Source organism: Arachis stenosperma, chromosome 3, assembly GCF_014773155.1.
Source record: "Arachis stenosperma cultivar V10309 chromosome 3, arast.V10309.gnm1.PFL2, whole genome shotgun sequence".
In the NCBI taxonomy this organism is placed as follows: domain Eukaryota; kingdom Viridiplantae; phylum Streptophyta; class Magnoliopsida; order Fabales; family Fabaceae; genus Arachis; species Arachis stenosperma.
Genome location: NC_080379.1, coordinates 10,721,310 through 10,793,398, shown reverse-complemented (window position 1 = coordinate 10,793,398; position 72,089 = coordinate 10,721,310). Strand labels below are relative to the sequence as shown.

General features: G+C 37.0%; 2 protein-coding genes and 2 long non-coding RNA genes across 4 annotated transcripts in view; 3 read left to right on the top strand and 1 right to left on the bottom strand.

Moving 5' to 3' along the window:
* LOC130967868 (uncharacterized) overlaps window positions 1-795 on the top strand; it is a 4,251-nt gene extending 3,456 nt beyond the window's left edge. Inside the window, exon 3 of the long non-coding RNA XR_009081440.1 lies at window positions 147-795. This is a non-coding gene — a long non-coding RNA (uncharacterized LOC130967868). The remainder of the gene's footprint in view (window positions 1-146) is intronic.
* A 118-nt stretch (window positions 796-913) lies between these two features.
* Window positions 914-2,112, top strand: LOC130967869 (uncharacterized). The gene is made up of 3 exons (XR_009081441.1): window positions 914-1,070; window positions 1,151-1,298; window positions 1,932-2,112. It is a non-coding gene; the product is annotated as an uncharacterized LOC130967869 (long non-coding RNA).
* Window positions 2,113-32,759: 30,647 nt separating this feature from the next.
* LOC130965487 (uncharacterized) lies at window positions 32,760-33,212 on the top strand. Its single transcript, XM_057890247.1, has one exon. The coding sequence runs from the start codon at window positions 32,760-32,762 to the stop codon at window positions 33,210-33,212; it is 453 nt and encodes a 150-aa protein (XP_057746230.1).
* Window positions 33,213-36,762: 3,550 nt separating this feature from the next.
* Window positions 36,763-37,284, bottom strand: LOC130965486 (cytochrome P450 93A3-like). Its single transcript, XM_057890246.1, has one exon. The coding sequence runs from the start codon at window positions 37,282-37,284 to the stop codon at window positions 36,763-36,765; it is 522 nt and encodes a 173-aa protein (XP_057746229.1).
* Between the last annotated feature and the right edge of the window lie 34,805 nt (window positions 37,285-72,089).

Below are 72,089 nucleotides of genomic sequence, written 5' to 3'. Positions count from 1 at the left end.
ATCTGTACTGTGCTTTGCTCATAACTTTCATGGAATAGCAATTGATATAGGGGTCTTTTTGTTTAATTATTAAAAAAAATCTTAACCTATCTCTTGTATTATTTTATCAGCGACTTAACATCGGTGTTTTTTCACAATGCTATCAGATCCCCTATTAATAACCAGCAGAAGAGACTTTACAAGCTTATTTGGAAGACTCATTTACCCTCATTCGGTTGAAAGCTTTCACGTGGCTACTTGCAGAGAAGGCTCCTCACCAAGGCAGTGCGACAAAGAAGAATGATGACAGATTAAAGCGCCAAATGCTCTGTTTGAGTCTATTGTTGTTGGCACAGATAGCTCTGCCCATCTGAATGCTGTCAGGGTGATGAAGAATGTCTTGTCTAATATTTGGCTAGATCCCGCCAATTGCAGGTGTTTGGAAGCTTAGCACGGATGTTTGCCAAATTCGAAACCATACAAAAGATCTTAACTTCGAAATAAAGACCCAATATTTCTAGGATATATCAAACAGCAAGATATAGAAATAGAAATGAAATAGGTAGTTAGATTTTACAATTTATTGCAACTAGAATGAGTCGCTCAATAGAATTATGATGTAACAATAATTGAAGAAAGAAACTTATAAAAATATGTGTTGAAAGATTCAGCAAATGCAAAATATGTTAGTCACACTTTCCCTCACCTTGAGTCCAGGGAAATGGGATTCCTCACTCTCAAGTTGTTATTCTTTTCTACTGTTATTCTATTTTACCTATTACAATATAACTCCTTTTTGAATATTGAGATCTTAAATAACTCTTTTGGCTTCTTTACAATGCTTCTTTTTTATTTCTCCATATGATGATCTTTCATCCAATTGGGAGCCTTTCTCACTCTCTTGCCAAGTGGGCTTACTTCTTTAGGAGATTTTCTAAGTTCTACAATCCCTTTAATTGGGCTTGTTTGTGGGGTTGAGCTTGAATTGCTTGTATCAGCTATCCTCTCCCCGATCGTGACCTTGCCCTTTAGGTCCAAATCTGGAAACATGTAGCAGTTGGTAGAAGCTATCCAAGTTGTCTCCTCCCGTGGTAAGTCTTCTCAATCCATGAAGACCTGTTTCACTTGTTTCGTATCTCTCAAGACGAGCGCCTCCCCAAATTCACTGTAGGTGCTGGTTGAAATGCCGCAGGTGCTGTAGCCAGCACCAGGGTCGCAGTCGACGGTTTTCTATGGAACTCCTTAAACATGGAAATATGGAAGACGGGTGAATCGTGCTGTCAGCAGGAAGCCACCTTCCCTACACGATGCATGATGCGGTAGGGGTGTTCAACTTGAGCAAAACCTAATCTCCTTTTTTGAATTCCTTATCACGACGATGCCAGTAGGGGTGTTCATGGATCGGATCATATCGGTAAATTCGCAGTAAATATCCGCATCCGATCCGAAAATTGCGGATATGATCTGATCCACAGTCTGATCAGATCGTGGATATCTGCTTTGCATCCGCATATTCGATTCGTGGATCCGCAGATCCGCACAATAATAATTAAAAAATATATATATGTTTGGTATTATATTTACTTATTTGTATATTTTAGTTAGTAGTTGTTATTTATATATTGTATTATTTTATTTTTGTTATTTAGGAAAAGTTTGATTAAAAATATTTTAGAAATAAATAGGTTTAAAAGTGTGAAAAAAATATTTTTATTGATTTTCTTTTACATAGAAATATGATAAAAAAGAGAATGTTCAATCATGCGGATATACTTAATATTCGATCCGCAAATGTGCGGATCAGATCAGATCAGATCTGACACTAAAAAATGCGGACATCATATCCGATGGAAATTGTGAGGATCGGATCGAATTTTCGGCAATATCCGATCCGCGTACACCCTTAGGTGCCGGTCTGCTTGTTTCTTCATGCAGGTTCTTGCTTGGTGCAGGTAGAAATCCAGCTCATCATTCAATATCTTACGGGTCCTCATAAAGAGATAGACTTTTAGCATAGGGAAAGCGCCAGGATAGTAGCCCGGGAGCAAGTTCATGGCGAAACCGTGTAATGCCTCATGCGGTGTCATCTGTATTGTGGAGTGAAATGAGCTATTATAGAAAAATTCAACCCAGGGAAGAAAGGCCACCCATTGTTGTGGTTGCGAATGAGAGAAAGTACGTAGGTATTACTCAAGGGAACGATTAGTGACCTCAGTCTAGCCGTCACTCTGCGGATGATACATCGTACTGTAACATAATTGGGTGCCGCTAAACTCGAAGAGGCTGCGCCAAAAGCGACTGAGGAAGAATGGGTCTTGGTTGAAAACAATGATAGAAGGAAATCCATGTAATTTAACCACTGATGCAATAAAGACTTTCGCCACTAAACTCGCAATGAAGCCTGCTCTCAGGCGTTCAAAATGAGCAGTTTTGATGAAGCGATCAACCACCACCATAATAGCAATATAACCTGTTGACTTGGGTAATTGAGTAATAAAGTCCATTGAAAGTTCTGTCCATGGTTCACATGGCACTGGTAAAGGATGGAGGAGTCCTTGAGATTTGGAAGTCATGTATTTGGTAGATTGGCATGTGTTGCATTGCTGAAAAAATTTGTATATATCCCTACACGGGCTTGGCCAAAAAAATAAATCTACAATAGCCTTATAAGTCTTAAGTACCCCAGAATGCCCATCCATAGACGTCGCATGAAATTTAGCAAGTAGCTGGGTACGATGTCCCTCAAAATCCGGCACCCATATCTTTTAATTATACATAAGCAGCCCTTCTTCCAATAGATACTCAGGAGGCAAAGCCTCCCTTCTTATATTGCTCAATCAGTAACTGAGTGTCAGTGTCCTCCCTCATAGCCCGTAAGAGTGATGGAGTCAACGAGGAATTGACAGTAGAGAAGGCTTGAAGGCAGACCTCAAAGAGTCTTCAACCTATCTTGATAAATCATCAGCAGCTAAGTTCGTCTTACCAGACCGATAGATGATAAACCACTATTTTATGATAAATCTTGTGCCTAAATTGAATGATTTATCAACTCTTCACCTACTTATTCATATGGAAATTGCATAGTTTTACTTTTCCTTCCTTATTATGTGATATATGTGAAATACATGTTTTCTATGCTTTAAAAGTAATTATTTTAATTACCCTTTATTACCATTCGATGCCGTGATTTATGTGTTGAGTACTTTCAGGTTTTATAGGGCAGGAATGACTTAAAGGATGGAAAGGAAACATACAAAAATGGAGGAAAGCATAAATTAGAATTTTAGAGAAACTGGTAGTGACACGTTCGCATGGGCGACGCGAACGCATGGTTCGCGCAAAAGGGAATCGACGGGAGCGCATGGATGAGGCGAACGCGTGACTTGCGAAATACAACTGACGCGGGCGCATGACTGACGCGACCGTGTGGAAGAGCAACACTCTAGATGACGCGACCGCGTGACCCACGCAGACGCATGACGTGCGCGATCTGCAGAATTTGCATATCTCGTTTCCAGCGATTTATGGGCCCCTTTTGACCCAGATCCAAGCCCAGAGAACACAGATTGAAGAATTATAAATGGAGGAGCCCATCCAATGATAAGAAGGATTCATTCATACAAAGCTTGAGGATTAGATGTAGTTTTTAGGGAGAGAGGTTCTCTCATCTCTCTTAGGATTAGGATTAGGATTTTTAGAAATTAGGAATATTTCTTCAAACCACAGGTTCAATGTTCCTTTAATTTATTTTCTACTTTTATTTATTACTTTAGTTGATTACTTGATGTTGCCAATTTGGTTTATGGAATTCTATGTTCAATCTAATTTTCTATTTAATATAATTTGAAGTATTTCAGACCTAGGATTGTTTTGCTCTATTTATGATTTATTTTCCCCTTTTGGCTTTGGTTAATTAATTAGAGACTCTTGAGTTATCAAACTCATCGTGATTGATAATTGTTATTTTCGCTAATCGAATCGCATTCCAATAACTCTAGTCTTTCCTTAGGAATTGACTAGGACCTGAGGATCAAACTGATTAGCCCACTTGACCTTCCTTTATTTAGTAAAGGTTAACTAAGTGGGAGTAAAAACGTAATTCTTATCACCATTGATAAGGATAACTGGGATAGGACTTCTAATTTTCATACCTTGCCAAGAATTTTATTAGTTATTAATTTATTAATTCTTGTAATCTAATTCTTCTGCTCAAAAACCCTTTTCAAAACCCAAAACACTATTTTCCATAACCAATAATAAAACACACCTCCCTGCAATTCCTTGAGAAGACGACCCGAGGTTTGAATACTTCGGTTAATTATTTTTATTGGATTTATTACTTGTGACAACCAAATGTTTGTACGAAGGGATTTTCTGTTGGTTTAGAATCTATACTTAAAACGCGACTATATTTTTATAAAATTCTTTACTAGCAAAAATCCTAACGTCAATGGACTACCTCAAAGTGGAATCCCAATAACTTTGTAAGGTAATACTGTTGTTCTGGTGTAATGACCACTTGGTTCATGAGTTCACGCAGACTGATCGGTCTTAATGCAGAACCAACTCCCCAACAAGTAGTGCCGCCTCTCTAGGTTTTAAGGTTTCTTCTTTTATTTGCAATTGCATCTAGGTTTAGGTTATGTTTCTTATCTTGATTCAAGTTCTTCTTTTAATTTCTTGTCACCTCTTTGCTTTCTTAGTTTTATACATTGTTTCCTTTACCTTGTTGCTTTATTATTCATGACTCCTTGTTAATTACAATTTCTTTTTTAATGCATTTTGAGGTATTTTATGTTCACTTGAATTTCCTTCAATTGTTAGAGGTTAACTAAGTGAAGGCAATTTACATTTACCATCACAATTGACGATGATAATGAGGATAGGAATTCCTATTCTCAACCATTTCTTAGTTGTTAGTTTATTTTCTTGTAATTTACATTCCTTGTTCATCATTCAAAAAACCCCAAAAAATGCTTTTCCATAACCAATAGTAAGTACACTTCCCTGGAATTCCTTTGAGAGACGACCCGATGTTTAAATACTTCGTTTATTTTTATTGGTTTGCATTGTGTCAAACAAATTAAAAGTTGATTGAGGATGAATTATTGGTTAGAACTATACTTGCAACATGATTATTTTTGAGAAATTCTTTACCGACATTTATCCTCCGTCGTCATTCTTCATCCTTATGAATTTGGCGTGGAACTGGCGTATGACCCCTCATTCTACATGAATTCTTGCGAGACCTTGGCGGGATAGTATGGAGCTGCAGCTTGAGAATGCATCACAGATTCCAACAAGTTATCCGGGATATTTAAGATATGTGACATAAAATCTTGTTAGTCATGGGTAATTGTGGTTTCTGTGGCGCTAAGGTGAGAATCATAGATCTGACATTGTCTGTGGCATTTTGAGTAGGATTGTAACACCCTATCATACAGAGTCTTATGCTTAAGTCATAATTCAGAGATGGCAAGGTATTACGACCTATAAAATAAAAATTTAGTAAGTATAGTAGTATGAATGATTGATTATAACTAGGAGCCTTTGTAGAAAAGGGGTAAACAAAAATCGCAACTCGAAAGCGCAACACTCCGATCGACAACGTAACGAACAAGGATAAACCAACGCGAGATTATATATATACAAAGGAGTGTCAAAAACAGGAATATCAAGACTCAAAATCCGGCCGCGAAGATAACCGGTCCGAGCATAGCAATATATACATATGATAAAATAAGGAAAACCCCAAGGAAACCCAAAGAGACACAAATACATAAAACCTATTCTCCAAAATCTCCCATAAGAGGAGTCATCACAGTTTGTATTATTTAATGGAGATAAAAGTATCTAAGCAAAACATATAAACTAAAACATAGTCCCGAGAATAAAGGATCTTCGCTAAACCAGAAGTCTCCAGCAGGCCTCAACGAGAAACCTCACGTCCTGCATCTGAAAACCACAAAATTCGCATGGGTGAGAACCAGAGGTCCCCAGCATGGTAACAGCTTCCACATATATAATACATAATAATAGAGGAAAGCCAAAGGCAATCCTAGAACTTCCTCCAGATAATATCAAAGCTTATAAACAAGCTAAACCATATGTGGCGACTGACTAAAGGTTCTTCAGTCTAACTAATACTTCCCTTTCCAATTCCTTCAGACCTCCCATCCACCAGCAGGAGTATAATGTAGTAAACACAGTTATATCAAACAAGAAATATACAAATATGAACAATTAAGGCATTTAGACAATTAGCAAGTAATATGCAGTCAAATAGGCAATCTCAAACAATTCATATAGTATGCATATGATGAATGCCTGTCCCTAGTGGCTGATGATATCATCTCTCGGTTATAGAGCCAACCCGACAAGTCCTGGTAGCTAACCATTGGACTGTCCCTCTGTCGCGCATCCCCAACTCGAGTTATACTCATCATAAACTTGATCATAATCATGATCTATATCCATCACCTTCACTGGTGAATATTTACGGGGGCGAGCTCATCCGGGGCTTTCACAGTGCCCGGCCACCCTTACGACATAGGGTCTAAAGAGCTTTGAGTCTCAACTTGGAGCACGTGGTGGCTAGCCACTGCTTCCTTCTAGGGAAACTCTCATCTCCAACAGTGGAAGTGCAACTTTCATAATTCATTCAACAGCAGATATGCATTTATACTAGCCATAATCATGGCTCCGCCGTAACACGGCAATAATCTAGCCATCCGGCTCACGGTTAAATCCATAACCAGCCATTCGGCTTACGGTTAAATCCATAACCAGCCATTTCATTAACAATTACGGCCTTTCGGCCCATGGCGTAACAAGCACTTCCACCACCATCCTCCGCCTCTCACATAATCATCTTTGATCCTCATTGATCATTCATTTTTTTCCCTTGCTTCACTCGCAAGTTACCACATCCCCTAGCTCCTTTTCTAATAGCTAGGCATATCATAATGATTTAAGACATAAGTGGTGAGATCGGAGGCTTAGAAGTATGAGATTTGGCTTTTAAAACTCAAAAATCAACTTTGGGATGAAAACAGGGCCACGCGTACGCGCACTCCACCCGTACGCGTGGATGGCCACAAAACTCATCGACGCGTATGCGTCATGCACGCTAACGCGTGGATTTGAAAAATAGCCAAGCGACGCGCACGCGTCAGCCACGCGTACGCGTGGGTGCTCTCGTGCCCCAGGCACAAAACTGGCACCGTTCTGGCACAACTCTCTGGAAAATGGCTGGGCATTGGGTGCAGCACATCGGCGCGCCCGCGCACATCACGTGTACGCGTGGATGGCGCTTTCTGGAAGAACGGAGCCTACGCGCCAAGTGCGCCTACGCGCGAGGGGTCATTCTGCTAAAAAATTTCTAAGTTAAAAGCTGCAGAATTCACAGATTCAAACCCCAATCTTCCAACGGACATAACTTTCTCATTTTAAATCGTTTTTCACCCGTTCTTCGAATGGCATGGACATCCCGGATCCAATTTCATTTCTAAATAGATTTGGCACAAAACGGAGATCCGTAGTCCAAGTTATGTCCCGTCAAAGTATGCCCAAAAACCATATTTTCATACAAAACCACAAAGTGCCATTTTCAAAACAAGCCATTTTCAACTCTTTTCAAAATCAATCAAAACATGCCAATTTCATCCCTTTTCTTTGAAATCAATCAAAATATATCAAATTCAACATCAAGCCTCCTCAACTCACACATTGACACTTTACCACAATTTACAAAATCACTATCCCATCATTTTAACCCACTTCACCCAAATGGCTCAAGCCCAAACACATTGACATATCACATACTCTTCCTCATGCCAATTTTCAACAACACCAATTCCAATAAATCATCATTGTACACAATCAATATCATACTCACCATCAACATGGTTCCACCCACAATTCAACCATAACCAATCATCAAGTATATATCACAACATGCATATTTCTCATACATCATACCATCAAGGCATCAATAATCATCATCACATATATGACCACATCATATATATCAACCATTCAGCAACATCAACAATTCAATGCCTATCTTAGGGCCTCTAGCCTAAGTATTTCTTTCCACATTACATATTAGATACGAGAAACCGAGACCATACCTTAGCCGATTTCCCAAGCTCAACCGGAGCACTTCCAAACCACTTTTCCTCAAACTCTCAAGGCCTCAATACTTCCAAGAACAGATTTTTCACCACCAAATCCCTTTTCAAGCTTTTCAAAGTCACCAATCAAGCTCCAACATTCACACATACACAACCTAAGCCACAATCATCACACCCATACACAACATCTCAAAACCCAAACATCATAGAACCACAAATTACACTAGGGTTGAGAATCTTACCACACCCAAGGTCCAAGGAGACAAGATTAACCTTCTTCTTCAAGAGAGTTGGGTCCTATAACATCAAAGAGCCCAAAATCTCAACATTTTTGCTCATGAAACTCAAAAACAAGGCTGGAAATTCGAAGAGTAAAACGTAGCTTACCTCAAGATTAATTGTATGGGTTTTGTAGAGCTCTCCGTGATGAACGCATGGCCGCAAACGATGCGGTAATCGGAGCTCTAGATCAAAAGTTATGGTGGTTTGAAGATCAACTAAGGGAGAGAATTTGAGAGAGTGTTCTTCCCTTCCTCTCCACCATTTCAGCGTGTGTGTGTGTTTAATGAGGAGAGAGAGTGCTGAAAACTAGGGTTTTGGTTTAGTTATATTGGGCCAAGGGCACACTTTGGGTCCGGTTGGCCCGGTTTGGCCCGTTCGGTCCAATCTTGGTCCGAATTCTATAAAATTGGTACCAAAATTCTCGTCTCAGTCTCCTCTATCACATTTAGCCATAAAAAATCACATTTAAGGCTTTCTAGAATAAATTCTCATTTATGGGTTAATTAGCCGTTAATTAACCGAGTTTTACATTTTACCCACCTAATTGGGAATTTTGCCCACAAAATTCAAATGCAATTACCTGAGAATAAATGCGGATAATCCGTTCGCATCTCTGACTCAAGTTCCCAAGTGTGTTCCTCAACACCGCCTCGGCTCCATGCCACTTTGACTAATGAAACCTCTTTTCCACGCAACCATTTGATACTAGTATCATCAATTCTGACTGGAGCCACTGGAAGCGTCAAATCTTCCCTTAACTGAACTGACTCAGGTTCTAACACATGGCTAGCATCAGGAGTGTACTTCCAAAGCTGCGACACATGAAACATGTCGTGCAGGTTCGAAAGATGAGGTGGTAGAGCCATCCGATATGCCACCGGTCCAATCCTTTCCAGGATTTAAAATGGACCAATGTATCGAGGATTTAACTTCTTTGCTTTAATTGCCCTACCTACTCCCGTAGTCGGAGTAACCTTGAGGAAAAGATGGTCTCCTTCCTCAAATTCTAAGGGCTTTCGCCTCTGATCGGCGTAACTCTTTTGACGACTCTGCGCCGCAAGCATCCTATCTCGAATTTTCTTGACTTGTTCAGTGGTCTCAGCTATCATTTTTGGCCCCAACAAGCTTTTCTCTCCAGCTTCATACCAACATAGTGGAGATTGACATTTCCTCCCATACAAGGCCTCATACGGAGCCATTCCGATGCTCGCATGATAACTATTATTGTATGCAAATTCCACTAATGGCATATACCGATCCCAACTCGCCGGTTGGTCCAAAACACAAGCTCTCAATATATCCTCTAGTGTTTGGATCGTCCTCTCAGATTGACCATCTGTTTGAGTATGGTAAGCCGTACTCAAGCTTAATCGGGTTCCAAAAGCTTTCTGAAATGCACCCCAAAATCTTGAAGTGAAACGAGGATCTCTATCAGAGATTATAGTAGTAGGTACACCATGAAGTCTCACAATCTCCTTTATGTATAACCGTGCTAGCTCCTCAAGGGTGTAAGTCATCCGAATGGGTAAAAAGTGAGCTGACTTCGTCAGTCGGTCCACAATCACCCATATAGCATCAAAACCAGCCCTAGTCCTTGGCAATCCTGACACAAAGTCCATTGCAATACTTTCCTACTTCCATTGTGGAATCTCTAAAGGTTGCAACATCCCAGCAGGTCTTTGATGTTCAATCTTTACCTTTTGACAAGTTAAGCACTTTGAAACATATTCTGCCACATCATTCTTCATACCCGGCCACCAAAACATCACCTTTTAAATCATGGTACATCTTAGTACTTCCCGGGTGAATGGAGAATCCGCTTTTGTGTGCCTCCTTTAAGATATCCTGCCTCAAAGTGCCAACATCTGGCACAATGATCCTACCGTTGAACCTCCATAACCCATCTTTTTCTTCCGACACTCTCCACTATTTCCCTTGCTCAATAGCTGGTAACACCTTCCATAACGCTTCATCATTTTGATGAGCCTTTAGGAGTTCGGACTTAAAATTACTTGAGATTTCTAATCGGCTCAAACACAAAGTTCCGGATACTCCTCGAGCACCAATTTTCAGACTCTCGAATCCCTTGAGCAACTTCTCCTCTTGAAGCATCATCCAAGCCACATATAACGACTTTCGACTTAACGCATCCGCCACTACGTTCGCCTTTCCCGGATGGTAATTCAACTCAAAGTCGTAGTCCTTCAATAATTCCATCCACCTCTTCTGTCTCATATTAAGTTCTTTCTGATCAAAGAGGTACTTCAAGCTCTTATGATCAGAGAAATCTTGGAACTTAACCCCATAGAGGTAATGCCTCCACACCTTTAGCGCAAACACGACCGCAGCAAGCTCCAAATCGTGCATAGGGTAATTAACTTCGTGCGGTCTCAACAGCCGTGAGGCATATGCCACCACATTATGATGCTGCATCAGCACGCACCCTAGACCCTTCAATGAAGTATCACAGTACACCTCAAAAGGCTCGTTCGGCTCAGGTAACACTAACACAGGTGCAGTGGTCAACTTTTTCTTCAATGTCTGAAAGCTCTCCTTGCATTCAGGAGTCCAAACAAATGGAGTGTCTTTGCGGGTTAACTTTGTCATTGGCAAAGCTATCTGTGAAAAGCCCTTAATAAACCTTCGGTAATAACCAGCTAAGCCCAGAAAACTCCTTATCTCCGTTACGGTGGTTGGTTGCTTCCAATCCATCACAGCCTCCACCTTAGTTGGATCTACGGCTATTCCCCTCTTACTCACCACGTGACCCAAAAACTTTACCTCACTCTTCTAAAACTCTCACTTAGACAGTTTTGCATAAAGTTTCTTCTCCTTTAGAATCTGCAACACGGTCCTCAAGTGTTCTGCATGCTCTTCTTCAGTCTTGGAATAAATCAGTATGTCATCAATGAAGACAACAACGAATTTATCCAGAAACAGACGGAAAACTCTATTCATATAATCCATGAATACTGCTGGCGCGTTTGTCAACCCAAAAGACATTACAGTGTACTCGTAATGACCATAAGGAGTTCTGAAAGCAGTCTTAGGGATATCCTTACCCCTGACCCTTATCTGGTGATAACCGGATCGCAAATCGATCTTGGAGAAAACTCCAACTCCTTGCAACTGATCCATGAGATCATCAATCCTCGGCAATGGATACTTATTCTTTATTGTGACCTTGTTCAGCTGCTTGTAATCCACACAGAGCCGCATACTCCCATCTTTCTTCTTTACCAGTAACACTGGAGCACCCCACGGAGAGACACTTGGTCGAATAAAATTCTTACCCAACAAATCCTCCAATTGAGACTTCAACTCAGTCATCTCTAATGGTGACATGCTATAAGGAGCGCTTGAGATTGGTCCCGCCCCGGGCACCAACTCAATAGCAAACTCAACCTCTCGGTTAGGTGGAAACTCATCAATATCATCGGGAAACACTTCTGGAAACTCACACACAACCGAAATCTACTCCAACCTTTGATCATCACCCGAAACGCCTGCGGTTAACAACAGGATACCCTGACATTCGATTCCGGAACAGTTCACCATCATCGAATTCAAGTAATAATTATTCACCACGACCGGCCCTTCTGTATCTTCCGGCATAAAGTACACCGACTTTGTAGAACAATCAAGCAGGACATGGTTCTTAGATAACCAGTCCAATCCCAAGATAAGATCAAGACCGATCATCGGTAAGCAGATTAAATTATGAATAAAATCACGCTGCTTGAATCTAAAGGGAACTTTCGGGCATCCTAGCCTAGTTACCATGGCTTCATTGGTAACATTATACACTTTTAGGTCATAACCTAAAGTTACAATCTTCAATCCTAACTCATGGGCTTTCTCAAATGCAATGAATGAATGCGATGCTCCCGAATCAAATAAAGCATTTAAAGTTTGACCAGCCATTTCACAGTTACCTCGAATAAGTGTCTCAGATCCCTCGGCACCTATAGCTGAGGTGGTGAACACCCGACTAGTCTGTTGTGCCTTCCCAGCACCTTGTTCCTGCTTCTCCGGACAACTGGCGGCTTTATGCCCCGCTTTTCCCCAATTGTAGCACAAGCCCCATCCGGCCTTGCATGGTGCTCCCGGATGGTGACTCCCACATCTAGTACAAGCTTGATCATTCCGAGGCTGCTTCCCAAACTTCTTCCCATGGGAGTTGTTGTTTTTGGGCCTCCTGAAAGAGCTTTCCCTCTTGAAAGGCGGACCTCTAGGTGCAAAGCTCTTCCCTCAGTTCTGTAGGAATGATCCTTTATGACTTCCTTTCTCAGCGGTTGCCCTTTGTACACACTCTTCAGCAACCCTACACTTGTTTACCAACTCGGAGAAAGTCCTAATCTCCATTGGTCCCACTGAGCTGAAGATATCGCTTCGGAGTCCTCCTTCATACTTAACACACTTCCATTCCTCATATTCCACCGAAGTCCCTTGACACATACGAGAGAATCTGAACAGCTCCTCAAACTTGTCAGTATACTCAGATACGGACATAGTACCCTGCTTTAGCTGTAACAATTCAAGCTCCTTGGCCGTCCTAGCAGAAGTCGGAAAGTACTTCTTATAGAACTCTTCTTGGAAGACATTCCAGATGATATTGTCATCACCCTGCTACAGAAGACGTCGGATACCTTGCCACCAATGCGACGCTTCACCGGTGAGCATATAGGTAGCAAACTCGACACGCTGTCCCTCAGGTACCACTTGTTCTTGCAGTGCTTGCTCTATAGCCTGAAACCATGTATCAGCCTCAGTCGGGCTAGTAGTTCCTTTGAACTTAGGCGGATTAACCTTCAAAAAGTTTGCCAGTGTCATCGGGCCCTGAACTCCACCTCCATCATTACCATGGTTGTTCATCTGTTGACCAAGAGCCTCAGCAGTGGCTTGCATAGCAGCAGCCATATTCTCCAACGCAGTCATAAAGTTCACCGCGTCATTAGGGTTATTCTCCGTCGCACGAGCATTCGTACGACCTCTCACACTACCTCTACCACGTCCACAAGGCGCCATCTGGTTCCTATACACACTAAACAATCGATATTAAGTTGATCAGTCTCAATATCGGAAGTCTAGTGCTTCAAAGTCCCAAATGCATGCTCATGAATGTTTATGCCAATTATATCAATCAGATATACTAATAGCACATAACACACATACAGAGAATGCGCAGAAGCATAGTCAGTCCATCCCTCAGGCTCTACAGGAAGGAACTGCTTTGATACCATAATATAACACCCTACCATACAGAGTCTTATGCTTAAGTCATAATTCAGAGATGGCAAGGTATTACGACCTCTAAAATAAAAATTTAGTAAGTATAGTAGTACGAATGATTGATTATAACTAGGAGCCTTTGTAGAAAAGGGGTAAACAAAAATCGCAACTCGAAAGCGCAACATTCCGATCGATAACGTAACGAACAAGGATAAACCAACGCGAGATTATATATATACAAAGGAGTGTCAAAAACAGGAATATCAAAACACAAAATCTGGCCGCGAAGATAACCGGTCCGAGCATAGCAATATATACATATGATAAAATAAGAAAAACCCCAAGGAAACCCAAAGGGACACAAATACATAAAACCTATTCTCCAAAATCTCCCTTAAGAGGAGTCATCACAGTTTGTATTATTTAATGGAGATAAAAGTATCTAAGCAAAACATATAAACTAAAACATAGTCCCAAGAATAAAGGATCTTCGCTAAACCAGAAGTCTCCAGCAGGCCTCAACGAGAAACCTCACGTCCTACATCTGAAAACCACAAAATCCGCATGGGTGAGAACCAGAGGTCCCCAGCATGGTAACAACTTCCACATATATAATACATAATAATAGAGGAAAGCCAAAGGCAATCCTAGAACTTCCTCCAGATAATATCAAAGCTTATAAACAAGCTAAACCATATGTGGCGACTGACTAAAGGTTCTTCAGTCTAACTAATACTTCCCTTTCCAATTCCTTCAGACCTCCCATCCACCAGCAGGAGTATAATGTAGTAAACACAGTTATATCAAACAAGAAATATACAAATATGAACAATTAAGGCATTTAGACAATTAGCAAGTAATATGCAGTCAAATAGGCAATCTCAAACAATTCATATAGTATGCATATGATGAATGCCTGTCCCTAGTGGCTGATGATATCATCTCTCGGTTATAGAGCCAACCCGACAAGTCCTGGTAGCTAACCATTGGACTGTCCCTCTGTCGCGCATCCCCAACTCGAGTTATACTCATCATAAACTTGATCATAATTATGATCTATATCCATCACCTTCACTGGTGAATATTTACGGGGGCGAGCTCATCCGGGGCTTTCACAGTGCCCGGCCACCCTTACGACAGATGGTCAAAAGAGCTTCGAGTCTCAACCTGGAGCACATGGTGGCTAGCCACTGCTTTCTTCTAGGGAAACTCTCATCTCCAACAGTGGAAGTGCAACTTTCACAATTCATTCAATAGCAGATATGCATTTATACCTAGCCATAATCATGGCTCCACTGTAACACGGCAATAATCTAGCCATCCGGCTCACGGTTAAATCCATAACCAGCCATTCGGCTCATGGTTAAATCCATAACCAGCCATTCGGCTCACGGTTAAATCCATAACCAGCCATTTCATTAATAATTATGGTCTTTCGGCCCATGGCGTAACAAGCACTTCCACCACCATCATCCGCCTCTCACATAATCATCTTTGATCCTCATTGATCATTCATTTTTTCCCTTGCTTCACTCGCAAGTTACCACATCCCCTAGCTCCTTTTCTAATAGATAGGCATACCATAATGATTTAAGACATAAGTGGTGAGATCGGAGGCTTAGAAGTATGAGATTTGGCTTTAAAAACTCAAAAATCAACTTTGGGATGAAAACAGGGCCACGCGTACGCGCACTCCACGCGCACGCAAGGATGGCCACAAAACTCATCGACGTGTATGCGTCATGCACGCTAACGCGTGGATTTGAAAAATAGCCAAGCGACGCGCACGCGTCAGCCACGCGTACGCGTGGGTGCTCTCGTGCCCCAGGCACAAAACTGGCACCGTTCTGGCACAACTCTCTGGAAAATGGCTGGGCATTGGGTGCAGCACATCGGCGCGCCCGCGCACATCACGTATACGCGTGGATGGCGCTTTCTGGAAGAACGGAGCCTACGCGCCAAGTGCGCCTACGCGCGAGGGGTCATTCTGCTAAAAATTTTCTAAGTTAAAAGCTGCAGAATTCACAGATTCAAACCCCAATCTTCCAACGGACATAACTTTCTCATTTTAAATCGTTTTTCACCCATTCTTAGAACGGCATGGACATCCCGGATCCAATTTCATTTCTAAACAGATTTGGCACAAAACGGAGATTCGTAGTCCAAGTTATGTCCCGTCAAAGTATGCCCAAAAACCATATTTTCATACAAAACCACAAAGTGCCATTTTCAAAACAAGCCATTTTCAACTCTTTTCAAAATCAATCAAAACATGCCAATTTCATCCCTTTTCTTTGAAATCAATCAAAATATATCAAATTCAACATCAAGCCTCATCAACTCACACATTGACACTTTACCACAATTTACAAAATCACTATCCCATCATTTTAACCCACTTCACCCAAATGGCTCAAGCCCAAACACATTGACATATCACATACTCTTCCTCATGCCAATTTTCAACAACACCAATTCTAATAAATCATCATTATACACAATCAATATCATACTCACCATCAACATGGTTCCACCCACAATTCAACCATAACCAATCATCAAGCATATATCACAACATGCATATTTCTTATACATCATACCATCAAGGCATCAATAATCATCATCACATATATGACCACATCATATATATCAACCATTCAACAACATCAACAATTCAATGCCTATCTTAGGGCCTCTAGCCTAAGTATTTCCTACCACATTACATATTAGATACGAGAAATCGAGACCATACCTTAGCCGATTTCCCAAGCTCAACCGGAGCACTTCCAAACCACTTTTCCTCAAACTCTCAAGGCCTCAATACTTCCAAGAACAGATTTTTCACCACCAAATCCCTTTTCAAGCTTTTCAAAGTCACCAATCAAGCTTCAACATTCACACATACACAACCTAAGCTACAATCATCACACCCATACACAACATCTCAAAATCCAAACATCATAGAACCACAAATTACACTAGACTTGAGAATCTTACCACATCCAAGGTCCAAGGAGACAAGATTAACCTTCTCCTTCAAGAGAGTTGGGTCCTATAACATCAAAGAGCCCAAAATCTCAACATTTTTGCTCATGAAACTCGAAAATAAGGCTGGAAATTCGAAGAGAAAAACGTAGCTTACCTCAAGATTAATTGTATGGGTTTTGTAGAGCTCTCCGTGGTGAACGCGTGGCCGCAAACGGTGTGGCAATCGGAGCTCTAGATCAAAAGTTATGGTGGTTTGAAGATCAACTAAGGGAGAGAATTTGAGAGAGTGTTCTTCCCTTCCTCTCCACCATTTCAGCGTGTGTGTGTGTTTAATGAGGAGAGAGAGTGCTGAAAATTAGGGTTTTGGTTTAGTTATGTTGGGCCAAGGGCCCACTTTGGGTCCGGTTGGCCCGGTTTGGCCTGTTCGGTCCAATCTTGGTCCGAATTCTATAAAATTGGTACCAAAATTCTCGTCTCAGTCTCCTCTATCACATTTAGCCATAAAAAATCACATTTAAGGCTTTCTAGAATAAATTCTCATTTATGGGTTAATTAGCCGTTAATTAACCGGGTTTTACAAGGATCATCAGAGATTGAATTGCGTGAGCATCACCCTCTTCCAGATTGAATGATTAGCGTCCTGGTATTTGGTTTAGATAGAGGAGATTAATGACCACTGGCCCTAGCTTAGTTACTTACAGCCTTGCCATTGAATGAATCATTCATTATTAACGTTGTCAGTAAAAAGTACCAATCCGGAAGAATAAGCATCTCCGAGGCCTTAAATGATTTCCTATCATAATCTCTACGTCTTTTTGTTACTATTTTGTTTATGCACCTACAACAATAACAATCAACTTTCTGTTCACCTGACTAAGACCTGTAGGATAACTACAGCTTTCTCAATCCGACAATCCTCGTGGGATCGACCCTCACTCACTTGAGGTATTACCTGGACGACCCAGTGCACTTACCGGTTCAGTTGTGTGAGTTCTCAATTTTGTGCCCAAGTTTTTGGTGCCATTGTTGGGGATTGTTTGAGATTGACAAACTAACGGTTGTCTTGCTCCTTAGATCAGGTACTTTTACTTGTTTTTCTTTTAATTGTGTTTATTATTTTCTTTTTCAAAAATTTTTCAAAAACTTTCTCTCTTTTGTCACCTTCTTCTTTTGTTTGAGTATTGTGTCAATTTTTAAGTTTGGTGCCTTTTGGTGTTATTCCTCTCAAATTTTCAAAAAATAGTATCTTTAATTTGAAAAAAAGTTTTAAGTTTGGTGTCCCTTTTAGTTTGTTTCATTTTTGAATTTTTTGAGACACGTTTCTATTTTAAAATTCAAAATTTTAGATTGATTCTTCTAATTCTATTTAAAAAATTTTTCATCTCTATTATTAGCAATATTATTTGAATTTATTTTATATCTCTTTAGGACATTTCACTGGAAGCTCTCTATACTTTGACATAGAGGCCCCTAGATTTTGTTTGCTTTGCTTCCTGTTTATGTGAGCAGGAACAGAAAAAACTCATTATGGATTCCCTTGAAAGTGCACAACCAAGAAGAATTTTGGGGTCTTATACAGCCCTACTTTTGACTTTTATGGAAGGAGTATTTGTATACCACCTATTGGAGCAGCCAACTTTTAGTTCAACCCACAGTTAATTACTTTAGTGCAGCAAAAGTACTAGTTTCATTGACTTCCACAAGAAAAACCCACAAATTCCTTGCAAACTTCTTGTAGATTGCTGACGCAATACGAGTTGAGGGAGTAGATCAGGATGTCTATAGGCTGCTACTCTTTCCATTTGCTGTAAAAGGCCAAATCGAGCTTGAAAAAATGGGATAAGCTGGTAAACAAATTCTTGAACTAATACTTCTCCCCAAGGAAGGTAACCCAGCTAAGACTAGACATTTAAGGCTTAAGACAAGAAGAGAATGAGTCTCTTCATGATGCCTGACGAACGGATTTTTTGTCGGTAAAGAATTTCACAAATAAATTCTCGTTGCAAGTATATTTTCTAAACCAGCAAAGAATTCTTTCGTACAAAAATTTGGTTGTCACTTAAGCAAACCCAATAAAATTTATAACCGAAGTATTGAAACATCGGGTCGTCTCTCAAGGAATTGTAGGGAGGTGTATTTATTATTGGTTATGAGTTTTGTGGGAAATTTGGAGTTTGGGCAATGGGCACAAAAATAATTATAAATTAAAGTAATGAAAATTAACAAGAGGTTTTATGTAATTAAATTAAAAAGCCTTGACCAGGGGTATAATTAATTGAAAATTCTATCCTTGTTGGAATTTTCTCAAGTGTAGTATCAAAAGGTTGTTATTTTCACTTAGTTAACCCTTACTAAATAAAGGAAAGTCAAGTGATTGAGCTAACTCTTATTTGCAAATCCTAATCCTCTTCCTTGGGAAGGACTAGCATTAGTAAATAGAGAATTAGCCAACAACTTCCAATTTAACTAATCACTTGAGGATTCCAACTCAAGTGCCTCCTTTTAATTAACTCCCATATCAAGTTGGGAGTCTTCTCTATCAACATGCATACCATCTTCGTTGTTGGGAGAAGGGAGTAAAAAAGAGACATGATAATAAAATTGACAGCAATTAAATAAATAATAAAATTAAATAAAAAAGTAATCTTTGCATTAATAATTTAAATGAACATTGAACTTGGAATTGAGAAGAAGCAATCCTAAAATTAAGAGAAATCCTAAATCCTAAATCCGAAGAGAGAGGAGAGAGCCTCTCTCTCTCTCTAAAAACTACATCTAAAACCTAAAATTGTGAATTATGAATGAATGTTGATGAATGAATGGATTCCCCCACTTTATAGCCTCTAATCTAAAAACTACACGTGCAGGTCGCTGGTTTCACGTAGATCCACGCGTGCACGTGGATTCATGATTTTGAAGCCCCCGAATGTTAGCTTTCCAACACAACTAAAACCGCCTCATTTGGACCTCCGTAGCTCAAGTTATGACCGTTTGAGTGCGAAGAGGTCAGGTTGGACAGCTTAGCAATTTCTTCAACTTCTTGTATTCCTTCCTATTTTGCATGCTTCCTTTCCATTCTCTAAGCCATTATTGCCCTATAAAGTCTAAAAACACTTAACACACATATCAAGGCATCAAATGGTAATAAGAGATGATTAAACATAGAAAATTTAAAGCCCAAAGAAGCATGTTTTCAATCATAGCACAAAATCCGGAAGGAAAAAGTAAAACCGCGCAAATAGTATGAATAAGTGGGTAAAGAGTTGATAAAAACCACTCAATTGAGCACAAGATAAACCATGAAATAGTGGTTTATCAACCTCCCCACACTTAAACATTAGCATGTCCTCATGCTAAGCTTAAGAGAAGCTATAAAGGAGTGAAGAGTAATGGTAAAATGTATGAAATGCAACATATATGTGAATGCAACTATATGCTAAGATGTTTCTATCTACTTGGCTAAAAGTAAACAAGTTCTCCAAGACAAACATAGATCAAATTTCACTAATTAAAATCATACAGTAAAGATAAGTAAACTTGTGAGAAGACAACTCATGAAAGCAGGGAACATAGAATCAAGTATTGAACCCTCACTGGTAGTGTATGTGCACTCTAATCTCTTAAGTGTATAGGGTAATTTACTCTACTCTTCTCTAATCATGCTTTCTAAACTTTGTTCTTCATCTAACCAATCAACAAAAATTTAGTATACCAATGCAAACATCATGAGGTCTTTTCAGGGTTGTAATAGGGCTAAGGTAAGGGTGAGGATATATATATATATATATATATATATATATATATATATATATATATATATATATATATATATATATATATATATATGGATAAGTGAGCTGAAATATGAATCTTTAATTAACCTAAGCTTTCACCTAACATACACACATACTCTATATAACTCTAAAATCATGCCTAGCTACCCATAATTCTCACTTTTGTATATTTCACATACTCATGTATTAACTCTCCTCTAATTTTATTACATATGCATTGATCTTTTATTAAACTTAACATTGGGGTAATTTTATCCCCTATTTATTTATTTATATTATTATTTTCTTTTTTTTAATTAATTTTTTTCTTTTTCTCTCTTTTTTTATTTATTATTATTTTTTATTTTTTATTTTTTATTTTTTTTAAAAATATAAAAGTAAACATAACATATCAATGCACATGGATTTTTAATTTTTTTGGTCTCATATGAGTAGGTACCCGAATTCCCAATATTTAAATAAAGTAGAAACATAAGACGTTCCCTATTAACCCATATTCCCACAGTTTTCCCACACTTAGTTGATACACAATCTCTATCTTAAGCTAACCAAAGATTCAATTGGGGTATATTTAATTATTTTTCTGCTTAAGGCTAGTGATGTGGTAACACTACTAGAAAACTAGTTATTACAGACGGATATTTCAGACAAATTTTATCCCACAGAAATACAGATGGAATTTCAGAGGGATTTTTTGTTGGAAAACAAAAAAATGAATTAGCATAAATTACAGATAGAAAGAAGAATTCGTCGATAATTCTGTCGAAAAAATTGATTTTTTTCTGTAAAAAATAGTTACAGACGGAAAATTCGTCTATAATTAAATGAATAAAAACGCTGCATTTTATTAACTTATTACAGACAGAAATCTGTTTGTAATTTAAACTTTTTCGTTGGAAATATTAAAATAAAGAGATGGGTCACTTTACTCCCAATCCTTCAGTTCACTTTTTTTCCTGTTCTTTTTGAATTACTCTCATGCCTTCTCTCTCTATTGAAGATGTGACTTCCTCCGCTGTCGCAGCCGCTGCCTTCGCCGCTCGCGTCGCATGAGCTCATTCCACCGCCACTCTTAATGCGGTTGCTTATTTCGTCGTCACACGAGCTCTCTCGGCCGTGCTCTTGTCTTACGAGCTCCCTCCGCCGCCGCTCTCGCGCTGCTTCTTCTCTCCTTGCCAGAGGTTTGTCATCGTCTCTTCTCATCGCTGTTAGTTTAGGTAGGCCTCCGCCTCCTTCTCATCCCTAGCCCTAACCTTTCCATTGTGATTCTGTTCCGATTTCATGATCCCTAGCCCTAACCCTGTCCTTTCCCTATTTTGATTGAACTTGAAAATCAAAGAATACGATTGAGGAGAGCTCTTATGTTTGCAAATCAGCTGTTGCTTGCTGCAGAGAACGAAATTTCTAAATTCTAAGGTATGAATTTTGTATATTCCTGTAATTTGTGAAATCTGAAACATAATTTCTATGATTGTAGTATAGAATGAACTTTATTTATGAACTATATATTTGAATTGCTGAGATATTTTATCTGGAGTTTGCATGCATATTCTTGTTATGACTTGATTTTGGCTCCTCCTTCTTGTCCTTGTCTGAATCTGCTGAATTACAGACAGATAACTCATTCTTTTCAGTATTTTTGAAACAGGGGAGATGATACTAACACAACTCCAAAGACAACAACGCGTTTAATTGATTCTGATCTTGCCGTTGCTCTTGTCTTTTAACAACAGCACTATCATCATGCCTTTGATTTAACCTCAAGTTACTCTATTTCTCACTCTCTTATCTCTCACTCACTCACTCTCTTATTTATCAAATATACCTTATCTCTCACTCACTTACTCTCCTATTTATCAAATAATAGGGCTGGGAATGGGGAACTTGTAGTTGTGGACTCCAATGATCAAACTAAGCTTAAACATGAGGATCAGAAGGTTTGTTTCATTGTTTTTGTGCTACTGCTTGTGCTTACTATTTCAATTTCAGTTTCATTAGTAATACTGAATTTTACATTTTTATATAAACATTTTTCTAGACTCTTCGTAGACTGGCTCAAAAATGTGAGGCTGCTAGGAAGAGTCGATTAAGGAAGAAGGTAAATTAGTTTGCCTAGCATAAGCCTCAGTCTGGAGTTGTAAAGAAGAACTAACTCCCCTGGTCTGAATTCTCTCCTTTTTATGTGCTTGTCATAGATGACCTTCATCTTTTCCTTGTATCGCCTGGAGTCATCATATGCTTCTAGGTGAAAGTTCTCTAATTTTGCTAGTTGCAGCTTCTTTTCAGCACCAGCTTCCTTAAAATTCATGTTGCGTTCCTTTACAGCAGAAGGCCTTGTGTTCCACTTCTACTAGGAGGTGGCAAGCCTTACCGTACACTAAGCGGAAGGGGCTCATCCCAATGGGTGTCTTGTACGCTGTTCGATATGCCCGTAGCGCATCTTGTAACGTGGCACTCCAGTCCTTCCTATGAGGCTTTACTATCTTCTCCAGAATGCGTTTAATCTCTCTGTTAGACACTTCTGCTTGTCCATTGGTCTGGGGATGATAAGCTGTTGCTACTTTGTGAACAATCCCATGCTTCTTCAGTAATCTTATTAATCTCCTATTACAGAAGTGAGTGCCTTGATCGCTCACGATCGCTCATGGTGATCCAAAGCGACAGATAATATGGTTTCTAACAAAGGAAACAACAGTGTTAGCATCATCAGTACGGGCAGAAATTGCTTCCACCCATTTAGAAATATAATCTACAGCTAACAGTATATAAAGGTAACCACTAGAGTTTGGAAACGGACCCATGAAGTCAATGCCCCAAACAACAATAAAATTTCACAGAAAAGCATAATCTGTTGAGGCATCTCATCCCTCTTGGATATATTACCAAACCTTTGGCATGGGGAACAAGATTTACAAAAGGAAGCAGCATCTTTAAAAAGAGTAGGCCACTAGAATCCATAGTCTAAAATTTTTCTAGCTCTTCTTTGAGGGCCAAAATGTCCTCCACTCTCAGAAGAGTGGCAAGCCTCTAAAATGGACTGGAATTCTGATTGGGGTACACACCTTCTAATTACCTGGTCAGCACTACACCTCCATAAATATGGATCATCCCATATATAATATTTAGACTCGCTTTTCAGCTTTTCTCTTTGATGCTTAGTAAAATTGGGAGGGAAAGTATGGCTAACTAGATAATTAGCTACGGGTGCGTACCAAGGAGCTACTTCAGATACTGCATGCAAGTTATCAAATGGAAAAGCATCATTGATAGGAGTGGAGTCATCCTTAATGTGCTCAAGGCGACTTAAGTGGTCTGCCACTAAATTCTGGTTACCACTCCTATCCTTAATTTCTAAGTCAAATTCTTGAAGCAACAGTATCTAACGTATCAACCTTGGTTTGGACTCTTTTTTAGCTAATAAAAATTTTAGGGCTGCATGGTCCGAGTACACTACTACCTTAGTACCAAATAAATAGGCTCAAAATTTATCCAGAGCAAAAACAATATCAAGAAGCTCCTTTTCAGTAGTAGTGTAATTACACTGACCAACGTCTATGGTTTTAGACGCATAGGCTATTACGAAAGGATCCTTACCTTTGCACTAAGCCAGTGCCGCTCCTATTGCATGGTTGGAGGCATCAGACATAATCTCAAAATGCTGGCTCCAGTCTGGTCCTCTCACAATTGGAGCTTGAGTCAGGGCGATCTTCAGCTTATCAAATGCTTGCATGAATCCTCACTGAACTCAAACTCAATATCTTTCTGCAGTAGTCTGGATAAAGGTAATGCTACCTTACTGAAGTCCTTAATAAATCTCCTGTAGAAACCTGCATGGCCAAGGAACGAACGGACTTCCCTTACAGAGGAGGGATAAGGCAAACTAGAAATGACATTTACCTTTGCTGGGTCTACAGAAATACCAGTATGAGAGACAACATGTCCTAGAATAATTCCTTATTTTTCCATAAAATGACACTTTTCAAAATTCAATACAAGGTTTGAACTAACACACTTGTCTAATACTTTGTCTAAATTATCCAAGCAAATGCTAAAGGAATTACCATATATGCTAAAATCATCCATAAAAACCTCCATACAACTCTCAATGAGATAAGAGAAAAGACTCATCATGCACCTTTGGAAAGTGGCTGGTGCATTGTACAAGCTAAAAGGCATTCTCTTGTAAGCATAAGTCCCAAATAGACATGTAAAAGTAGTCTTTTTCTGATCCTCAGGAGCTATATGAATTTGAAAATAGCCTGTATAACCATCTAAAAAGCAGTAATGGGATTTACCTGACAGGCGATCAAGCATTTGATCAATAAATGGAAAAGGGTAATGATCCTTGCGAGTAGCTTGGTTGAGACGCCTGTAGTCAATGCACACTCTCCATGAATTCTGCACTCTAGTTGTCAGGAGCTCTCCATGCTCATTCTTTACTGTTGTGACTCTAGACTTGTTGGGCACCACTTGTACTGGACTGACCCATTCACTATGTAAGATGGGGTAAATAATTTTTGCTTCGAGTAGCCTGGTCACTTATTTCTTGACAACTTTTAAGATGGTGGGATTCAATCTTCTTTGGGGTTGACGGACAGGATTTGATTCCTCTTCTAAGAATATTCTGTGCTCACAAACTTGAGGGCTGATGCCTACTATATCTGCCAAGCTCCACCCAATCACTTTCTTGTGTTGTCTCAGCACACTGAGCAACTGGTCCTCTTATTGGGAAGTGAGTTCCCTTGCAATGATAACTGGGAACTTCTGATTATCCTCAAGGTACGCATACTTGAGGTGTTGAGGAAGGGGTTTCAATTCTGATCTCTGCTCATGGTTAGGCTTTGGATTATCCAGGGTTATTGATAATGGCAAAGTGTCCTCATTATGTTCAGAGGGTGTCCTCACACTTGGACTTTGCTCCAAGTGCTTCTCTTCTACTTCTTCTTGGTGAACTTCAGCTACAGTTTCATCAATGATGTCACACTGGAAGATAGAATGATCTTTCGGAGGGTGCTTCATAGCTTCATTCAAACTGAAACTCACTATTCTGCCATCTATTTCAAAGGAATAAGTTCCTGAGAATGCATCCAGCTTGAACTTTGAAGTCTTCAGGAATGGTCTTCCAAGCAGGATTGATGACGGTCTTCCTGAGTCATTAGGAGGCATTTCCAGGATATAGAAGTCGATGGGAAATGTGAGCCCCTTAATGCTTACTAATACATCTTCAGCAATTCCAACTACTGTAATAATGCTTTTATCTGCTAACACAAATTGAGCTGCCGACCTTTTTAAGGGAGGGAGCCTCAAAGCATCATATATAGACAATAGTATTATACTAACACATGCTCCTAAATCACACATACAGTCAGAAAATAATACACCTCCAATGGTACAGTTAACCATGCATGGACCTGGATCACTACATTTTTCAGGTATACCTCCCATTAAAGCAGATATAGAACTACCTAAAGGAATAATTTCTAATTCATTAATTTTATCTTTGTGTATGCATAAATCTTTCAAAAACTTTGCATATTTAGGTACTTGTTAAATAACATAAAAAAGGGGAACAATTACCTCAACCTTTTTGAAAATTTTTACTATTTTGGGATCAAGTTCCATCTGCCTTCTGGAATTCCGTGCAAGGTGTGAAAATGGGATAGGAATGGTGCCATTTGTAGCTTCTGCTTCCTTTGGTGCTTCATTCCTGGGGTGAGGTATTTCTTCTTCAACCATGTCTTACACTTCATCTTCTTCGTCAACTTCCTCCACTTCAACCATGTCCTCCATTGGGTCTAGTAAGCTTGGCTCCTTCGGATTCCTCTCTTGCAGTGTAGTTCTAGACTTCAAAGTGATGGCATTGATACCTCCCTTGGGGGGTAAAGGTTGAGAGGGAATTCCACTGGAGTTTGAAGGCTGGTTGTTGGAGTTATTCAGTGATCCAATCTGTGAGATAAGAGCTTGCAAGGTAGAGTTTAGATCGTTCAGGGTAGAAGTGAGGTTGTTCTCCATGGTCTTTTGTCTTTGATCAATTGAGTGTAGTAACTCGTCATTAGAAGAGGAAGGGGGGTAAGTAATCTGAGGGGTCTACTATTGGTTGTTCTGAGGTCCTTGGGACTGCCTTTGGTGAGGTGCTCTGTAAGGCTAGTTCTGATTCTGCTGTCTGTTGTTATTATTCCACTTCTGATTTCCATTGTTGTCTCTGCCTCCTCTATTATAGTTGTCCCTCCATCCCTGGTTGGAATTTTCTCTCCAACCTTGGTTGGAGTTGTCCTGCCAACTGATGATTTGGATTTTTGACGGTTTAGAATTCACAAATGAATTCTCGTTGCAAGTATAGTTTCTAAACCAATCACTAATCCTTTCATACAAAAAGTTGTTTGTCACTAAAACAAACCCCTAAAATTTATAAACCGAAGTATTGGACCTCGGGTCGTTCTCCCTAGGAATTACAATAAAGTGTCTTGTTATTGGTTGTGAGTTATTTTTGGGGTTTTAATAAGAAACATGAAAGATAAATGGCAAGAAAGTAAACTAAGACCTAAAAAGGTCTTGGCAAGGGTTGGAGGTCAAGGATCTCTATCCTAATTACTAACCACAATATGAGAATTAGCAAGGATTAATCTCATTAAATCATCCTCTAACTAGTAGTAAAGGAAAGTCAAATGAGCTATATCAATCCTAGTCCATAAGTCCTAACTCTCCACTAATTCAATTAGTGAGAACTAGAGTTAATGGCTCCCAATCATCAATCACTTGGACATTAGTAACTCAAGAGGTCCTAAGTTACCTTTCCAAGCCAAGAGTATAAAATCCTACTCTAAAATCCAACCAAGCATTTCATCAAACACTTGGAAGGCATTAAAGGAAAATATAGTAAATCAACAACAAGAACAAAATCTAACAACAATTATTGAAAGGAAGTAACAACACAAATCAAAAGGAACACAATTATTATGATTTACCTTGAATTGAATTGAAAGAGAAAGGAAGGAACAAAAGTGGATCTACAACAAAGTATAAGAACAACATAAAGGAAGTTACAACAAAAGAATAGAGGAAGATGAATGTAACAACAAAGAATTGAAAGGTAGAAGTAGAAGAAAGTAAAGATTAAAACCTAGATCTAAGAACTAATCCTAATCCTAATCCTAGAGAGAAGTGAGAGCTTCTCTCTCTAGAAACTACTTCTAAACTAATCCTAAACTAATGGTAACTAACTTCTGTTTCCCTCTTCACTCCTTGGGTTAAATAGCATCAGAAATGAGTTGGATTGGGCCCACAAGGCTTTAGAATTCGCTGGCCATGTTTTGCTTTAAGTGAACCAAGTGGCAGCAACGGCGCGTGCGCGTACTATGCGCGTGCGCGCCACCATACGTGTAGCAACTATGGAAAATCTTATATCGTTTCGAAGCTCCGGATGTTAGCTTTCTAACCCAACTAGAACCGCATCATTTGGACCTCTGTAGCTCAAGTTATGGTCGTTTAAGTGCGAAGAGGTCGGCTTGACAGCTTTCCGGTTCTTTCATTTCTTCATGAGTTCTCCAACTTTTCATGCTTTCTTTCTTCATTCCCTTGATCCAATCTTTGCCTCCTAAACCTTAAATAACTTAACAAACATATCAAGGCATCTAATGGAATCAAGGAGAATTAGATTTAGCTATTTTAAGACCTAAAAAGCATGTTTTCACTCTTAAGCACAATTAAAGGAGAATATACAAAACCATGCTAATTCATAGGTTAAATGCGAGAAAAGGTCATCAAAATACTCTAAATTCAATACAAGATAAACCGTCAAATTGGAGTTTATCACCAACCTTGGTTATAGTTACTGCCTTGTTAATAGTATCCTTGATTCAGGCGGTCATAAAAATTGTGAGTAGCTACCAAGGTGTTGTCCTAATGTTGGAGCTGTGGACATTCATCAGTGTAATGACTATAATCGGCACATATTCCGCATACTCTCTGAGGAACCAGTTTTTGACTACGTTGTGGTGAAGGAGGTTGAGACTGTTATTGGCCCAGATGTATCTACTTCAGTAGGTTGGTCATCTCGCATATTGATTGTGTGAGAGCAGTATTCTCGCTGCTAGAGGAAACCTCTGCCACAACTTTGGGGTGGTTGTTCCTGTTGCGCTTGCGAGTCTGAGCAGACTCAGCCAGGTCGGTGATCAGTTTCCATGCTTCGTCTGTGGTCTTGTACTTTTTCAGAGAACCATTGCTTGCACCATCTAATGTAGTCTTATCCTGAGGCTTCATGCCTTGTGTGAAGTAGCCGATTAACACCAACTTGTCAATCATGTGGTGGGGGCATGCGTCTAGGAGATTAGTAAAGCGCTCCCAATACCCGTAGAGAGTCTCGGATTCATCTTGGATGATCATTGAAATCTCTTTCCTTAGTCTATCAGTAAATTCAGCTGGAAAGTATTTTTCTATGAATTCTCTCCTGAGCGTATCCTAGTTAGTAATAACTGCTTCAGGTTGAGTGTAGTACAACTCCCTCGCATTTCCCTCAAGGGAAAATGGAAAAGTGGCTAGCAGAATAGAAGTCTCAGACGTACCATTACGCCTAACAGTAGAACAGGCTATTTGAAAATCTCTGAGGTGCTTGAGAGGCTCTTGAGCAGGTAGGTCGTGAAACTTTGGCAGTAGATTAATTAGTGTAGTCTTTAGTTTAATATCTGTACCCAGATTTGGATTACGCGCTTGGAAAGGTGGTAAAGTAAAATTTGGAGCTCCTGCCTCCTGAAGAGTAATCCTCCTGGGAGCTGCCATGTCCTCTGCATTCAAATCATTTGAATCAGTAGAAAGGGAGTCTGTTTCTTCCTTAAATGACGTTTCAGATTTGTCCTCGGAAAGGACTAACAGACGCCGATCCCGCCTTATACGTGAGATAGTTCTTTCAATTTCAGGATCAAATACGCGTAGGCTCGGATCAGGTAGCGAATGCGTCATTCAATGAAAGAGACATACAGCTCATGGTAATAAAGTAAAATAAAATAAAGTGCAAATAAAATAAAAATCCAACCAATAAATTAGCACACCGTTGCAACTCCCCGGCAATGGCGCCAAAAATTGACGTGGCGGAAAAATCATCGATTAACAGTTTATAGAGAAAATAGCATTGCAAGTATAGCTCTTAACCGATGAAGATTTCGCGTATCAATTTAAAAGAGTTGTCACAAAATTTAGAAATAAAAATACTGGGAGTATGAGTCCCAGGTCGTCTCCCAACGAGTTGCAAAGAAAATGCTAATTTATTAATTAGGGGTTTTCAAGAGAGTTGAGTTAAAAGATGAGCAATTAAATAGTTGTAAATTATAAACTAAGAATGATTATTAATATTCTAAATAAAAGGCCTTGACTGGGGGAATGATCAATTGGAAGTTCTATCCTTGTTGGGATCTCTTAGGTGTAGTATTAAAAAGGTTGTCGTTTTCACTTAGTTAACCCTTACTAAATAAAGGAAAGTCAAGTGATTGAGCTAACTCTTATTCACAAATCCTAGTCCTCTCCCTTGGGAAGGTCTAGCGTTAGTAAATATAGAACTAGCTAATAACTTCCAGTTTAATCTTCATTTAAGCCTTCCAACTCAAGTGACTCCTCTTAATCAACCTCCATGTCAAGTAGCGAATCTACTCCATTGACATGAATATAATACTCAGAAAAATATAAGAAGAAGACATAATAAATTAAATAAAATAGAGACTGAAAATTAATTAAAAATAAAAATAATCCTCTCTATCAACAATCCATGAAAATAATCCAACTACCACTTTAAACAAGAATTAAGAATGTTGAATAAATAAAAGAGCAAGTAAGGAAACAAACTAGAATAGTGTCTTCAACGGAGGTGATGACTCTTCAATATCCAAAGCAAAAAGCATAGAACTAATAAACTATGAATGTAAAGGGAACCTAGAGGAAGAGTAGTTCCTCTTTAGATTCAGATCTAAAATTCTAAAACTATCCTAATGAGAATGTGTGTTGATGTTGTGTTGAGTCTCTGCATGTTCTATGGCTTTATTCTGTGTTTTTGGGCCGAAAACTGGGTCAAAATGTGACCCAAAATCGCCCCCAGCATTTTCTGTTATTTCTGCAGATCACGCAAGTCACGCATACGCGTCGGTCACGCGTGCGCGTCATTCGGCGATTTTCCTTGTCGCACGTCCGCGTCATCCACGCGTGCGCGTCATTCGTGCAGATTCCAATCCGCGTGTACGCCAAATCCTAGTCCTCTCCCTTGGGAAGGTCTAGCGTTAGTGAATATAGAACTAGCCAACAACTTTCATTTTAATCTTCACTTTAAGCCTTCCAACTCAAGTGTCTCTTTCTAATCAACCCCCATGTCAAGTTGGGAGTCTACTCTATCAACATGCATACCATCTTCATTGTTGGGAGAAGGGAGTAGAAAAGAGACATGATAATAAAATTGAAAGCAATTAAATAAATAATAAAATTAAATAAAAAGTACTCTTTGCATTAATAATTTAAATGAACATTGAACCTGGAATTGAGAAGAAGCAATCTTAAAATTAAGAGAAATTCTAAATCCTAAATCCTAAGAGAGAGGAGAGAGCCTCTCTCTCTAAAAACTACATCTAAAACCTAAAATTGTGAATTATGAATGAATGAATGGATTTTCCCACTTTATAGCCTCTAACCTATGTTTTTTGGGCCGAAAACTGGGTCAAAAATAGCCTAGAAATCGCTGGGGCCGAATTCAAACACGTGTAAGTCGCTGGTTTCGTGCAGATCCACGCGTGCGCATCACTTATCCTCAGAGAAACTATGTCAAATTATATATCATTTCAAAGCATTGGATGTTAACTTTCCAACACAATTGGAACCGCCTCATTTGGACCTCTGTAGCTCAAGTTATGACCGTTTAAGTGCGAAGAGGTCAGGCTGAACAACTTAGCAATTTCTTCAACTTCTTGTATTCCTTTCACTTTTGCATGTTTCCTTTCCATTCTCTAAGCCTTTCCTGCCCTATAAACTCTGAAAACACTTAACACATATCAATGCATCAAATGGTAATAAGAGATGATTAAACATAGCAAATTTAAAGTCCAAAGAAGCATGTTTTCAATCATAGCACAAAATCCGGAAGGAAAAAGTAAAACCGTGCAAATAGTATGAATAAGTGGGTAAAGAGTTTATAAAAACCACTCAATTGAGCACAAGATAAACCATGAAATAGTGGTTTATCAATGCCTCGGTGAGATACAGAATGATGCTACAGAAATGCCCTACGGAAATATTTTTAGAATGGGTGAAGCTAGACATCTTCTATTATGGACTCACAGATAGGGCTAAGATGTCTCTAGATCACTCTGTAGGAGGTTCAATATACATGAAAAAGACAATTGAAGAAGCTCAAGAACTCATTGAGACCGTCGCCAGCAACCAACATCTATACTCATCTGGTAAGACTGCAATGAAATGAGAGGTTAGAGCAGTGTACACTGAATCAGACCTTCCAAAATAGAGTGAATCATTGACCCAATAGTTGCACTCCTTCACACAACAATTGTTAAGTTTGCAAGAAGTGTTGCAAGAAACCCGTGCCTCCAACAAGAATATAGAGGTACGGCTGAACCAGGCTGAACAACACTTATCTGAATAGATAAGAGAAGAGTGCCAAGCCATCCAATTGAGGAGTGAAAGGACCCTGAAAATTCAGTCTTAAAACAGTGAGAAGCAAGTGGGAGAGCAAACTTCAGAAGGTGGGAACACAGCAACCCAGGACACTACAAAGGGCGCTGAACGCCCAAAGGGGAGGAACCCTGGCGTTCAACGCCTAGCAGGGGTCAACAAGGGCGTCCAACACCCAGAAAGTGGCAGAGCTGGTGTTCAACACCAGGAAAGGGCCAACCTGGGCGTTGAACGCCCAGATAGGGGAGGGTAAGCAGATGCACGTTCAAGGAAAGCCTCTCCTAAGCAAGCTGGTAATCTTCCTTCTTGAACCATGGACACCCACCCTGCACCACTCAGAGCACCTGAGTATAGGACCAGGATGCCATATCCTCAGAAGTTCTGCCAAGTAGAAAAGGATAAGCAATTTTCTAGGTTTGCAGATTACCTCAAGACACTGGAGATCAAGATCCCTTTCACAAAAGCCCTTGAACAAATACCCTCCTATGCAAAGTTCATGAAGGACATATTAAGCCACAAGAAAGATTAGAGGGAGGTAGAGATAGTCTTCCTCGCTGAAGAATGCAGTGCAGTCATCCAGAGGACCCTACCGGAGAAACTTCAAGACCCCAGGAGTTTCGTGATACCCTGCACCCTTGGAGACGGTTGCACAAGATTAGCCTTATATGATCTTGGAGCAAGCATCAATCTGATGCTTTCATCACTAATAAGGAAACTTGTGATCCAAGAAGTCAAGCCTACCCGCATCTGTCTCCAGCTTGCTGATGGCTCCACTAAGTTATCATCAAGAGTGGTTGAAGACAAGGTCGTAAGGGTTGGACCCTTTACGTTTACCACAGATTTCGTGGTGTTGGATATGGAAGAACACAACAATGTATCCATTATTCTAGGGAGATTATTCATGGCAACAGGAAAGACCGTCATTGACGTGCAAAATGGGAAAGTGACACTAAGAGTCAATGAGGACGAATTTGTACTAAATGCTATCAAGGCCATGCAGTACTTTGACACCCCAGAGGAGTGTATGAGGATTGATATTATCGACTCCCTGGTAAAAGAGGTACATGCAGCTGAGAGACTTGAGGAGGAGCTGGGTGACATCCTTGGGGATGACACGCCTGACATAAAGGCACTAGTAAAATAGGAGGATGCATTAAAAGCCCCTAAAGTGGAAGATGAACCTCCTAAGCTCGAACTCAAGCCATTGCCATCATCCTTGAAATACGTGTTTTTAGGAGATGGTGACACTTATCCAGTGATCATAAGCTCTACTCTAGAGCTGTAAGAAGAACAAGCACTGGTTCAAGTGCTGAAGACCCATAGAATAGCTATTGGGTGGACCAAAAGTGACTCAAAGGGAATTAGTCCAACTCGATGCATGCACAAGATTAGGCTCGAAAAAGATGCTAAACCAGTGGTGCAACCATTGAGACGACTGAATCCAGCTATGAAGGAAGTAGTTCAGAAAGAAATCATAATACTGTGGGAGGCTGGGATCATCTATCCCATTTCGAATAGTCCCTGGGTAAGTGTTGCAGTTTTTCAACCACAAACTAACCGGCAAGTGCACCGGGTCGTACCAACTAGTACCTCAAGTGAATGAGGGTCGATCCCACGAGGATTGATGGATTAAGCAACAATGGTTAAGTGATTTACTTAGTTAGACAAACAGAAAATGGTATTTGAGAGTTCCAAAAGCATTAAACAGGAAACTCAAAATATCAGAAGACAAGCAATAAATAAGTTGGGACTAAAATATGGAGAAAGAATTTAAGGCTTCAGAGTTATCTATTTTCCGGATTGACTTTTCTTATTAATTTATTTTAATCATGCAAGATTTAATTCCTGGCAAACTATATATGACTAAACCCTAATTCCTTAGACCTTTTTAGTCTCCTCTAAAATTCATCAACTGCCAATTCCTTGGTCAATTAATTCCAATTAGAGGGTGAAGTTCAATTCTAGTTATATGCCACAGAAATCCCAATCACCCAAATATAAGGGGATTATATGTCACGTATCCCGTTAAATCCAGATAAATTAGAAATTTAGAAGAATATGTTTTCAAGCTGTTGTTCAAGTAAAGAGCTTTTCCAAGTTATACAAGAACTCAATTAAAAAGAGGGTCATACTCCACCCAATTTCATAAAATAAAGAACGAAAACAATTCTTGAAATATAAATCAATACATGAATTAAAATAGAAAAACAATAGAATCAATCCATACAATAGACAGAGCTCCTAACTTTAATAGTGGAGGTTTAGTTGCTCATGGTTCAGAGAGAAAAACTAGGATTCAGGTAAACTGTAATACACAGAATGAGATGGAATCTCCCAGAAGAGAAGTTTCTTTTCCCTTTTATATCTAATCCTAATAAATTTAAATTATATATATATTTTTTAAACTAAATAATATCTTTTTCTATTTTTAAATAAAAATACAGTTTAAATCAGAATTAATTAAAGCAATCCGCATGTCTTTAATTGATGAATGGGGACTACTTGCTTCGTAGGGAGGCACACCTAACTTGGCATCAAGCCACGCCTTACTTGAGGTATGCAGTGATTGGAGCTACAAGGCTTGTGTTGCTGCGCCCTACTTGAGTGAAGCAAAATCAATGTGGCGTGCTTTTGTTGTGGCATGTGCCTAACTTAAGTTTTAGTGCACCTTACTCGGAGTCACGCTCATTGTTGCGTGTTGTTGATGCTGTCTTGCGCCTAACTTGAGAAATCTCAAGTTAGGAACTGCATTGGCCGAATTACTGGGAAAGAAGTGTGGATTATTATATATAGTTGGAAAGTTCTGGAAGTTAGCTTTCCAACGCCACTTAAATCATGTCCATTGGACCTCTGTAGCTCGAGTTATTCATGTTTGAGTGCAGAGAGGTCAGAGATGACAGCATCATTCGCCTTCTTCTCTTTTTCTGCAGAAAACTCCATAAAATCCAGCCAAATGCTACCTAAAATAAACAGAATTGTACACGACTCAAAGTAACATCCATGGTGACTAAAAGATAATTAATTCTCGATTAAACTCAATAAATTAAATGCAAATTCACTAGGAAAGGATAGGAAAAATTCTCACGCATCAGTAAGCCTTGTCCAAGTTGTACCTAGGACTTTAAATGTTTTGTCTCAAGCTTCACTGACACAAAAATATCATAAGCACATAACTGGGAAACTCTCTTTTAAGTTCTGATTTTCCTTTCAGTTACTTCCAGACAGTGGTGCTCAAAACCTTTGGCATACTCTGTTAAATGTATTTGATCTCGACTCTTAGTATTCTATCTCAAGGATTACTTGACACAATCACACCACAAGCATATGACCAGGGAAAGAACTATTTGAGCTTTTAATCATATCTGATCTTCCTAGTCATTGATGCTCAGAGTCTTGGACCTTACTTTTATTTTTCTTTGCTGTTTCTTCTGCTTCAAGGATTAAACTTTAACTTATTGCATAGAATTCATAATAGTTTTCTAAATTCCTATTCCTTGTACATCAATATTCTTTGATTCAAATTTAAATATGCACTGTTCATGTCATGCATTCAGAGTCACAGAAAATACCACCACATTTGGATAAATTAGACTACTCTTAAAATTAAACTCAATTCCTCATGCACTACATTTTTTTCTTTTTTTCTTTTTGATTTCAAGCTTAGTGGTAATACATGAGACACCTTTCAACATTAAAGAAAATTAAATAACAAAATAGACAGTAAATTAAATTAGAACCTAGGAATTGAAAATATAACTGATCATGCAATAAAAAAATAAACAAAAAACAGGAATATAACATAATAAGAATGGGAAAAAATATAGAATGAAAGGAACTCAACCACCTCAATTATTCTAGTGGCCATCTCATTCTTCTGGTTGTGCTCCTCCGTGAAGATGATTTGCCTCCCTTTGGTGCTATTCAAATAAACAGAAAAGTCAAAAAGCGAAGCAACAACACCAAACTTAAAAATTTACTTGTCCTCAAACAAAGAAGAACTGAAAACATAGAGGAACATAAAAAGACATACGGAGGAGTAAAAACAAATATTATGATAAAAGAATAATAAAATAATAAAAGAACAAAAGAGGTTAAAATAATTAAAATATATATTATTTTTTTGTTTTATTGTTTTATTTTTTTTATTTTTATTTTATATATATATATATATATATATATATATATATATATATATATATATATAGTTATTGAATTATTTAAAATATATGTATAGAAAGAGGGAACGTATATGTATATAAGGGGGGTTAATATATATATATATATGAGCAATGCTAGGGAATCAAAAGGGTATTAACCAAAAATCAGCCAAATACTTTTGAGTGAATCCAAAATTTCTACGAGTTAATATATATGGATGTTTCTTCTGCTAAGTATCAGAATATTTTTTTCATACTAAATGGATGTTCTTTTATATATTTTTCGAATTTTTTTGTATTGCAAATGTGAATGTCTCTATTTCTTTAAGTATTTCATATTTTTTTTTAATTTTATTGATATTTAATTATTTTTGTTAAAAGATAATTAGATGTTTCTTTTGTTAAGTATTATGATATTTTTTTTAATACTAAATGAATATTTTTTTATATTTCTGTAATTGTTCAATTTTAGCTAAGATCAAATGTGTAGTTTATAGTCTCTTTAATCATCAAAACGGCACCTAAATATCCGCCAAACTATAGGAGAACGAAATGCACATTCCCCCTACTCATCATCAAGAAGATCTGAGGAATATCAACACCCTTTATGAACCACAAGAAATCCGACACGTTGAACTGCCCGCTCAGCTCCACCGTGTCCTCCCCCACCTTTTTCAGCGCCTCCGCTTCTCCTCCCCTTTCAGAACAACTCTTCTGCCTCATCGTTATCATTGATATGACGTTGTTGGCCAGCATCATGAGTTCTGCCCCAATATCCACGTCCTCACCGGCCAACCCTTTCTTCGCCAAATCGCTAAGGAACCTCTTCCTCTCTTGCTGCCTCACGTGGAGGAGCTGGTGGAGCATTTTGCCGCCCAGGAGCTCCAACATGCACACCTTCTTCATGAACTTCCAATAGGATCCGTACGGGGCGAACACGAAGTCCTTGAATCCATAGGATAGGCTCTCTGCGGCTACGGTTTGTGTGTTGGGGGGGTCGGAGAAGGAGGTTTCATGGATTTTGAGGAACTCTCTGGCGGCTTCAGCAGTTGAAGCCATGATGCAAGGCGGAGAGGGTTGAGAGAGAGAAAGAGAGGGTCTGTGTGATTGTTGGAGGTAGGTAGGTTAATGTGAGAGATGAGAGGAAGGTTTTTATAGGTTTTAATTAGGTTTACCTAATCAATTTTAAATTTTTTAAATTTTAAATTTAAAAAATTTAAAATTAATTAATTATTAATATAAATTAATGTGGTTTTGTTTAATTTTTGACTGGTAAACTTTTGGTTCCATATACTTTTCCTATATATATATACTAGCGGCTCAACAAGCACTAACGTGTCTGTTCAGCCGCTTTTCTATTATTTTTAAGAAATTAATTTTATTTTTTTGTTAATATATTATTTACTTTTCAAATTTATTAGATTTTTTTATTTTAATATTGACGTGATCTTATTTATATCATATTTTGTTGAAACTAAAATTACTATAAGACACTTTAAAATGTTACATTATAAAACCACATAACAGATAGGTAATATAAAATGGTCATAGTTTAAAATTCTAGGTAATATATGAGGTGAAATATTTGATAGAGTAAATTTTTATTCTCAACTATTCTAAAATTACAAAAAGTATTTTCAGAATGATAATGCTTCTATTGTATTTCTTTAAAAGTTTTGAATGTCGTCTATTAATTTATAATATTTTTAACTTAATTTTTTAAATTTATTATGACAAAATAACGATATGATGAGGATTTTGTCTGCTAAAATTGTGAAAATATTTTTAAAAAATAGTTTATTCATCGTACTTTATTTTGTTTTTTTTTGTGTTTATGTTATATTCCATACATTATTAAATTTCAATTTGATAAGTTTTTTTATAATCAAAGGCTTATTATTTAGTTATTGTAATTTAATTAAGATTTATTTTTCATCACTAAATGATGCTATGTGTATTACAGTTATTGCCATTAAATAATACTAGCGGCTCAACAGGCACTAACGTGTCTGTTCAGCCGCTTTTCTATTATTTTTAAGAAATTAATTTTATTTTTTTGTTAATAATTTATTTACTTTTCAAATTTATTAGATTTTTTTATTTTAATATTGACGTGATCTTATTTATATCATATTTTGTTGAAACTAAAATTACTATAAGACACTTTAAAATGTTACATTATAAAACCACACAACATATAGGTAATATAAAATGGTCATAGTTTAAAATTCTAGGTAATATATGAGGTGAAATATTTGATAGAGTAAATTTTTATTCTCAACTATTCTAAAATTACAAAAAGTATTTTCAGAATGATAATGCTTCTATTGTATTTCTTTAAAAGTTTTGAATGTCGTCTATTAATTTATAATATTTTTAACGTAATTTTTTAAATTTATTATGACAAAATAACGATATGATGAGGATTTTGTCTGCTAAAATTGTGAAAATATTTTTAAAAAATAGTTTATTCATCGTATTTTATTTTGTTTTTTTTTGTGTTTATGTTATATTCCATACATTATTAAATTTCAATTTGATAAGTTTTTTTATAATCAAAGGCTTATTATTTAGTTACTGTAATTTAATTAAGATTTATTTTTCATCACTAAACGATGTTATGTGTATTACAGTTATTGCCATTAAATAATATTTGTAGTAGCATTTTTTTTAGTTTGTACTTAAATTAGTTATTTAATAAAAATTTGTCCGGTAACTCATAAAAATATATACAATGCTATCTATGTTTTTAATTTGAGAATTTTTAATTTAGTTACCTATTAACTTGTAATATTTAATATAGTATTTTGATATTTTTTAAGAAATTAGAACACATTTTGCCATGACCAAATTTTGCTATCTATTAAATTTTTAGTTGGATAAAAATTCTATAATAAAAAGGATCCATATAATTTGTACAATACATTAATAAATACATGAGATAAAATAAAACATATTTTTGTACTATTTTTTAATAGTTGTTGTTTTGTGTTTAAGATAGATCTTTTCTAATTTTACTATTTAATTTTAAAAGATATATGTTGTTACCAAAATTTTATTACAAAGTTACTGTTATTATTAGTCTTATGAATATATTGCTTATTTAAAATTTATAGTATTTGTTAATTATTTATTTTATTTTTTTATTATAGAATTCATAATTTTGTTTGACATTAGGCATTTTATATAGTAGTGTACAATATCAAACCTCTTAATTTATTCAATACAAAAAATATTTTAAATGAATATTATGCAATGAAGATAAAATATTAAAAATATAAGTAAAGTAAGTGAGTACTAACTATTCATATTTGCATGACTTTTAGCATTGTTTGTAAATGGTTCATTATAAGAGATTGATTGAGACATTGAATTAGTATATTAAGATTATCTTGACCTACACTATACAAAAAAAATACAAACTTAATATGTTGTAGATTATCTTAAAAGATTGTTAATCTTCTGTATTAAGATTTAATGTGTTTATATGTTAACATTTCACATTAGAAATTTATTATATATTTAATATTATTAAATTAATATATTTTTTAATAATAAATAATGTTACGTGTCTCATGATTATTATCATTGGCTGATATAATAGCATTTTTTTATAATTAATATTTAAAATAGTTATTCAATAAAAATTGATTCAGTAACTCATATAAATATGTAAAGCATTATCTATATTTTTAATTTTAAAATTTGAAAATTATTTATCCAATCACTGTTTGTAATATTTAATATAGTATTTAGATTTTTTATAAAATTATGATCCATTTTACCGTGATCAAATTTTGGCATTTGTTAAATTTTTAAATGGACAATAATTTTATAGTAAGAAGGATTAATTTTTATTTATGCCATGTATTTAAATACATGAGATAAAATATCAATATTTTTGTATTCTTCTTCTATCATTATGTTTGTATTTAGGTCAGATTTCTCCTGGTTTTATTTTAAAATTATAAAAATATATATTATTACCAAAATTTTAAAATATAAAAATATAAATTAAAATAAAAACAAAAAAAAATTAAATTAAAGTATATTAAAAATTATTATGTTACATTAATTTAACACAATATATAAATACTATTTTGATAATAAAATTATTATGTTTGACAACTTTTTGTAATTATCTTATAACGTAGTATTTTTATAAATAAAATGACTTCATTTTTTTTTAATATAAGAATGCAAATGCATATTTTTTTATTTTTAATATTTTATCTCAAGCATCTACATTAATTTGAAACATAAATATATTTTTTTTGTAATAAATTTTTATAATAAAAGTTTTAGTTAAAGAGTACTCAATACTTTCTTTTATAATTTAGAACAGTAAATTTAATTTCATTTCAGAGTTATTACTTTGTAAAATATATTTAATCACTCAAATTTAAAAATACACATGGTAAAAAATAAGCAATATGTTAATTTTTTTCTCTTTATTCTATTTGTTATTATTAGTTTTATGAATACATTGTTTATTTTAATTTTTTTATTATTTATATATTATACGATAAAGATGGAATATTAAAAAAATTATTATTTTGTCCACTAAATTTATTTTATGAAATAGATTATGTAGGGATATACGAAGTCTAAAAAAATTGGACACTAAATTCTAGTAATTTTTTGTATTTTTTTATTAAGGAATGCTCTGTAATATGTAATTTTTTTAAGTTAAATAATAAGCATAAGAGTGTATATTAATTTAATTAATTTTGTTATAGAATACCAATTAATTATATTACTATGACGTCTGTTATTTTGTTATTGAAAATGAATCGGTATTTAAATTGAGTACGTATTAATAGTTTTTTTATTGAAAGTGAATAAAATAAAAAAAATTGAGTACTCGTACTAACAGTTTTTTTTATTGAAATCAGTTTTTAAGTTCTATCTGTCGTGGGATAAAGCCAGTTTCTAATAAAGAGAGAACATGGGTAAAATAGGAAGAAAGAATTGGATACCAAAATTCCGTATCCCCATTATATATTGGTATAGATATATATATAAATAAAAGACGGGGTAGTAATATAAATATTATACAATGGGGGGGGGGGTTATTATATATTATATATATTATATCTATCAAACAATAGATAGTTGTGGTTTTATTTTCGAGCTGGAGACCTCCCTGCGTTCCACGCTGATTTTAGTCTCAGGTGGAGTGTAACACCCTAACTTTCAGCACATCATGATCGTACCAAAAGTAAGGTGTTACTAACTTGTTTTATATATTTACTATTTAATACTGAACCTTTAGTTCAATTTCGCATTTCAATTTTTAAGAAAAAGCCGAAAAGTTTTGTTTCTATTAATTAAAATCATATATCAAAGATCTCTAAGCAATATTAGTCACATAGTTAGTAAGAATAATAAATATCATACAAAAGAATACAAATGAAACTCAGATACAACTCCTGTCCCTCTGTATAAAATAGAATCTTAACTAACAAAGGCGAGGGAATTCTAGGAAAGCGACTCAACACATTAACTTAACTCAAATAAGACTAGTAATCGCCTGCAGCTTCAAACTGAGTCTTTGAACCTGTGTCACTGAAAGGGTGGAAGATTTTGGGATGAGAACAAACCACACGTTCTTAGTAGGGGATGGAAATGCCATAAGAGTAATGAAATAAAAAGCAAATAATTAACTTTTACTCAATAAAACTATATTTTTATCAAACATTTTGAAAATACTTTTTACTATTACTTTGTATAATTAATTACATTCTTTAAATTTTCAAATTTAAGACAAATCTCAATCACAACCTCAGTTCTCAGTCACCTCAATACACAAACTAATAGCACAGGAAACAGATCAACAGACAAATAAATAACAATACGACAAACAACATAATCACAGAGACACAAGATAAGCAAGGACAATCAAATGCAAATGTACAAACAATGATGATGCATGTCTAGTCCTATTGAGGTAATGAGCTCATTTGTCGGTTTCGACCCGCACCCGACGCAATCCGACTCGCAAGTCAGATAAGGCATTCCAGCGGCATAACCTCTGCAAGTTTCTACTTCTTGCAGGCGCTGATTCTCCAGCTGAAGTATGCCGAACATAACCTCTGCAAGTACTTACAGGCGCTGATTCTCCAGCTGAAGCATGTGCCACTTTCTCCTGGAAGCCATTCCATACATACGGGCGTCCCCACACAATCATTCACATATAAAGCCCACAACTTAATATTTTTTCATTGGCACCATAATCATTTACTTTCCGTTACCCTTTCGTGATCTTTTAAACATTTCATAATCACACGTGCCATGCTCTTTTCTCATTCTTTCTTTTTCTTAACAAACCGAATTCATATCATAACTTAAAACAAAATCTCTTCTCAAAAGAGTAAATTTAAAAGATTATATTTTTCTTAATAAATCGGATTGAAAATAACTTTTTTCGTAATAATTCAAAATCAAACAATATTCATAAATCAGATTGGCTTTTAAATAACGCCTTAAACAAAGTCTTGGAGTTTTATAAAAATTTCGGCAATATTTCCTTTAAAATTCGCACTATGCCACTTTTTCAAGTTCCAACCAAACCATTTCTAATTCTCAGAAAATATTTTTGATAATTCAAACGAATCAAATTCAGTACTAAAAACCTATTTTTAATTCTCACAGATTACTTCCAATAAACCAGCAGGTCAAGTCTTATATCCAAAACATTTATAAATCTGAAAATCCAACTAGTTCCAATGTGAAAAATCTTTTCTAACTCTCAATTTATTATTAATAAAATAAATACAAAGTCCATTTCTCAATATGAGTAAATATGTAAATAAAATATTTTCCATTATAAAATCATGTTTCAAAATAAATTTATAAAAAATATTTTCGAAATAAAACCATATTTTCGGTTACTTTTACATAAAATTGGACAGAATCTCTTCTTAAAAATTGGACTTCACCACCATGCGGGCTCCCTCAAATTCATCACTTTTCAAACCAAACTCAAATCCAACTCCATTCAACAATTATCAATACAACAATTTCTTTAATAATTAACTCATCATATTACAATTTAACAAAAAAACACTAATTTAATCACCTTTTCCCGCCACAACTCAACCAATTCACCATAATCACACAAAATCAGAATTTCAACAACTCCATCAAAATCAGAAAACCAATATCAATCACAAAATCAATATCAATCACAGCTTCAATTCAAACTCATCATTCAGTCATTCCAAGCAATTATAAATTATTTGCAAATATCCACTAGACTTCCGTGGCATTCATAATTTAAAATAGTTAATTTTAAATAAAATCCCCTACTTTCGTATGAAATCAAAATCTTCGAAAGCTTCGGAAAAACTTTCTAACTGAGCTGCTGAAGGAGAAAGCGTCCGAAATTGTTTGTGCTTCCTAGAACTCCAATTAGCCAAACTCAGGGAGAAAAAGAGTTACGTCACCGTTAATTTTTACCAGATAAAAATAACATCAATGTGTAGAAAAGAAAGATACAAACACTTTTATCAGATTAAATTTTTTTATCGGAATTACGAATCTTAAAAAATCGAGTTCGAAAGGGTAAAGGTTCCATGGTTTTTGATTCCTCTCACTCACGGCTTACTCTCTTTTTTCTTTCAAGGTTGGTTCGGTGATGCATGAAGGAAAAGAAAATATGATTAGTGATGATAGTGATTAAAAAGGATTTGTGGCAGTAAGGTTTATTAGGTGTCATTGCTTACTTAATGAATGTAACATGTGTCATGGTTGCATAGATATATACATATAAGCCACGACCTTTATTTCTCTTTTTCTTTCTAAAGAGTTCGGCTATAATGAATAAAAGTGGTAAAACAAAATGATGCTAATGAATGATAGTTTGTAGTGTGAAAGTATTATTAGGTGTCATGAGTATATATAAGTATAATAGCATGCAAGCCACGTTCATTTCTTTCTTAGTCCCTTAATGGCATTAGTTATATATATATATATATATATATATATATATATATATGACATACTTGTGCATTTGGCTTTTCTTTATTCATGTTTTCTTAATGGCTTCGCCTAAAAGAAAGAAGTAAATAATAATAATAATAATAATAATAACTATAAAAGATTAACTTAATTTTGTCTATCAAAATAATTTTAAATAAATAATTCAAACTAATAGAATAAATTATATTTAAATTAAATTTTAATAATTATAAAATTTTATTTAATTATTTTTGTTAAAAATAGTTTTTTTAAAAAGAAAATCTCAGTATAATATAATAACTTATAAATAACTAATTACATAATTTTCAAAAATCTAAGATGTTATATCCTATCCACCTTACAAAAATTTTCGTCTTCGAAAATTGTTATATTAAAACAAATTTAAATTCCAACTAAAAAAAATAAGATCCTCAAAGAGAAGTACAGAAAAAAGTCAAAGATAATATTTGAAAGAAGACAGGTAGGCAATTAGATTTACGGACAAACAGAGGTACATAGGGACAATAATAAAGTTTGGTCGGGAAATAATCAAATCACATTCTAGAAAATTTTAAGGCAAGGATTCCAATAAAGATAATGAAGGAAGAGGTGGCACCAAGTCACATAGCACGAGTAAAGAATATACGTCGAAACGAATCCTTAAAACGTATTTTCTAACGTCCCAAATCCCGTGATTGACATAACCTGTTATTTCTATTTTTATGATAATCCATTAGTGTTTCTGTACGCACAAATAATCAGTATTAAGTTGGCCAGACCTAATACCATGAGAAATGCAACGGTCAACTAACAGCATTAATCAATAGACAGTCATGCATCTAAAACTCAAATTCTTGTCATTAGGACAAGTCCTATTGCATGACAGAAACTAAGAGTATGCAGTGAAGCATAGTCAGTCCATTCTCAAGCCTCTAACAGAGACGAACTACTCTGATACCATAATGTAACACCCTAACTTTCAATACGTCATGATCGTACCAAAAGTAAGGCGTTACTAACCTGTTTTATATATTTACTATTTAATATTGAGCCTTTAGTTCAATTTCGCATTTTAATTTTTAATAAAAAGCCGAAAAATTTTGTTTCTATTAATTAAAATCATATATCAAAGATCTCTAAGCAATACTAGTCACATAGTTAGTAAGAATAATAAATATCGTACAAAAGAATACAAATGAAACTTAGATACAACCCTATTCCTCTGTATAAAATAGAATCTTAACTAACAAAGACGAGGGAATTCTAGGAAAGTGACACAACACATAAACTTAACTCAAATAAGACTAGTAATTGTCCGCAGCTTCAAACTGAGTCTTCGAATCTGTGTCACTAAAAGGTTGGAAGATTTTGGGGTGAGAACAAACCACGCGTTCTTAGTAGGGGATGGGAATGCTATAAGAGTAATGAAATAAATTGCAAATAATTAACTTTTACTCAATAAAACAATATTTTTATCAAACCTTTTGAATATACTTTTTACTATTACTTTGTATAATTAATTACCTTCTTTAAATTTTCAAATTTAAGACAAATCTCAATCACAACCTCAGTTCTCAATCACATCAATACACAAACTAATAGCACAGGAAACAGATCAACAGACAAATAAATAGCAATACAAGAAACAACACAATCACAGAGACACAAGATAAGCAAGGACAATCAAATACAAATGTGAAAACAATGATGATGCATGTCTAGTCCTATCGAGGTAATGAGCTCATTTGTCGATTTCGACCCACACCCGACGCAATCCGACTCGCAAGTCAGATAAGACATTCCAGCGGATTCTCCAGCTGAAGTATGCCGAACATAACCTCTGCAAGTACTTACAGGCGCTGATTCTCCAGCTGAAGCATGTGCCACTTTCTCCTGGAAGCCATTCCATACACACGGGCGTCCCCGCACAATCATTCACATATAAAGCCCACAGCTTAACATTTTTCCATTGGCACCATAACCATTTATTTTCCATCACCCTCTCGTGATATTTTAAACATTTCATAATCACACGTGCCATGTTCTTTTCTCATTCTTTCTTTTTCTTAACAAACCGAATTCATATCATAACTTAAAACAAAATTTATTCTCAAAAGAGTGAATTTAAAAGATTATATTTTTCTTAATAAATCAGATTAAAAATAACTTTTTCCGTAATAATTCAAAATCAAACAATATTCATAAATCAGATTGGCTTTTAAATAATGCCTTAAACAAAGTCTTGGAGTTTTTTAAAAATTTCGACAACATTTCCTTTAAAATTCGCACTATGCCACCCTTTCAGGTTCCAACCAAACCATTTCTAATTCTCAAAAAATATTTTTGATAATTCAAACGAATCAAATTTAGTACTAAATACCTATTTTTAATTTTCACAGATTACTTCCAATAAACCAACAGGTCAAGTGTCTCTCTGCTTTCCTACTGTCTTCATCCAATCCTTCTTACTCCTTTCCATGGCAAGCTGTATGTTGGGCATCACCGTTGTCAGTGGCTACAGTCCCGTCCTCTCAGTGAAAATGTTCAACGCGCTCTGTCACAGCACGGCTAATCATCTGTCCGTTCTCAATCAGGTTGGAATAGAATCCAGTGATTCTTTTGCGTCTGTCACTAACGCCCAGCCTTCAGGAGTTTGAAGCTCGTCACAGTCATTCAATCATTGAATCCTACTCAGAATACCACAGACAAGGTTTAGACCTTCCGGATTCTCTTGAATGCTGCCATCAATTCTAGCTTATACCACGAAGATTCCGATTAAGGGATCCAAGAGATATACATTCAAGCCTTGTTTGCTTGTAGATTGGGAGTGGTTGTCAGGCACGCGTTCATAAGTGAGAATGATGATGATCGTCACATAATCATCACATTCATCATGTTCTTGGGTACGAATGAATATCTTAGAACAAGAATAAGTTGAATTGAATAGAAGAACAATAGTAATTGCATTAATACCTGAGGTACAGCAGAGCTCCACACCTTAATCTATGGTGTGTAGAAACTCCACCGTTGAAAATACATAAGAACAAGGTCTAGGCATGGCCGTGAGGCCAGCCCCATGATCTAAGATAGCATAATACTACTCAAAGATAGCTACCCCGATGAGAATACAATAGTAAAAGGTCCTATTTGTAGAGAACTAGTAGCCTAGGGTTTACAGAAATGAGTAAATGACATAAAAATTCACTTCCGGGCCCACTTGGTGTGTGCTTGGGCTGAGCATTGAAGCTTTCATGTATAGAGACTTTTCTTGGAGTTAAACGCCAGCTTTTGTGCCAGTTTGGGCGTTTAACTCCCATTCTTGTGCCAGTTCCGGCGTTTAACGCCGGGCAGTTTTGAGCTGATTTGGAACGCCAGTTTGGGCCATCAAGTCTCGGGAAAAGTATGGACTATTATACATTGCTGAAAAGCCCAGGATGTCTACTTTTCAACGCAGTTAAGAGCGCGCCAATTGGACTTCTGTAGCTCCAGAAAATCTACTTCGAGTGCAGGGAGGTCAGAATCCAACAGCATCTGCAGTCCTTTTCAGCCTCTGAATCAGATTTTTGCTCAGGTCCCTCAATTTCAGCCAGAAAATACCTGAAATCACAGAAAAACACACAAACTCATAGTAAAGTCCAGAAAAGTGAATTTTAACTAAAAACTAATAAAAATATAATAAAAACTAACTAAAACATACTAAAAACAATGCCAAAAAGCGTATAAATTATCCGCTCATCAATAGGGATCATCCTCCTCGATCCGGGAGAGCTTGGTACCGATGGCTTGGACAAAGCATGAGAAGATCCCTCCCCAGCCACCTTGGCCGAGATGTTTTGAGCCGCAGTAGCCTTTCTCGCCTTCTTAAAGGCCTTCATCGAGTCGTTATTTTTTGCCATCTCTGAAAAATAAAATACAACAGTTTACAAGCCAAAAAAGAAGAAGAAAGTAGAAAATAAAAATACATATCAATTTTTAATACCCAATGCAGTTCGGACAAGGGACGGGTCCCCCAAAAATTATTTAGTGTCAAGATAAGGAGGTTCCCCCCAAATATCTTCCAAAACATTTATAAAAGTCTGCTTGACTTCATCGAGCATCTCCCACGTATATCGAGACACCACTACATTCTGTTGCCAACACAAGGGGAAGGCAGGCTCATCATTTGCTTCCAGAAAAAACGGCCGAGCTCCCTCAACTGCTCGGACCTTAAAAAAGTAATTCTTGAAGTCCCTGAAGGACTCGTCATACATGGAAAAAACTTTATGTCCTTGGGCAGATCTAAAGGAAACCCATGAGGCTTTCTTTTTTAAAGAAATCTCGGGCTTAGTTAAAACAAACAGATAAAGGAAAAGAGTCTGAGAAGGAGTAACGTCCAACTCTTGGCAAAGAAGCTGAAAGATCTTGATAAACCCCCAGGAGTTTGGATGGAGTTGGGATAGAGCTACATTACACGACCATAGCAGATCGGTCTCAAAGGAAGTAAAAGGAAAAGTGATATTCAATTGGCTGAAAAAATAGTCATAAACGTAAAAGAAAGGGCGCTCCCCCCCCCCCCCGGGTCTTAGCAGGAAAGCAAACCCTTTCCTCAGAATCAAGTGCTACCAATTCATAGTTCCTTTCCTGATCTCTACTCTTACAGAGGCGGTGATGTTTCCTAAGCTCCACACAAAACTCAGCATTCACCACAGAAACACACATTAACACAAGGGAGTCAAACCAATGGGACATCCTCTCAGAAAACTTAGAAGATATCTCTACAATATTTTTGCGATAAGACATGGCCAACTAGTCCTACAAACAAGAAAGAAAATGGATTACTAAAAAACATCTCGGACAAATATGACACAGAGCAATACAAGCAACAAAAGGAAACCCCATGACCCACACTAAAGATCCATGGGCATCCTTTGGAGGCAAGTTATGGAATAAGGACTCAGGGAAACCTACAAGTCTACATCCCTACACATCCTAACAGGAAGATAATGCCCTTTTCAACAAAAGCAACACTCTGAGAAGAAAGCCACGAGCTACAAATCAAAAGTCATCAAGATAACTACCTCCCCAACTCACAGTCTCAGCTTATCAACAAACGAAACTACCAAGAAGAAAATCAAAACGAGCCACCAGAAAAAATCATTACTTTCTACAAAGGTTCATCAGTAAAATCATCAACATAGTGAAAGTCATCAAAAGGAGCAATCTTTTGGGTAAAGAAAATAGGTTAATAAAAACCAGAAAAACATGCAGCACAGCAACAAGTAAGCACGACGACGCAAAAAGGTTCAAGCTTCCCAACATGCATTCAAGCAAAACCAAAACTTTACCAAAGAACCAAAGGCAAAGCAAAAAAAAGAAGCAGAAAAAAGAACCAACCTGGAAAAAGGAAGCTTCGAAGGAAACTGAGGACGGAAAAATAGAAACAGGAATTGCCTTTCAGAGCAAAGAAAGCACCAACAATCACCAAACAACGTCGCAGGGAGAAACGCGAAAATGCAAATTTCAGACGAAAACAGAAAGTGAGAAAGAAAATGTGAAGTTACGAAACAGAGAAGAGAAACCGTTTTTGTCAAAAGTTCAAAATAAACAAAGAAACGGAGCATTAAAAGAATTAATGAGGTTATTAAAACCCTCGCGCATTCCCAAAGCAAGGAGACGCGCGTTTTCAAAGAATAAAATTCAAAAGAAAACATTCCGCATTCAAAGGAGAAACTCTACAAAGAAGAAGTCGACAAAATACTCGAGTTCAACTTCACCAGAGAAGGATCGAAGTCCTAAAACTAAGACTCGACCTCAAAAGAAAAGACCGAGCTCGAGCAGGGGCACTGTTCATACCCTGGGTCGAGCTGACCGACCTGGGATGATTAGCGACAAGGCGACCGACCTCTTCAGGTCAGACTATCCGACCTCTTCTCAAAGAGCTCGGCCAAATTACCAGGAAAGCCCAAAAAGGGCCCAAATGGAGGACCGCACCCCAAAACCTAAGGCAGCTGATGATTGGATTTTTGATGATTTAGAATTTCACAAATGAGTTCTCGTTGCAAGTATAGTTTCTAAACCAATCAATAATCCTTTCATACAAAAAGTTGTTTGTCACTAGTACAAACCCCTAAAATTTATAAACTGAAGTATTGGAACCTCGGGTCGTTCTCCCTAGGAATTACAATAAAGTGTCTTGTTATTGGTTATGAGTTATTTTGGGGTTTTTTTTAGATTCTAGGCAAGAAATAGAAATGGCAAAGAAAATAAACTAACAACTAACAAAGCTCTTGGCAAGATATGAGAACTAGAAGTCCTATCCTAGTTATCCTCCTCAATTATGATAACAAATTATCCATTACTCCCACTTAGTTGACCTTTAACCATGGAGGAAAGTCAAGTGGATGAATCAATTTGATTCCTCAAGTCCTAATCAACTCCTAAAGGAAAGACTAGCTTTAGAGACATTCAAATCAATTAGCAACTTCTAATTATCAATCAAAAAAGAAATTAGATAACTCAAGAGTCACTAATTACTCTACCTAGGCCAAGAGGAACAAATCTATACTAAAATCCAACCAAGCATTTCATCAAACACTTGGAAGGCACAAAAGAAAAGCAAAGCAAATTGACAACAAGAATAGAATCTAACAACATTTATTGCAATGAATTAACAACAACAATTAAAAGAAACACATTTATTATGAATTACCTTTTATTGAATTGGAAGAAAGTAGAAGGAACAATACTAGATCTACAACCAAATATAAGAACAACATAAAGGAAATTACAACAAAAGAATAGAAGAAGATGAATGTAGCAACAAAGAATTGAGAGATAGAAGTGGAAGAAAGCAAAGATTAAAACCTAGATCTAAGAACTAAACCTAATCCTAATCCTAATCCTAGAGAGAAGTGAGAGCTTCTCTCTCTAAAAACTACTTCTAAACTAATCCTAATGAGTGGGAATGAACTAATGTCCCTTTGCTCTTCAATCCTTGGCTTTAAATAGCATCTTTGGCGCCAAAGTTGGTTGGGATTGGGCCCCACAACCCTTGAGAATTCGTTGGCCACGTTTTTATTAAAAAATCATAAACCAACACCGACGCGTACGTGCACATCACGCGTACGCGTCCGTGGGGTAATTCGCAAGGTGCGCGCAAGCGCCAGGTGCGCACGCACGTCCATGGGCGAGTTCAACTTCTTTGACTTTTCATGATTTCTCCACTTTGCATGCTTTCCTCTTCACTCCTTTGATCCATTCCTAGCCTTTTCAATCTGAAATCACTAACAAACATATCAAGGCATCTAGTGGAATCAAAGGTGAATTGAATTTAGCTACTTTAAGGTCTAGAAAGCATGTTTTCACATCTAAGCACAAATAAGGAGACAATCACAAAACTATGCTAATTCATTGAATAAATGAGGGTAAAAGGTATTAAAATCTCTTAAAAATCAATACAAGATAAACCGTCAAAACGGGGTTTATCAGCAGCTCAAGCTTACAGAGAGAAGGGAGGTTCACTTAAAGATAAGATAACCTCACTTGAAAGATAAATATAAGATAAGATAACTAACTTATCTTATCTAAGAAGGTCGCTCTACACCATTATAAATATACTGGAGCACCCAGGTATAACTCATACTCTGATTCTACTAAAAACCTGCTTAATACCCTTGCTAACTTAAGCATCGGAGTCCCTTGCAGGTACCACCACCCTCCGGTGATGAAGGATCAGCACCACCCTCCGGTAATGAAGGATCAGCACCACTACCAGGTCCAACAAGTCGGACACAACAGCTCCGACCAGTATAGAATATCTCATCCGATATCGACCTACAGTTTCAGGTAACCCTCGGAACAGTAGAGAACAACCAACCTGCAGATAATTCTAATCTCCTCACAAAACTACCACCCTCTTCAAACAATACTGTGAATACCCACTTTTGCCAAACCTTATTCACGTGAGTAGCTGCATCAGATTTAAAAGACGTCCATGGAAATTCTTGGCACTTCAACCGAGAACAAAGTAGAGCAAGACCCACTTGATATGAAGGCTTCTCAACAAATTCACCTAAAACTCTACAATCTGAAGAATCAAAGCCGGGTTTCATAGTTTTATCCATACCTAATAACGAGCCAGAAGAAGGAAGGTCCAAAGAAGGTTTCTTCATCAGAGGAGGATCCACAAAAGTAGCCCTCTTAGTTGATGGTTTAACCCAAGGTTGGGGGATAGATTCAGAAAACCGGATTGCATATTCTTGAGAAACATCGTCCATACCATCCATAGAAGAGTCAGTACCCAAACTATTACTAGAGTCCTCTGGGTCACTATTCATTATCTCAGCAAGTTTCACACGAAGCATGACAACAAAAAGAAACAATTCCTAAAAAAAGAGGGGAAAAAGAAGGAGAACAGCGACAACAAAATAGAGTGAATATCAATATCACACGAATACCAACGACAAAAATGCTCAAAATATAAAGGAGAATATTGCAGGACACTCAATAAATTCTGAAAAAGCCAAAGAGCATTACATGTCAAGAAAACAATCAAGGAGTTCTCAAATGAAACAAAAAAGTAAAGGTATGAAAATCATTCATCATATTATTTACTTGATAAGGCCACTAACTCCTCATATCCTCACAATATCATATTTCATTTGGTGACATATATGAAAACATTGCAAGACATTATATGTTTATAGCTTTGAAAGAATATGAATATTGAACACTAGTAAATTGTTCTAATTAAAAAATTTTATAAACAAAATACTTATGACTATGCTATACAAAAAAAATTAATTAAATTAAATTATTTTTTATTTTTAAATATATATTTTATAGTTACAAATGAACATTGTTCATAATTTTTACTTCTGACGATCATTCTTTTTTTTATTATTCGTGATTTCATTGGAAACATATACAAATGAGGATATAACATCCAAAGTTGTAAGGTGAAAGATCTTTATCAAAGAATCCCTATAGCTAATTCCAAAATTAGCAACCCAATATACATGGGGCTGAGAGGGGTTACATGAGAACAAAGGCAGAGAACATAATAATAAGGATTCAGAGTAACAAAAAGTTCAGAATAATACAAAAAATGTCAAATACACAATAGCAGATATCCAAGTGCCATAATCTCATACAAGAAAATAGGAGTACATATTATATGACAAAAAAGACCAAGGCTGAAGACAAAAACAAGGAACGAAGAAAAAGGGTCTTACAAAGTAAGAAGATAGAGTATAAAGACAGAGCGAAATTGAATGTGGGAGTGTCTTTTGCCCTAAGAAAAACTCCCAATTGTTGAAGAAGACAGAGGGTTTGGATGGTGGTGGTGATAGTAGTGATGATACTGCGCTGTGTAAAAAATTTCCTAGCGGAGATGATGTGGAACACGCTCTCTCTTATCCTTCCAGGTGTTCTCTCTCCTTATGTATCTCTCCAAATTCAGGTACTCAAATTTAAAATGTGTCCAATTAAAAGGGTAAGAATTTCTCCCCTTCTTATTTCCTTAAAATATATATATATATATATATAATATTATGTCCACATATATACACTACTTTTAAAAATAAATACATACGTACAAATAAATCATGAATATATTTATTTACTAATCTTATTTATTTATTTATTTTATTAATATTTTAAATATTTGCACAATAACATTCTTTTATTCATTTTTATGAGTACATAATCATATTCAAATTATACAGACATATTTATATTTGAATATCATAATATTTACAAATACATATATTATTATAAAAATGAATAAAAGAGGGGAGATTTGATTCTTTAGAGTTATGATCTGTTTTTTTTTTTAATGTTATGTTGATATTTTGTTTAAAAATTTTTTTATAGCTTTGTTGAGTACAAAAAAGTTCAATGTAGCTTGAAGAAATACTTTGTACCTTCAAAGACTGCATGGGGGCTTATGATTGTGTACTAAAAACATAAACTTTTTTTGTACATAAATAATTTTAAGAATGACCTACAAACATGGTCAAATAAGAGTCAAGTTCTGCCTAAAGGTATTGGAGAACCCAAAAGAACACCTTGAGGAGTTGAATTTCTCTTTAGTGGGAACTAAATTGGTGGAAGTGGATTGGTTGGATTTGGAGTGTAAAGAGCGTCATCTAGTTGAAAGAAAACCAAACTAGATGTCCCTTCACTGATGTCACATGTCATGAGCTTTTGTTTAACGTGTGGAAATCAACTTCCTCCTTTGAACAGTTGAAAAGACTTAAAGTGACGGGAATACCAAAAGATATTTGGGATAAAAAAGAGTAAACCAAATATCAAACTAAAACCGTGGGACAATAGATTTCCTCTTCATCATGGTTTTATACTATAAAAAAGACCTCAAGCCACCTCTATAAAGCAATCTCACTTTTCACCTTCACCTTGAACTTCACCTTGACCTTCACCTTCACTTTCACCTTGACTTTCTCCTAGACCCTTCTTATTTTCTGAAGCTGAGAAGCTAAAAAACCCATCTTTTTCTCTCCCCAAAATTCCTCTCATTGTTCTTCATTTCATTCATCATCTTCACGAGTAAAAACTGGCATTCAGGTGTTCCACCAGAACACTCGACAACCATTAACCAACCCCTGTCCACTTTAAACAAAGCTCATTCATCCTCTTGTGACATTAGTGGAGGTCTCAATACTTGTTCTCCACCTCTATTTCTCATCATTAGTTCTTGTATTGCTTATTCGTCATTAATGGAAGTGTTTTTCTCACAAGTATACTTACCCCGAATCTCTCATCTTAACCATTTTTTTCACTTAATCTATTTTCACAAAACTCATCCGAATCACACCTTTATCTGTCGACATGTTTACCTGAAACATGCTTAAATTATAAAGAACCAAACTCAAAGCATGTAATAATATATATAACTACCCCATATATATTTACTACATTTAAATTACTTTACTAATTAATTTCAACCATAATTTTGACAAAATTATTGGTATAATCTCTCCTAAAATTTGGACAATCTACTGTTACAGTTCTCACAAATCCAACCAACATCAGAGTGAAAGAGTGGGCTGGGGAGGGCGATCCTTCGATTTTGGCGGGGGTTTAAAAAAATAAAACTGTTATGGATTTTTCAAACCTGCTAGTTTATCGATTTTTAGCAAAATTGGTCAGGCTCTTTTCCTTATTCAGTCCTATGCTTTGCCCATACCAGCCTCATGGCCAGTTCACTAGTTTTTTTATTCGACCGGCTAAGTCGGTTTGATTTTTATAACTATGGTTGTACCAACTCAAGTGGTAAATAAATCTATTAATATATAATAGGAATGTAGTAGGTGGTTCTTTGCTTGACAAGTGTCATGGCTAGGTATTTGACAAGTGCCAGGCTTATTATTTGGTTGACAAGTGGTGCAGACAAAACAAGAGTCCAAATGCTATTTCAGTTATTTGTGAGGGGTAAAAATGTAATACATATTATCCTTATTATTTTAATATTAACTCAAAAATAATGTTGTAAATGGTTGTAAAAGCCTACTGCATTTCATATTTGTCACCGGCACACTGTTTAAAAAGAGTTGATTGAGTTCAGCGCAATCTTTCTCCTTTTGATATCAGAATTTGAAAACAAAACTTGAGCGATATATGTCCCTTTTGAGTGCGCAAATTTAAATTCAGGTTTAAAAATCAATTCTTTGCTTGATTTTCTCTATCTCTCTTTTTTGTTCTCTCTTTCTCTCTGATTGAGTAAACACAAATCTATTAATTTACATATTAATATATAATAAGAATGTAGTAGGTGGTTTTTTGTTTGACAAGTGTCATAGCTAAGTACTTGACAAGTGTCACGCTTATTTGGTTGACAAGTGGTGCAGAAAAAATAAAAGTCCAAATGCTATTTTAGTTATTTGTGATGGATAAAAATGTAATACACCTTATCCTTATTATTTTAACATTAAGTCAAAAATAATGCTATAAATAGTCGTAAGAGCCTACCACATTTCATGCTTGCCACCAGCACACTATTTAAAAAGAGTTGATTGAGTTTAGCGTAATCTTTCTCCTTTTGATACCATAATTTAAAAACAAAATTTGAGTGTTATCTTTTCTTTTTGAATGTACAAATTTAAATTCAGGTTTTTTTCTTGAATTTTTCCATCTCTCTCTTTCTCTTCTTTCTTTCTCATGTTCTCTTTCTCTCTGATTGATGATTGAGTAAACATAAATGGAGTGGTGGTTCAAAATACAAGGATATCACCAATGAGGAAAAAGAAGCAAGGAACTCGCTACTGATGGAAGTAGTAACTGGCAGAGAAGATAGAGGGTGGTTATGGCGGCAGAGGCTAAATCTTTTTTCAGAGAGTAGCAAAGATAAAGAATAATAAATTAGATATGACAGTGGTTGTTGATGTAGCAGTGAGGACAAAGAATAATGGCAGCAGTAAGTGTTGTTTCTGCTATCAGTGAAGAAGGAGCAGTTGCCAGAAAGTTGACAATACCTGTGAAAAGAACAAAGAGCTCTGAGATCCTGTGGTCAACAATAAGCTCTGACATCTGATTTTACTCCTGATTTTGGTTCTATGTAGTTTGGAGTTTAGATTAATCAACTTCTTTTTTCCCTCCTTTTTTTCCGGGCAAGTTACATATATAAAATAATTGGAAGAAGGTGTTACGCAAATACAACATTTCAGAAATGCAGATGCAATTGCAACATTCTTAACTATATGTAATCCGCAACACCCTAACGCAGATTCAAGTTACATGTATACCGCTAGACCCTATTGCGGTTTACGTTCAAAGCCTGAAAGCACATAAACCGCTACACCCTATAACGGTTTATGAAGAGTTACGATATGAGGGTAATCTGCGAGACCCTATAGCGGATTATGAAAGACGTGGCAGGTTGGAAAATGCCTATATATACCCAGAAAGTTGTGTAGAGTGTCATTTTCATTCCAAACTTTAGAATGGAGAGTGAGGAGAGCTTTTTAGTGTTAGTGTATTCCTTTGGAAAAATAAAAAAGAGTAAGAGTCACAGTGTAAAGTTTATCGATAGAGAACCACTGAGTGTTTTTATCAGGTCATCTAATACACTATTAGATCTGAAAACCAGTATATTACAGAAGTTGGACGTGTGCGTGATGAGCGGATATTTTATACACTTTTTGGGGGTAATTTCATGTAGATTTTAGCATGTTTTAATTGTTTTTTAGTTAAATATTATTAGTTTTTAGGTAAAAATCATATTTCTGGACTTTACTATGAGTTTGTGTGCTTTTCTGTGATTTCAGGTATTTTCTGGCTGAAATTCAGGGAGCTGAGCAAAAATCTGAGTTAGGCTGAAAAAGGACTGCTGATGTTGTTGGATCCTGACCTCTCTGCACTCGAAATGGATTTTCTGGAGCTGTAGGAGTCCAATTGGCGCGCTCTCAACGGCGTTGGAAAATAGATATCCAGGGCTTTCCAGCAATATATAATAGTACATACTTTGCGCGAAGATAGACGACATAACTTGGCGTTGAACGCCAAGTACATGCTGCTGTCTGGAGTTAAACGCCAGAAACACGTCATGATCCGGAGTTGAACGCCCAAAACACGTTATAACTTGGAGTTCAACTCCAAGAAAAGCCTCAGTTCGTGGATAGCTTTAGTCTCAGCCCCAGCACACACCAAGTGGGCCCCAGAAGTGGATTTCTGCACCAATTATCTTAGTTCACTCATATTCTGTAAACCTAGGTTACTAGTTGACTATTTAAACAACTTTTAGAGAATTATTTTGTACCTCATGATATTTTCAGATCTGAATTACATACTTTTTGACGGCATCAGTCTCTAAACTCCATTGTTGGGGGTGAGGAGCTCTGCAGCGTCTCGATGAATTAATACAATCCCTTTATTTTCCATTCGAACACGCTTGTTCTTATCTAAGATGTTCATTCGCGCTTAATTATGGAGAAGGTGATGATCCATGACACTCATCACCTTCCTCAATCCATGAACGTGTGCCTGACAACCACCTCCGTTCTACATCAGATTGAATGAGTATCTCTTAGATTCCTTAATCAGAATCTTCGTGGTATAAGCCGGATTGATGGCGGCATTCATGAGAGTCCGGAAAGTCTAAACCTTGTCCGTGGTATTCCGAGTAGGATTCTGGGATTGAATGACTGTGATGAGCTTCAAACTCCTGAAGGTTGGGGTTAGTGACAGACGCAAAAGAATCAATGGATTCTATTCCAACCTGATTGAGAACTGACAGATGATTAGCCGTGCTGTGACAGAGCATAGGAACGTTTTCACTGAGAGGATGGGAAGTAGCCATTGACAACGGTGACACCCTACATAGAGCTTGTCATGGAAGGGACCCTGCGTGTGGGAAGAGGACTTCAAGGAAAAGTAGAAATTCAAAGGACAAAGCATCTCCAAAACTCCAACATATTTCTCATTACTGCACACCAAGTAACGATTTGATTCTCTTTTATTTTTCTAATAATTTTAAACACTTTGACTTCTTACAATTAAATCCAAATAATCTTATTGGTCTCCTGACTAAGATTAATAAAATAAATATAGCTTGCTTCAAACCAATAATCTCCGTGGGATCGACCCTTACTCACGTAAGGTATTACTTGGACGACCCAGTGCACTTGCTGGTTAGTTGTGCGGATCACAAATTCGTGCACCAAGTTTTTGGCGCCGTTGCCGGGGATTATTCGAGTTTGAACAACTAAAGGTTTATTTTATTTCTTAGATTAGGAATAATTTATTTTTATTGTTATAGAGTCATTAAGTTTTGATAGGATAGTTTCTTTTCAAAAAAAAATAAATTTTTTTTCTTTATTAATTGTTAATTTTTCGTGAGTTTAGTGTCTTGTTCTAAGTTTGGTGTCAATTGCATATTTTATATTTTTCTTTAAAATTTTCGAACTTGTGTTCTTTGTTCTTCATTGATCTTCAAGTTGTTCTTGTTTACTTTTCTTGTTTGATCTTGAGTTTTTCTTGTTTTGTGTCTTTTCTTGTTTTTCTTGTGCTTTTTCAAAACATTAACTTTCAAAAATTATACTTTTATCCATAAAAATAATACATCTTTAAAATACGTTACATTTTTAGCTCAGTTGATTATAGCGTGGGCTTATGTTCTTAGCAATTGGGCACCTTCTTTTTAAAATCCTTTTTCAAAAATAATTTTTCTTGATTTAATCTTGTGCCAAACTTTAAGTTTGGTGTTTTCTTGTTAATCTTTTCATAATTTTCGAAAATTTTATCTTGATTTTCTAAAAAATTTTAAGTTTGGTGTTCTTTCTTTTGTTCTTGGTGTTCTTGTGAATCTTCAAGGTGTTCTTGAGTTTTTCTTGTGTCTTGATCTTAAAATTTTTAAGTTTGGTGTTCCTTGGTATTTTCCCTCCAAAATTTTCGAAAATAAGGAGCATTAGATCTAAAAATTTTAAGTCTTGTGTCTTTTATGTGTTTTTTTCTTTCATCATAAAATTCAAAATTCAAAAAAATATCTTTTCTAACTAATTTTGAACTAATTTTTCGAAAATTTTTTATAAAAATTCAGATTTCAATTTTAAAATTTTTCAATTCTTATCTTTTTAAGTTTTTTTTTTTAAAAAAAATATATAATTTATCTTTTTCAAAAATAGCCTAACCACTTTCTCTCTCCTCACTTTTTCAAAAATCTTCATAAAATATTTTCAAATTCTTATTACTTTTTTTTATTTTAATTTTCTTCTTATTTTATCTTATTTTTTATTTTGGTTTTTATTTTATTTCGAATTTTTTATTTATAAACTAAAAATTTAAATCCACATTACCCCTTTACTCCAACATGGACATAAGCGGAAATGAACAGTCCAGGAGGACTCTGGGGTCATATGCTAACCCCACTACTACTTCATATGGGAGTAGTATCTGTATACCCTCCATTGGAGTTAGTAGCTTTGAGTTGAATCCTCAGCTCATTATCATGGTGCAGCAAAACTGCCAATATTCCGGTCTTCCACAGGAAGAACCTACAGAGTTTCTGGCACAATTTTTACAAATTGCTGACACAGTACATGATAAGGAAGTAGATCAGGATGTCTACAGATTATTACTGTTTCCATTTGCTGTAAAAGATCAAGCTAAAAGATGGTTAAATAACCAGCCTAAGAACAGCATAAAAACATGGAAACAGCTGTCAGAAAAATTCCTGAATCACTATTTCCCTCCAAAACGGATGACACAGCTACGGCTAAGCATCCAAGGCTTCAAACAAGGAAATAATGAATCCCTTTATGATGCCTGGGAGAGATACAGAGAGATGCTAAGAAAATGCCCCTCTGAAATATTTTCAGAGTGGGTGCAATTAGACATCTTCTACTATGGGCTTACAGAAAAAGCTCAGATTTCTCTAGACCACTCAGCTGGTGGATCTATACATATGAGAAAAACAATTGAAGAAGCTCAAGAGCTTATTGATACAGTTGCCAGAAATCAGCATCTGTACCTAAATAGTGAATCTTCCATGAAAGAAGAAGCTAAAACAGTAACTGCTGAACTCAATCCGGTAGATAAAGCTAATGAATTCAATCAGCAGCTGAACTTTCTAACCCAGCAGCTAGCCGAATTCAAGGAAATACTCCAGGAAACAAGAATGGCTAACAGGAATATGGAAGTACATTTAAAGCAAACAGAAAAGCAACTATCAAAACAAATAACAGAAGAATGCCAAGCAGTTCAATTAAGAAGTGGGAAAACATTAAATACCTCACTTCAAAGTAGCAGGAAGCCAAGAAATGAACAAATGGCTGCTCAAAATCCCTCTGAGGACAATCAGAGCCCAGAGAGGAATAATGTTGGCGCTGAACGCCCAGACCATGCTCATTCCTGGTGTTCAACGCCAGAAACAAGCATGAATCCGGCGTTGAACTCCCAAAGGAAGCACAGTTCTGGCGTTCAGACGCCAGTAACAGATAAGGAGTTGGCGTCTAACGCCACTCCAGCTTCCACCCCTGGCATTCAAATGCCAGTGGGGGATCAGTCACATACAAGTGCTGATAACAACCCTTCTAAAAAGGCTTTCCAACCCACTTCTGTAGGTAATAAACCTGCAGCAACTAAGGTTGAGGAATACAAAGCCAAAATGCCTTATCCTCAAAAACACCGCCAAGCAGAACAGGATAAGCAATTTGCCCGCTTTGCAGACTATCTCAGGACTCTTAAAATAAAGATTCCGTTTGCAGAAGCACTTGAGCAAATACCCTCCTATGCTAAGTTCATGAAAGAGATCTTAAGTCATAAGAAGGATTGGAGGGAGACTGAAAAAGTTTACCTCACTGAAGAATGCAGTGCAGTCATTCTGAAAAGCTTACCTGAGAAGCTTAAAGATCCTGGGAGCTTTATGATACCATGCACATTAGAAGGTACTTGTACCAAGCAAGCTTTATGTGATCTTGGTGCAAGTATCAACCTAATACCTGTATCTACTATCAGAAAGCTTGGTTTAACTGAAGAGATCAAACCAACCAGGATATGTCTTCAACTTGCTGATGGCTCCATTAAATACCCATCAGGCGTGATTGAGGACATGATTGTCAAGGTTGGGCCATTTGCCTTTCCTACTGACTTTGTGGTGCTGGAAATGGAGGAGCACAAGAGTGCAACTCTCATTCTAGGAAGACCTTTCCTAGCAACTGGCCGAACCCTCATTGACGTCCAAAAAGGGGAAGTAACCCTGAGAGTCAATGAGGAGGAGTTCAAGTTGAATGTTGCCAAAGCCATGCAATATCCAGACACCCTAGATGACTGCATGAGTATTGATATCATTGACTCTCTGGTAAGAGAGGTCAATATGACTGAGAGTCTCGAATCAGAGCTAGAAGACATCTTTAAAGATGTTCAGCCTGATTTGGAGGAATCAGAGAGAATAATAGAACCTCTGAAAATCCCTCAGGAAGAGGAGAAACCTCCCAAACCTGAGCTTAAACCATTACCACCATCCCTGAAATATGCATTTCTAGGAGAAGGTGATACCTTTCCTGTAATCATAAGCTCTACCTTAGAGCCACAGGAAGAGGAAGCACTAATTCAAGTGCTAAGGACACACAAGACAGCTCTTGGGTGGTCCATCAGTGATCTTAAGGGCATTAGCCCAGCCAGATGCATGCACAAGATCCTATTGGAGGGTGACGCCAAGCCAGTGGTCCAACCACAAAGGCGGCTGAATCCAGCCATGAAGGAAGTTGTGCAGAAGGAGGTCACTAAATTACTAGAGGCTGGGATTATTTATCCTATTTCTGACAGCCCCTGGGTAAGCCCTGTCCAAGTCGTCCCTAAGAAGGGAGGCATGACAGTGGTTCATAATGAAAAAAATGAACTGGTTCCTACAAGAACAGTTACAGGGTGGCGTATGTGTATTGATTATAGAAGGCTCAATACAGCCACCAGAAAGGATCATTTTCCTTTACCATTCATAGACCAGATGCTAGAAAGACTAGCAGGTCATGAATACTACTGCTTCCTGGATGGATATTCAGGTTATAATCAAATTGCAGTAGATCCCCAGGATCAAGAGAAAACGGCATTCACATGCCCATCTGGAGTATTTGCATACAGAAGGATGCCATTTGGCTTGTGCAATGCACCTGCAACCTTTCAAAGGTGCATGCTCTCCATCTTCTCTGATATGGTGGAGAAGTTTCTGGAAGTCTTCATGGATGACTTTTCAGTATTTGGAGACTCATTCAGCTCCTGCCTTAACCATTTAGCACTTGTTCTGAAAAGATGCCAAGAGACCAACCTAGTTTTAAACTGGGAAAAATGTCACTTTATGGTGACTGAAGGGATTGTCCTTGGGCACAAAATTTCAAACAAGGGAATAGAGGTGGATCAAGCTAAGGTAGAGGTAATTGAAAAATTACCACCTCCTGCTAATGTTAAGGCAATCAGAAGCTTTCTGGGGCATGCAGGATTCTATAGGAGGTTTATAAAGGATTTTTCAAAAATCGCAAAACCTCTGAGCAATCTGCTAGCTGCTGACACGCCATTTGTGTTTGACACAAAGTGTCTGCAGGCGTTTGAGACCCTGAAAGCTAAGCTGGTCACAGCACCAGTTATTTCTGCACCAGACTGGACATTACCCTTTGAACTAATGTGTGATGCTAGTGACCATACCATCGGTGCAGTATTGGGACAGAGGCATAACAAGCTTCTGTATGTCATTTATTATGCTAGCAGTGTTTTAAATGATGCCCAAAAAAATTACACAACCACAGAAAAAGAATTACTTGCACTGGTTTATGCCATTGACAAGTTTAGATCCTACTTAGTAGGATCAAAAGTGATTGTGTACACTGACCATGCTGCTCTTAAATATCTACTCACAAAGCAGGATTCAAAGCCCAAGCTCATAAGATGGGTGTTGCTTCTGCAAGAGTTTGATATAGAAATAAGAGACAGAAAAGGAACAGAGAATCAAGTAGCTGATCACCTGTCCCGGATAGAACCAGTAGCAGGAGCATCCCTCCCTCCTACTGAGATCTCTGAAACCTTTCCGGATGAGCAATTGTTTGCTGTTCAGGAAGCTCTGTGGTTTGCAGACATTGCAAACTATAAGACACAAAGTTCTCCTTTTGTAACAAGGGAGAGGAAGCATGAAAAGCTTCTCTCACTGCAGAGTCAACCAAAGCCCCCACAGTCCAACTCTAAGTTTGGTGTTGGGAGGCCACAACCAAACTCTAAGTTTGGCGTTGAACCCCCACATTCAAACTCTAAATTTGATGTTGGGAGGTCCCTACCTTGCTCTGATTATCTGTGAGACTCCATGAGAGCTCACTGTCCAGCTAAGGACAATAAAGAAGCGCTTGCTGGGAGGCAACCCAGCCAATCACAAAATTTAATTTTATTTGTTTTGATTAATTATTTGATTTTTACAGGTATATGTCAAAGTATCTTCAAGGTAAAATAGTAATTGATTGGATTCACAGAGTTACAAGGGAATTTGGAAGCTCACTGGCGTGAAAAAGCCAGTAAGAAACATTTTGGGCATTGAACGCCCAAAAGAAGCACCCACTGGGCGTTCAACGCCAGTAAGGGTAGCCATCTGGGCGTTAAACGCCAGAAAGAAGCATCTTCTGGGCGTTGAACGCCAGAAAGAAGCACCTTCTGGGCGTTTAACGCCAGATTGACAGCATCCTGGGCGTTCAGAAAAATGCCCAGTGACAAAGGACTTCCTGGCGTTCAATGCCAGAAAGAAGCAACAGCTGGGCGTTGAACGCCCAGGAGAAGTAGCAATTGGGCGTTAAACACCCAAAACATGCAGCATTTGGGCGTTTAACGCCAGGATGGTGGGGAGGAGGTAAAATTCATTTTTCTTCACAAATTTTCTAATTTTTATGTTTCAATTCATGATTTCTTGCATAAACATGTTTCCAAATATCATCCTTCAATTTCAAAAATTTTAATTCTAATTTCTAAGAACCCTAATTTCTAAAATCTTTTTCAAATTAAAAATTCAGATTTATTTTTAAATATCAATCATATCTTTTATCTTATATCTTTTTTTTAAATCTTTTTCAACTCATCATATCTTTTGAATTTCGAAATTGCCTCTCCCTCTATTCCTCTCTTATCCTTTCTTTTGCTTGAGGACAAGCAAACCTCTAAGTTTGGTGTGACTTGCCATGATCATTGAGCTAAAACTCATCAAGATCATGGCACCTAAGGAAACAGAAAGAACAAGGATGTAACTTGAAGGAACTGAAGCGTCAGAAATTATATCTTGAAGGACCAAGCACCCCACAGACTAGAGGAACATCCACTTCCCAAAATAAAGGTCGTTGAGTTCTAATCTTTGCCTTAACTCTGTGATAACTGTTCTTATTAGAAATTTACCTTAGAAGTTATATATTAGTAGTAGTAATTAGTATCTCTACTTTGATTTTAATTCCAATTAAGTTATAATTTATTTTTCTCATCATCATCAAACATGAATAAAATAGTAGATTTTTAGAATAAAGAGTCAATATTTTTTTCGAGTTCTTAACAAGAAAAATTCTAATTATTTATATGTGGTGGCAATACTTTTTGTCTTCTGAATGAATGCCTGAACAGTGCATATTTTTTATATTGAATTTTATGAATGTTAAAATTATTGGCTCCTGAAAGAATGATGAACAAGAGAAATGTTATTAATGATCTGAAAAATCACAAAATTGATTATTGAAGCAAGAAAAAGCAGTGAAAAACAAGCTTGCAAAAAAAAAAGCAAAAGAGGTAGAAAAAGCCAATAGCCCTTTAAACCAAAAGGCAAGGGTGAAAAGGATCCAAGGCTTTGAGCATCAATGGATAGGAGGGCCCAAGGAAATAAATCCAGGCCTAAGCGGCTAAATCAAGCTGTCCCTAACAATGTGCTTGTGGCATGCAGGTCCAAGTGAAAAGCTTGAGACTGAGTGGTTAAAGTCGTGATCCAAAGCAAAAGAGTGTGCTTAAGAACTCTGGACACCTCTAATTGGGGACTTGAGCAAAGCTAAGTCACAATCTGAAAAGGTTCACCTAGTTATGTGTCTGTGGCATTTATGTATCCGGTGGTAATACTGGAAAACAAAGTGCTTAGGGCCACGGCCAAGACTCATTAAGTAGCTGTGTTCAAGAATCAACATACTAAACTAGGAGAATCAATAATACTATCTGAATTATGAGTTCCTATGGATGCCAATCATTCTGAATTTCAAAGGATAAAGTGAGATGCCAAAACTGTTCAGAAGCAAAAAGCTACTAGTCCCGCTCATCCAATTAGAATTTGAGCTTCACTTAAAACTCTGAAATATTATTGCTTCTTAATTTGTTGTTATCCTATTTTATTTATCTAGTTGCTTGAGGACAAGCAACAGTTTAAGTTTGGTGTTGTGATGAGCGGATATTTTATACGCTTTTTGGGGGTAATTTCATGTAGATTTTAGCATGTTTTAATTGGTTTTTAGTTAAATATTATTAGTTTTTAGGCAAAAATCATATTTCTGGACTTTACTATGAGTTTGTGTGCTTTTCTGTGATTTCAGGTATTTTCTGGCTGAAATTCAGGGAGCTGAGCAAAAATCTGAGTTAGGCTGAAAAAGGACTGCTGATGCTGTTGGATCCTGACCTCCCTGCACTCGAAATGGATTTTCTGGAGCTGCAGGAGTCCAATTGGCGGGCTCTCAACGGCGTTGGAAAGTAGACATCCAGAGCTTTCCAGCAATATATAATAGTGCATACTTTGCGCGAAGATAGACGACGTAACTTGGCGTTGAACGCCAAGTACATGCTGCTGTCTGGAGTTAAACGCCAGAAACACGTCATGATCCGGAGTTGAACGCCCAAAACACGTTATAACTTGGAGTTCAACTCCAAGAAAAGCCTCAGTTCGTGGATAGCTTTAGTCTCAGCCCCAGCACACACCAAGTGGGCCCCAGAAGTAGATTTCTGCACCAATTATCTTAGTTCACTCATATTCTGTAAACCTAGGTTACTAGTTGACTATTTAAACAACTTTTAGAGAATTATTTTGTACCTCATGACATTTTCAGATCTGAATTACATACTTTTTGACGGCATCAGTCTCTAAACTCCATTGTTGGGGGTGAGGAGCTCTGCAGCGTCTCGATGAATTAATACAATCCCTTTATTTTCCATTCGAACACGCTTGTTCTTATCTAAGATGTTCATTCGCGCTTAATTATGGAGAAGGTGATGATCCGTGACACTCATCACCTTCCTCAATCCATGAACGTGTGCCTGACAACCACCTCCATTCTACATCAGATTGAATGAGTATCTCTTAGATTCCTTAATCAGAATCTTCGTGGTATAAGCCGGATTGATGGCGGCATTCATGAGAGTCCGGAAAGTCTAAACCTTGTCCGTGGTATTCTGAGTAGGATTCTGGGATTGAATGACTGTGACGAGCTTCAAACTCCTGAAGGCTGGGCGTTAGTGACAGACGCAAAAGAATCAATGGATTCTATTCCAACCTGATTGAGAACCGACAGATGATTAGCCGTGCTGTGACAGAGCATAGGAACGTTTTCACTAAGAGGATGGGAAGTAGCCATTGACAACGGTGACACCCTACATAGAGCTTGTCATGGAAGGGACCCTGCGTGTGGGAAGAGGACTTCAAGGAAAAGTAGAAATTCAAAGGACAAAGCATCTCCAAAACTCCAACATATTTCTCATTACTGCACACCAAGTAACGATTTGATTCTCTTTTATTTTTCTAATAATTTTAAACACTTTGACTTCTTACAATTAAATCCAAATAATCTTATTGGCCTCCTGACTAAGATTAATAAAATAAATATAGCTTGCTTCAAACCAATAATCTCCGTGGGATCGACCCTTACTCACGTAAGGTATTACTTGGACGACCCAGTGCACTTGCTGGTTAGTTGTGCGGATCACAAATTCGTGCACCAGTGCGGCATAAAGGGAGTGAAGAAGCTGTTCCACAAGATTCCTATTACGGTTGTGTCAACCGGCGTGAAATATGAAACATTTGTGATACGATCTGATGAAGATATGCAGGTGTTGTTTCATTGTCACTGAAGTTTTTTGGAAGTGAGGATACACAAGTTATTTGCGAAGTTGGAGCATGGCATGGATAGTTTTTGGGCATCGGCGCCGAATCCTTAGTCGACGATGATGGGGGGTGCTTCTACCTCGATGCCTGTCATTGCACTTGGTTATTTTCTGCCTAATCGTCCAGCTGATGCCGTTGGGGTAGTTACGTCAGCCCGTCCGATTCCAGATGTTGGTCATGAGGGGAAACCAGATCGGGTTGAAAATGCGATGCGTGAGGATGATTCGGATGAAGAGCTTGCTGACATTGGTGGGGACAGTGATGATGATATTCCGACAAACCCAGCAACATGTCAAATACCGTCAATTTCTGGCACACATCAGCTGATGAGCGGATAATTTATACGCTTTTTGGCATTGTTTTTAGGATGTTTTTAGTATGTTTTAGTTAGTTTTTAGTATATTTTTATTAGTTTTTAGTAAAAATTCACTTTTCTGGACTTTACTATGAGTTTGTGTGTTTTTCTGTGATTTCAGGTATTTTCTGGCTGAAATTGAGGGACCTGAGCAAAAATCTGATTCAGAGACTGAAAAGGACTGCAGATGCTGTTGGATTCTGACCTCCCTGCACTCGAAGTAAATTTTCTGGAGCTACAGAAGCCCAATTGGTGCGCTCTCAACGGCGTTGGAAAGTAGACATCCTGGGCTTTCCAGAAATGTATAATAGTCCATACTTTGCCCGAGATTTGATGGCCCAAACCGGCGTTGCAAATCAGCTTCAGAATTCCCAGCGTTTAACGCTGGAACTGGCATAAAAATTGGAGTTAAACGCCCAAACTGGCACAAAAGCTGGCGTTTAACTCCAAGAAGAGTCTCTACATGAAAATGCTTCAATGCTCAGCCCAAGCACACACCAAGTGGGCCCGGAAGTGGATTTTTCTGTCATTTACTCAATTCTGTAAACCCTAGGTTACTAGTTCACTATTAATAGGATCTTTTGACATTGTATTTGTACCTCATGACACTTTATACGTTTCTTTGTGTACCTTCCACTGCATGAGTCTCTAAACCCCATGGTTGGGGGTGAGGAGCTCTGCTGTGTCTTGATGGATTAATGCAATTACTACTGTTTCTTATTCAATCATGCTTGCTTCCGTTCTAAGATATCACTCGTTCTTAACCCGGATGAATGTGATGATCCGTGACACTCATCATATTCTCAACTATGAACGCGTGCCTGACAACCACCTCCGTTCTACCTTAGATTGAGTAGATATCTCTTGGATTCCTTAATCAGAATCTTCGTGGTATAAGCTAGAATTGATGGCGGCATTCAAGAGAATCCGGAAGGTCCAAACCTTGTCTGTGGTATTCTGAGTAGGATTCAATGATTGAATGACTGTGACGAGCTTCAAACTCGCGATTGTGGGGTGTTAGTGACAAACGCAAAAGAATCACTAGATTCTATTCCGACATGATCGAGAACCGACAGCTGGATAGCCGTGCCCTGACAGGGTGCGTTGAACATTTCCACTGAGAGGATGGGAGGTAGCCATTGACAACGGTGAAATCCTACATACAGCTTGCCATGGAAGGAGCCTTGCGTGTTTGAAGAAGAAGACAGTAAGAAAGCAGAGGTTTAGAAGACAGAGCATCTCCAAAACCTCAACCTATTCTCCATTACTGCAAAACAAGTACTTATTTCATGTTCTTTTGATTTTCACAATCAATCCTGATAATTTTTGATATCCTGACTAAGAGTTACAAGATAACCATAGCTTGCTTCAAGCCGACAATCTCCGTGGGATCGACCCTTACTCACGTAAGGTATTACTTGGACGACCCAGTGCACTTGCTGATTAGTTGTGCGGGATTGCAAAAGTGTGATTGCAATTTCGTGCACCAAGTTTTTGGCGCCGTTGCCGGGGATTGTTCGAGTTTGGACAACTGACGGTCTATCTTGTTGCTTAGATTAGGACTGTTTTAATTTTGTTGGTTTAGAGTCTTTTATTTGAGTTTAGTTTTATATTTTAAGTTTGGTGTCTTCTTTGTGTTTTCCTTTAAGTTTTCGAAAATTTGTGTTTGATTTTCTAAAAATTTTAAGTTTGGTGTCTTTTGTGCTTTTATTCACTTAAAAGTTTTTCAAAAATTTGTTCTTGGTGTTCATCTTGATCTTCAAAGTGTTCTTAGTGTTCATCTTGACATTCAAAGTTTTCTTGTTTGTTCTCTTTGTTTTGATCTAAAATTTCTAAGTTTAGTGTAGTTCTGTTGTTTTTCTCTTTCCTCATTAAAATTCAAAAATAAAAAAATATCCTTTCCTTGTTTTACTCATAATTTTCGAAATTTTGCATTAAATTAGTCAAAGATTTTCAAAATCATATCTTTTCAATCATTTTTATTTGCAATCATATCTTCTCAATCATATCTTTTTCAAAATAATTCTCAATCATATCTTTTTAATTGCTAATTCCAAAATCTTTTTAATTAATTAATTAATTTAGTTTTCAATTTGCTTTGATTTTATTTTTCGAAATTTTATTTTATTTTCCATTTATTTTATTTTATTATTTTCAGTTACTTTTAATTAAAATAAAAAAAATAAAAATAAAATAATATCTGCATCATCTCCCTTTCTCCATCATGGACCTAAGTGGAATTGAGCAGTCCAGAAGGACTCTGGGGTCATATGCTAACCCCATTACAACTGCATATGGGAGTAGTACCTGTATACCTCCCATTAAAGCAAGCAGCTTTGAGCTAAATCCTCAACTCATTATCATGGTGCAGCAAAATTGCCAGTATTCCGGTCTTCCACAGGAAGAACCTACTGAGTTTCTGGCACAATTCTTACAAATTGCTGACACAGTGCGTGATAAAGAGGTAGATCAGGATGTCTACAGATTATTACTGTTTCCATTTGCTGTAAAAGATCAAGCTAAGAGGTGGTTGAATAACCAACCTACAGCAAGCATAAAGACATGGAAACAGTTATCAGACAAATTCCTGAATCAATTTTACCCTCCAAAAAGGATGACACAGCTAAGGCTGGACATCCAAGGCTTTAAACAAGAGGATAATGAATCCCTTTATAATGCCTGGGAGAGGTATAGAGGTATGCTAAGAAAATGCCCCTCTGAAATGTTTTCAGAGTGGGTACAGTTAGACATCTTCTACTATGGGCTTACAGAAAAAGCTCAGATGTCTCTAGACCACTCAGCTGGTGGATCTATACATATGAGGAAGACAATTGAGGAGGCTCAAGAGCTTATAGATACTGTTGCTAGAAATCAACATTTGTACTCTAGCAATGAGTTCTCTACAAAAGAAGAAGTTTTGGCAGTAACCACTGATCCTAATCCTCAAGAACAGATAGTTGAGCTTAATCAGCAATTACAACTGATGACAAAACAGTTAGCAGAATTCAAAGAGATGCTCCAAGAAACTAAAATTGCTAACAAGAACATAGAATCACAGTTGAATCAGGCAAAACAGCAGCTATCTAAACAGATAACAGAAGAATGCCAAGCAGTTCAACTGAGGAGTGGGAAGACATTGAATAACACTGCTCAAAGTAGCAAAAAGCCAATAAAGGAACAATTGACAGAGGATAGCCAAATCACTATCCAAAATCCCTCTGAGGACAGTAAGAGCCCAGAGAGGAATACTCTTGGCGTTCAAACGCCAGAAAAGGGGGGAAAGCTGGCGTTAAACGCCCATTCCCTGCCCAGTTCTGGCGTTCAAACGCCAGAAAAGGGGGAAAATTGGCGTTAAACGCCCATTTTCCACCCAACCCTGGCGTTCAAACGCCAATGGGGAATTAGACACCTAAGAGTGCTGATAGTAACCCCTCTAAAAAGGCTTCTCCAACCACTTCTGTAAGGAATAAACCTGCAGCAACTAAGGTTGAAGAATATAAAGCCAAGATGCCTTATCCTCAGAAACTCCGCCAAGCGGAACAGGATAAGCAATTTGCCCGCTTTGCAGACTATCTAAGGACTCTTGAAATAAAGATTCCGTTTGTAGAGGCACTTGAGCAAATACCTTCTTATGCTAAGTTCATGAAAGAGATCTTAAGTCATAAGAAGGATTGGAGAGAAACTGAAAAAGTTTTTCTCACTGAAGAATGCAGTGCAGTCATTCTGAAAAGCTTACCAGAAAAGCTTCAAGATCCAGGAAGCTTTATAATACCATGCACATTAGAAGGTGCTTGCACCAAGACAGCCCTGTGTGACCTTGGAGCAAGCATCAATCTAATCCTTGCATCCACTATCAGAAAGCTTGGGTTGACTGAAGAAGTCAAACCAACCCGGATATGCCTCCAACTTGCTGATGGCTCCATTAAATATCCATCAGGCATAATTGAGGACATGATTGTCAAGGTTGGGCCATTT

Coding starts and splice junctions, on each gene's coding strand:
- LOC130965486 (XM_057890246.1), bottom strand. CDS start 37,284: ATGGCTTCAACTGCTGAAGCCGCCAGAGAGTTCCTCAAAATCCATGAA.
- LOC130965487 (XM_057890247.1), top strand. CDS start 32,760: ATGCTTTCATCACTAATAAGGAAACTTGTGATCCAAGAAGTCAAGCCT.